General features: G+C 52.2%; 1 protein-coding gene across 1 annotated transcript; it reads left to right on the top strand.

Annotated features, from left to right (window-relative positions):
- The first annotated feature begins 20,324 nt into the window (after positions 1-20,324).
- Positions 20,325-68,796, top strand: PKP1 (plakophilin 1). The gene is made up of 14 exons (XM_025921132.2): positions 20,325-20,716; positions 31,208-31,314; positions 51,768-52,162; positions 54,842-54,986; positions 55,934-56,141; positions 56,908-57,085; positions 58,483-58,597; positions 60,520-60,675; positions 61,533-61,709; positions 63,009-63,162; positions 63,517-63,703; positions 64,306-64,390; positions 67,419-67,525; positions 68,689-68,796. The coding sequence occupies exons 1-13, from the start codon at positions 20,515-20,517 to the stop codon at positions 67,491-67,493; spliced, it is 2,184 nt and encodes a 727-aa protein (XP_025776917.2). The 5' UTR covers positions 20,325-20,514; the 3' UTR covers positions 67,494-67,525; positions 68,689-68,796.
- The last annotated feature ends 1,503 nt before the right edge of the window (positions 68,797-70,299 follow it).

Raw genomic sequence — 70,299 nt, 5'->3', positions numbered from 1 at the left:
ATGGCAAGTCATGATGAGGAGTCCAGCAGGGTGGAAGGATCCTGGTCCCAATGGTCATCTCCGTTGTGCTGGGAGATTGACATCACCTGACAGTCACTCAGCAAACATGCCAGGCATGTAGCAGAGACTCTGTCATCACAGGGATGGGAGACTTCTTTGCTCAGGGACTACTGTCACCAGGAAGTTTGACTCTTGTGTTTTCCCGTCCTGAGGGCAGCAGAAGGTGAGAATGTAGCTTCTTTCAGGTCTTCTGTGACCAGGCAGACCAGTTGCTGAGGGTGGACTGATGGTGGCCATGGAGGCAAGTAGGGCCTCGAGTGCTGGTGGACTGAGGACAGTGAGTGGCAGGCAGGAAGCACAGGGCTGGATTCCTGAGCCCAGCTGCTCACTGGGCAAGAAAGGCCAGGAGGAGAGGGCTCTTCAGCTCTTTCCAGACAAGCGTGAAGCCTCACGAGCACCAAGCAAGTCTGCTCTTCTCTGAAGAGGAAGCTCTGTTGGGGCAGGGGCTGCTCCAACCCACCCCCCACCCTCCCTGAGGCCTATCATTGGGCTGCCCCATCGCCTGTGTTAAGTGAAATCATGGGGAGAAAGTTTGGGGCTGGATCCTGTTGTTCCAAGTCCCCTCAGGGACAGAGATCCAAAGGGACCTTTTCTCTGTCCCTTCTTCTCCCTTCCCTTCCCTCTCCCAGGTAGGGGACCTGCTGAGAGCTGAGTTGGCAGAATTGGGACCCACAGTTGGGCCGGAAGCCTCACCATTTATTTAGCCTAGAATTGCCCCTGGGAGTGGGGAAGTATGGCCAGGGGGGCCGGGGGTGGGGAGGAATGTGACAGAATGGCTGATGGGTCAGGAAAGGGAATCATACCAGCCGGGGGCTTCCTACATAGAACCCAGCAGAGGTCAGTAGAAGGAACTCATGGTTGTTGAGCAAATGAATGGATGAATGAATGCATCATTTGTTGTTTCTTTTGCGCCCCCCCCCCCCCCAGTCTCCTGGCCGTAATGTGTCTCTAGCTTGAAAATCTGTGCTGTCCAATACTATACCTGGCTATACAGTGCAGATCTAACACTTCATATGAGAAAAAGAAAGGTAGAATATCTTAATAATTTTCAATATTGATCATATGTTGAAATACTATTTTGGATATATTGTGTCATGTAAGAAAATATTATTGAAATTGTTTTCACCTGTCTCTTTTTACTTTTTAAAATGCAATCCCTAGGAGAACTTAAATCACATCCGTGGCTTGCATTGTATTTGTTGGACAGCCATGATCTCGATGTGTCTCCTGGTGGTTCCCTGCCCCGTCTGGAATCCTAGGGCTCTGTGCAGCATCCAGCCCAGCTCTCCCCTGGTGACTGCTCACCTCCAGACCTGTGAGGGAGGTCCAACGGTCAGAGGCCTAGTCGTTAGCTGTACTAGACTGGCAGCCAACCAGGGCTGGTGAAGAAACAGCCCAGTTAAGATGTCTGATGGCCCGAGGCCACCAGCTAGAATGCAGATCTGAGTAAGAATCAGGAGTGGCAAGGAAATCAGCAAGCACGACATGAAGAAAAGGGGCCAGCCGAAGGATAATGCATCCACCGTGCATCGGGCACATTAGTTGTGCCATTCCATTTAATCCTCATGACAGTTTTATGGGGGAAATAATACAATCTCCATGTTATGTCTGAGGAAATTGAGGCTCTGAGAAGTTAATGAACACAGCCTAGGTCACACGGTTAGTATGTGGCAGAGCCTTGATTCCAATAAAATTTATTGGACTTCAAAGCCTGTGCTCTCAACCTCTAGCTTGTCCCGTGAGGTGGTTTTAGAGTCCTGGAGGTGGGAGTGGGGTTTGGGAATTTCATCCACGGGGAGGGAAGGGATGGGCTTCAAAGGTCAAAGTAATGATGGGGGTGGGACAAATGTTCTCAGAGGAGCTTAGAACCAGCCCCTGCCATTTATTGGGAAAAGGCTGAACGGGTTGGCCCAAGGTTGCCCAACGTAAGTGGTGGAGCTGGACTTAGAGGCCAGGACTCTTAGGCCATGACTCCTTTGAGATCCAGGCGGTGACCAGTTTCAACTGTCCTGCTAAAGCCCGGATACCGCAAGACAGCTGGCTGAAAACAGAGCCCTTGGGTTTCGGGTCCCAAGGCCCTGGGCTCTGGGGAAGATGAGGAAGCCCAAGACCATTTTATTGCCACTTGCTATGTAATTAATGACTTAATGACCTTTTGGGAGGCAAAAGCCACCATTTATGGCCTCTAAGAGCATGACCCCAGTTGAAAGCTGAGTCTCCATGCCCTGCAGGTTCGGGTGGGTGTAGTCACCATCCTGACCTTTGCCTGTGTTGTGACTTCAGCCTTCCTGGCCCCCTCCTTTCCTGGGCCTGAGGAAGACCTCGGCCTAACACATCCACTGCTTTTGGGAGTTGGTCTCGGTTCTCAGGGCCCTGTTTGTGGTGACACGGGACAACACCCGTCATCATTCCCTTCCCTGACCAGACTCATGGCCATTATGCTTTGCGGGCACTTCTTGTGTTCACACATACAGTCACAAGGTCCTTCCTCGGAGCCTTTGTATGGGATCTTCCTCGCACTGCCTGGGACACACTGTCCCCCAGAGTTTTGCTCCACTCCTGCCCCAGGGAGGCCAGGTCCAAGCACTGCTTGCTGGCTTCGTGGCTGCTCTTGAATTCCCAGTCTACCCTGTGCTTTGTGCTCTATCTGCCATGCTCTCCCCTCGCTTGCTCTGTCTGGCCTCGGTTTCCTCTTCAAACACTGGAGATGATCCTATCTACTCCATAGACACAGAAGGATTAAGTAAGATAATCTATGATGTGCCTGGAAAAACAGATGTTCTCCAAACCTGCCTGTTCTTCAAGGTCCAGCTCAAAGCCCACCTCCTCCAAGAACTCCTGTCTCCTGTCCATCCTGTGAGCAGGGAGGTAGACCCAGCTCTTGGAAGGAGCCAACGCAGGCATCCCACTGCAGCCTGCAGGACCTACCCCAACTGCTCGAAGACTGATTTTTGGCTACAATCACTTTCTGCTTTCCCTCAAAGTTCCTAAGTAATGCTTTTGATGATTTCTGCCAAAATGGCACACGCTCGTTATGAAAATTCAAACAGCACAGACATCTGCAAAGAAGAAAGTGATAACTCACCCCGGATCCCACCACCCGGATATAACCCACATAAACAGTTGCTGAACATCAGTCCTGACAGATCTGTAAGCATAGATACAAACAGAATGGTAGGTAGATGATAGATGGGCAGAAATAATTGTCTACGAATGAAGTCGTATATTACATGCTTTTAAAATATAGAAATGTTAAGTTTATTTGTACTTACATATAACAGGAAATAAAACAAAAAATAAAACTGAAGTCATTTGTACTTTGGATGAATGTTTCTTAACCACAAGGGACATTTGTACCTATAAACTCCCTCTGTATATAAGAAAATGAATTCTTTTTCAAAACCATTTGAAAAGGTTGCAGTCATTGATTTTTTTTAAGTTATGCTTCATTAGAGACAGTATGACTGATTCTGCTATGAAAGACGAGATGATAAACTCCCTGCACTTCATCCCTCCACGTCTCCCACATCCTGATTTTTGTTGCTTACACAACTTTCGTTTTGTCAGGATTATATTCTACAACTCTATATTTAACTGGATATAATCCTTACCACCCATCTTTTCTTTGGCTTCCCTGCTTTTGAGTTCTTTAGCTGAAATCTTTCATGATTTTCTGCTGCTTTATTGTCAGATTTTCAAGACAGGCTCTCCCATCTGAAGATCTCTGTTGCCTTTAGACTCACTTGGTATAGTGTCTGTGGGTCAGGCTTTCTGTCCCTCCAGATTTTGTGACCATTACTTTCTGATCTTCTGGCTTTTCCCTCTTGTAATCACTTGGGTTTTTTTTCTGCCTGAATACCTGAAAAATTCTTTATGCTTTGAAGTTCAGGAACTTAAATAGGATGTGTCCGGTGTTGACCATTGTTTTCTGGTATGCTATGTGCCCTTTCTCTCGGAAAACTCAGTCCTTTCTTTATTTAAAGGAAAACTTTTCTGTAAATAGACCTAAATATTTTTCTCTTTCTTTTGTATAGTTCTCTCCTTCTGGGATATTAATTATTCTTACTTTAGCTGATCTTCATTTAGTTATTATTTTGTCTCCCAAACCTATTAGCTTCTCTCGAATCATTTTGATCTCTGCCTTTTCCTTTGCATTGATTACCACAGGCTCAAGCCTTTCCTTGGTGCCATTCTATTTTTAGCCTTCTGTGTTGTTGTTTCTAAATCATTCGTTTGATTAGTAATTGTATTCAGGTCTCAAGTTGTTTTCCTAACCCTACAACCTCTTCTTCTCCTTCAGTCTTCTTATTATCTAGTCTTTGAATGTTGTGTTAACGTGCTCCCCGAACGTGAAACACCAGACAGGACTTTGTTTCTGTTTTTAGTTTCGATTTTCTTCCAGACTGGATTCTTCACCTATCTTTCTCATGCTGCGTTCCTTCCTTCCCGTCTCCCTGCCCCCAAAGTACATTTTCATAGTTGCTGTGCTATTTCTTTTACATATTGCTTATGCTAACATGAGCAGTTCTGTCCACACCCTCTATTAGCTTTGATATAAAACAGATGAATCACATTAGTCTTGTATTGCTCCCTGGGTTGCCTCATGCATGTAAATCTTGCCCTCATGCCTGCGGCGTCCCAGAGACAAGGACTGTGTTTCAGTCATTCCTCTCTGTTCCCGGCTACACTGCTGGACACAGGCACACACAACTGGATGTCTGAGCTCTGACTAGAATGATAAGAGGTTGGGGCCGTAGTAAGTTCTTGAGTCCTAAATGAGTTTTTGATAATGACAGATGATTCTCCACCGCAGTTCTGAAAGTTTACTGGGGACAAAACTAGAGAAAATGTGTTTCAATTATAAGAAAAATTGAAGTTACTTAGAAAATATAACTGTCTAAATTCCAAGAGTTTACCCACCATGAACTAATTTTATAGCAGCAGAAATCTTGGGTTCAGTGTGGGGAAAGGTTTTGCCTACCCCATCTTTTGTAGGCACAGAGTTTTCTTTGCGAAGTTCCTCCACCCAGATCCACCCTGCCGGGAAAAGCTTTCTTGAATAATTCCAACAAAAGCCACCACTTATTAAATACCTACTCTGTGCCAGACACTTTACACTTATCTTTACACTTAATCCTCTCAAAACCATCCCGCAAGTTAGTGTGCATTAGTTTCCTTTTATAGGTGAGAAAATAGAAGTTCAGAGAAGTTAGGTTACTAGTCCAAAAACCCAGCCTGGTGAACTTCTGAGATATGAGCACAAAACCGCCCCATCCAGCCCCAAAGTTTATGCTCTTCCCCTGCCTCCCACGTTGGCTTTCAAGAAGTGTGAGTAGCGGGGAGTTTGGGTGGCTCAGTTGGTTGAGTGTCCAACTCTTAATTTCATCTCAGGTCATGATCCCAGGGTTATGGGATTGAGCCCTGCATCAGGCTTCACACTGGTCATGGAAACTGCTTGGGATCTCTCTTGTTTCCCCTCTGCCCCTCTCCCCCACTTGCTCTCTCTCTCTCTCTCTCTCTCTCTCTCAAATAAAAATAAAGAAGTATGAGTAGGTTTAGAAGAGATGAGAGAAATATGACGGGACTTGGAAGACGGAAATCAAACAGGTGGTCTAGGGAATGGGAACAAAAAGGATGTGACAGAGTCAGAGTGGGAGAAGGGTCTGGGTAGAGACCCAAGGGAACTGAAAGCAGGGACTTGAATGGATGTTTGCGCACCCATGCTCAAAGCAGCTTTATCCACAATCCACAATCTGAAAGGGGGAAGCAACTCATGTGTCCATCCACAGAAGCATGGATAAACAAAAGGTAGTACACACATACAACACAATAGTGTTCAGCCTTAGTAAGGAAGGAAATTCCAACACCTGCTACAACATGGATGAAACTGGAAGACATTACACTGAGTGAAATAAGCCAGTCACCAAAGGACAAATATCGTATGATTCCACTTACAGGACCTAGAATAGTCAAATTAGTAGAGGCAGAAGGTAGAAAGATGCTTGCCAGGAATGAGGGGAGCGGGGAAGAAGGAGTTATTGTTTAATAGGGACAGAGTTTCTGCTTAGGATGCCGAAACTATTCTGAGATGGATGATGACGGTTGTCCAACAATGTGATGCACTTATTGCCATTAATCTGTGCATTTAAAAATGGTTCAAGTGGTAAATTTTATGTCTATTTAAAATTTGTTTAATGTTTATTCATTTTTGAGAGAGACAGAGAGACAGAGTGAGAATGGGGGGCGGGGGGCAGAGAGAGAGGGAAACACAGAATCTGAAGCAGGCTCCAGGCTCCCAGCTCTCAGCACAGAGCCTGATGCGGGGCTCAAACTCACGAACGGTGAGATCGTGACCTGAGCCGAAGTCAGTCGCATAACCGACCGAGCCACCTGGGTGCCCCATGTTATGTCTATTTTATTGCAGTTTTTTAAATGCACACAAAATAGGAACTGGACCTGGAGTGCTCTTTAAAATTCAGATTCCTAGGCTTCACTCTAGACGTGGGTGGGTTCCTAAAATGTGCCTTTTAAAAGAAACACTTCCATGGGGCGCCTGGGTGGCGCAGTCGGTTAAGCGTCCGGCTTCAGCCAGGTCACGATCTCGCGGTCCGTGAGTTCGAGCCCTGCGTCAGGCTCTGGGCTGATGTCTCAGAGCCTGGAGCCTGTTTCCGATTCTGTGTCTCCCTCTCTCTCTGCCCCTCGCCCGTTCATGCTCTGTCTCTCTCTGTCCCCAAAATAAATAAAAACGTTGAAAAAAAATTAAAAAAATAAAAGAAAAGAAAAGAAAAGAAGCACTTCCAGATGATTCTTACACTCTCTAGCTTAAGAACCATTGGCTGAATAGGACCAGAATAAAGAGACTTAATTAGTGACAAGAAGCTGGGCTGGAGGAGTCTGTGGAATGACCAGAGTCTTCCCCAAAACAGGGGGCTTGCTTGTCCAGAAGCCTTAGGAAACCCACACCATTTCCCTCTTTCTGCCGGTGCAGGACCGTCTCCTCGGCAGCCTGCTGTCTCCATTAGAAGCCTGTCTTCCCTGAGAGAGACCTGGTCCAGCAGCCTCATGAGCAGAAGCTTCAAGACAAGGTTGGGGGAGCTAACCCTCATTTGCTGTGACATGACACCACCGGCAGAGCTATTCCCTAAAAATGGAAGGTTCTGGACGAGAGGGGCCTAACAGGTCATCTGGTTCTTCTTCCCATCATCGTTAGATACCGTCTTGTATCCTGATCCCCCAAGTCTGGGTCCCAGGATGATTCGTTATTCACAGAGGTTTACCCCCAAGGAAGTGTCTGTAGGAAGCATCTGGGAGAAGGGTGGACATTGGCTGTGAGCCAGAGAGTGTGGCATCACCTGGCAAATGGGGGCCCTGTCGTCATTGTTTTTATTCTCCATGGATCAGGCCCCTCCCCTGCTCAAAGCAGTCCATTACTAGTAGTCATGGATCTCAACAAGGGGACGTTGCAAAGCCAACTGGGGGCCCAGGATCAGGGCTAGGAGTGCACCGAGATTCTCACGTCTTCCGTCTTCTCTTCTGCGTGTCTCTCTATGCACTGGGCTTCTCTGCCTGCTGGTCAACATGGTGGACACATGGGTCCCCACCACTATTGCAGATGGGTCATGTAATCTCAGCTCCACGGTCAGCGTTACTATGTTTGGAGCGGTGGAGGTGACGCTGCACCTGTCAGTCACAGCCCGGGACAGAGCCCGCATCACACCTTGTAAACAGGGGGCCTGGGAGCCCCCTGCTCCTGCTCCATCCATGTGAACCGGAGAAGGGAACTGGTCTCAAAAAAAAGGGCCAGAACTCCCATGGTCCCAGTACTCTTCCATGGCTCCTGGGCACCTTTGCGTGGCACGTGAGACCTCTCCCGGATCTGCCCCAGCCCCCAACCTCCCCAAACTCTTCCCACATCCCTGTCTTTGCACGTGATCTTTCTGCCTAGAAAACTCAGAGTAAGGAAAAAGCAGTGCTGGGTCCCAAACCAGTCCTCCTGGCTCCTAGTCTCAGCTGGTTCCTCTATCCCAGGTGGCTGTGAGTTTCGTGGGTAATGTGGTTGCTGGGTTTCACATATCTCCTGATGTAATCCAGATTTTTTTTTCTTCCTTTCCCTGTGGTTCTTCTGTGATTAAGCAAATCCAGAAGGCTTATTGCCCAGGGAAGAATATAGAAAAGGGCATGATGTAAAAAAGCTTCTACCCAACAGGAGGAAACAGGAGAAAACCCTTCTGGGGCCTGGGAAAAGGAGCAGAAAGGGCAGGGTGACTTGGGAGTCCTGTCCTCCACACAATGGCTCCCTACAGGGGAGGGAAGAAGTGCGAGATAGGGCTGTGAACCCAGAGAGGTTTGGTGGGGATCCCCGTGCAGGAGTCTTGCTCTCAGCTTCTTAGTATATAGGCCTAGAAATTTGCAAGCCCATCAGGAAAGCCACTGTCCCCATAGGTCCACATCGGAAAAGGGATAGGGCAACAAATTATGCATGATCCAGGGAAGTGTCTAGAGAGATTGTCCTGTGCCCTTAGCCCCTAGCTCCCTACCACCCGTATGAGGCATGCGGGGCATCTAGAAGGTCCTGCAAAAGGGGGGTGAGAGTGCTGACTGGGTCACCAAGGAGTCACCGTTGGGGCAGGCCAAGCAACCAGAAGGCAGCAGGGTGATGCACCAGGCTCCGATGGAGTTTTTGTCATGACCAGGACTCAGGGCATCTTCCGGGGCAGTGGGAGCCTTGTACGATGAGAACTGGCCAGCAAGGGAGAAGGCCACGCTCCTTGGGAGAAACCCCAGGGCTTGCCCTCAGACAGGGCAGAAGGATCTGCAAACCATAGGCAGAGGGCATTGTGCAGACCCTCAGTCTCCAATATCACAAAGGTGCCTTTGGGGGTGCCCTTGAAATGGGCAGGAACAGCCCCAACGAGGAGTTTGGATTTTGAACGGATCACTCACCCAAATGACTCTGAATGAATGCAAAAGAGTTTGCTGTAAATGAGCACCCCTGTTACTTTAAAAGGGTAGTTCTGTTTGTTTTCTGCTATTGATTTCCCACCATTATCAGAATCAGAAAGGAGGTCTGTGAGTTCCATAGGATCAGGTATAAAACAATAAGGTAATTGACTTTTTTCCTTTCTCGCACATTTAAATATATTATGTAAACATTACACGTTTGCAAACCTGCACCTTCATACCTAGAAACTAAGAAATATCCTACTCAGCGCTGGAGACCCCCACAGGCCCGGAGCCTCGTGCACAGTGTGTCTGGCTTCATACAGAACCAGGCTGGGCATCAGGGGTCCGTTGGGGATCTCCAGGGGCCTGGGCTCTGGCCTGCAGCGGGCTGCTGTTCTGTGGCCAGTTGGGGTGAGTAATGCCTCTCCTATTGTCAGACCGATGATGACGGTATAATCAGCACAAACAGCAATTAGGGTAATTGTTCTGTTTAGACGTAACCCAACTTCACTGCCTGGGTCGGGAGAGAGTCTCTGAGGCTCTCTCTGAGGGCCGCGTGCTACTGCTTCTGGCTTGTCACAGTGCCCACGCTACAAGGTGCTCGTGCTAGGGGAGAGGGTGGGATGCTGAGGTGGGTGAGGAGGGGAAAAGTCACTGCTGGGGGAAGTCCCACTATCTAGGCCTGGTGGGCAGGTGGGGGGGGGGCGCTCTGAGCCGCTCCCAGCATCCAGCTGTGCCTCCCGATGCCTGCCTACACCCACAAACCTCATCGCCATGGAGACTGACCTCCGCTCCCGCCAAACCCAAGCACCTTCAGGCAGCAGGCAGTTTCCCAAGGGAAATGAAGCTCAGATCCCCCTGATCTGAGCGAACTGGCCTCCCTCCCGCCCAAACCCCCAAACTCCAGGCCTCACTCAGATTCCCCAGCAGCTCCAAGTGGAGACACGTGCACCATCAGGGGGCCTGAAGAGGTGGTGACCCAACCCTCCAGGGCAGGAGGAAAGCAGAGGAGGGTGGGTAGGACACAAAATGGATGTTTTATCAGGACCTGGCAGGTTGGACTCCAGGATAGGAGGGGAAAGAACTGGTGAGTGAGGAAGCCCCAGAACACCCCCTCCCCTCTCCCCATCATGTAAGTGGGAGAAGGGTCGTGAGGAGGAGTGACAACCCAGTGGCTTTCTGCAGGCTGTTGCTTCTCTCGACAATCTTATTTCCTTTCATCTTTATAACGAGCCTGGGAGGCAAGCGCCTTCACTCCCATTTCACAGGCTCAGAGAAATGGAGTGTTTGCCTAAGAGGCCCTTAACTGTGACAAGTGCTGGTCTTTCGTTCTTTCGCGAGCCCAATACGGGCCCCAAACTCACGAGCCATGAGATCATGACCTGAGCCCAAGTCAGAGGCCCAGCCGACTGAGCCACCCAGGCGCCCCTCCTCGTATCAAGTCTTAATCATAGTTTTGGAGATCTTTTTAAAAACATTTATTTGTACATGACTTTAGAGCTTACTAAGTGCTCTTACACAAAACAGGGAGCCTTGTTCTTCAAACAGCACCGTAGGGAAGCGGGTGACAACGAGATGATGGCATTTGACAGATCATGTTAGGTGATTTGTTACTCCGAGTGTGGTCTGAGGACAGCAGTGTCACCTCGTTGCTTGCTGGAAATGCAGACCCTTCGGCCCCACCCCAGACTTGCTGAATCAGAATCGGTATTTTAACAAGATTCCTAGGTGATTCTGTGCACATTACGACTTGAGAAGTACTGACTGTGAGCATCTACTCCAACCCCCTCATTTGACTAGCCGGGAAACTAAAATCCAGAGAGGGCAAAGGACTTGCCCAAAGTCACACAGCAAGTTGGTGGCCAAGCCAGGCCCAGAACTCTGCTTTGCCCTGGGTAGAGTGAGGTACGGAGGACTCATAGGGCTCTGTCTACCTCACCGTCCATCCTGTCACACCCCACCCAGTTTGCCCTGCTCACTACACTGGGCAGGCCGGCTGCACCCCACTCTGACCATCTCCAAGAAGGTACAGTGATCCCTGAGGACTTTTCTGCAAACAACAACAAAAACTAAGCTTCTTGTTAAAGCCCGGTAGATGTGACCAATGAAGGAGCCCGATGGACCTTCAGAAACAAGTTCTTGCCCCGTAGCCCCATGCTGACTCTCTTCCTCAACAGGACCTCAGTTTACCCGTCTAAAAAGGGAGTATCAGGGGGCCTCCCAAGGCTCATAAAACTGCCTGAGCTCTCACAATGAAAGCCCCGTGGAAAGACAAGGTCCCATTATGTCTTCTTGTGTTTAATTGTATCTGTGTGGCGTTGACTGCCTAAAGACACCCCATTAAGTGGGAAGTATGAAAATGATGGGCCGCCAGGGCTGAGCAGTTGGATGTTATTAGAGGCTGGGCCCTTCTGACTTCCTGGCAGAGGCGTAACTGGCTTCATAAATTCCTCCCGGGGGAGAGGTGACGTCGTCCGTGGCCGCTTCCCTTTTCCCAGACCCGTTGGTGCATCAGTCTGTCCTTGGCATGGAGTGAAACCAAACAAAAAGTTGGTGGCAAAGAGGGAGGGCCAGAGGGGGTGAGAGGCGGGCTGTCGGCCCTGACTGGGAGCCAACAGGTCCTTGCGTGGCACCATGGCTGAGGGACTGTGTCATGCACCCCCAACTCAGGGCCAGTCCTGGGTCTGACATACTGGCGAAGCCACATGCTGAGGGAGTTTGCTGAGAGAGGTTGACAGCTCATGTCAGGTGACCGACGGAGTTCCGAATACATGTCTATTTCCTAGGGCGGCCACACGAATGGCCACAAACAACAGAAATTTATTCTCTCACAGTTCTGGAAACCAGAAATCCAGAGCCAAGGTGGTTCCTTTTGGAGGCTCTGAGAATCCATTCCACACTTATTCCAGCTTCTGGCGTTCCTTGGCTTATGACAACATCACTCCAGTCTCTGCCTTCACACAGCTTTCTCCTCTGGGCCTCAAATCTCCCCTGCCTTTCTCTTGGAAGGACACTTATTGGATTTAGGGCCTCTCCTAAATCTAGGATGATCTCATCTCAAGATTCTTTACCTAGTTACATCTGCAGGGACCCTTTTTCCAAATAAGGTCACATTCACGGGTTCTGGGAGTTAGAACACAGGCATAGATTTTTGGGGGGAGGGAAGCCACCATTCAATCTACTACCGTGTCCCCCAAAGACTGTACTTCAGTGGCTTCCTCCACCCCAGAAGTCTTGTGGTATGTGGGGTGCCATGTGGAGGAAAGGCACTGGCTTGGGGTCATGGGAAGAACCTCCAAGACGAAGCTCTGCCACTACCCAGCAGCATGGGCAAGTCTCACAGCCTCTATGAGCCTCAGTCTTCTCATCCTTACAATGGGGGCAATAAGAGGCGTGAACGCTTCTCTCAAGGGGCTGATGGGCAGGGACGGAAAACCGCTTTGTAGACCGTAGAGAACCAGATAGATGTGAAGCATTATCGTGACTCTACTTGCAAACAGACGAAAGCAGATGCAAAAACCAGCCAAGCCAGCGAGTAATCAAAAGTATTCACTCCCTTTATCACATGATTTCTCTTTGCTGCACTAGGAGCAAAAACTCTTTGCCCTGCACTGCAAATTTGCCTTCCACAGTTCTGTGCTGTCCAGTATTGCCTGTTTTCCAAAAGGCCCCCAAATTCTGTCTCTGCTGTCACATTGCCCACCTTCCCCAACCCTGTCCTCATCCCCAGCCTGAGCACCGGAGCTTATGTGGGGGTTAGGAAGTCACCAGGGGAGTGCTGCGCTGACCCCCCTTGCCAATCCAATCCCAGTATTCCTGCTCAGCAGACCAATTTCCAAGACAATGGGGTGGAAGACAGAATCCTCTGTCATAGAGGCCACTCAGGGTGTTTCTTGTGGCAGTAGGGGCTCCCAGGGCAGATGGTCAAGGTCCAGGATGGATAGATGCAAAGCATGTCTACAGTCCCCTTTGGAAAGGAGTGAGTGGTACAGAACCCCCTGGCCTGGCCACTCTGCCCCTTCACCCCACTCCCTCGACAGAACTGTGGCAGCCAGTGGACAGTGAAGACCAGAGATGGTTGGAGGGTCAAGATGTCAGGTGACCCCACAACTCCTCAAGAGCTCTTGGCCAGAATGGGCCCGCATCCAGCCCCAACTCCGGCAGGGCTTAAAGTCATGGCCTCTGGTATGATGATAGGACCGGGAAAGAGGGCAGGGGTAGGTGGGAGCAGAAAGGTGCCCAGAGGGGCATCTGGTCACAGGGATGTCATAACAGAGCACACAGAAGGAACGTAGGTCAACAGGCAAACGTTTCCTGAGCCACTGCGATGTTCAGGGCCCTGCAGTAGGCCAGCGGGTGGTGCAGAGCTTACAGAGTTCCAGGGGGCAAGCATGCCCTGCTAAAGTCACACAAGACAGGTACAAATTATACCAAAAGTTGGGGGAGAGACAGGAGGACTTCTGGCTCAGAGCAACTGGGGAGCCAGCGAAGAAAGGCAGAAGCATCTGAGATGGGCTGGGGGGGGGGGGGGGGGCGGGACTCCCACGGGACCGGATGGGCAGAGGTGAAGCAGCAGCCTGTCCAGCCAGAGGGAGCGGCATTAGTGCCCCGTCGTGGCTCCTAACTCAGGTCCGGATGGTGGCAGACTACAGACCTGGGAGCAGCCCGGAGCCCAGGGCCCTGCTGAGCATGGATCTGGGAGATGCCTGGCCTACATCTTGTTATCGGTGTTCCTAGTAAGAAGGCACTAGGCTGGGCTGTCTGCAGGAGGCCATAGCCACAGCAATGGGGCAATGCAGGCAGGAGGGCTCCACCACTCGGCAGGTTCTGAGCCTGGCCCAAGGCCCTGGCGCATCATGGCTCCCGTCAGTGCCCGTCCACGGCCTGGCAGGCTGCTGGCCCAGCAGCTCAGAGCAGAAACACTGTCAGGGTGCCAGCTGCCCTAGGTGTGGCTGCCCTGTCTGCAGGCGCGGGCGGGTGACTCATCAAATTACCATCGAGGCTGTGCGGGGCTGGGGCTGGGCAGGTGACTGTGAGGCAGAGAGGGGGAGAGCAGGGCTCTCCAGCTCTTTGGGCACACACCCCACGCTGTTGCCACCTTCGCGTCTCCCACAACCTTTCCCTGGGCTGCTGCCTCACCTCCCAAATGCTAGCGATTCTTCTAGCACAGGGCTGCAGGAGCAGGACCTCCAGGAACCGCAGCCTCCGAGGCTCCTCTTCTGCCTTGGTTTCCCTTCAAACCTCAGGCCTACCACCCACCTGCCCCCATGGTGGAGGAGGGAGGACACAGACACCCCGGCCTTCACAGGGCCATGTCACCATGCCTCTCTGCATTCGATTGACTCCTCTGACAAATCAAGGGGCTAGACCAGATGGTCTCTGAGGTCTCCTCCACCTCTGAAGTTCTCACGTTTCCAAGGGCGATCATGACAGAGCCACGTTGTAGACAGCAGTGCTGGGCCGGGAGGGAGGAGGGATGGGGTCGATGGGAGAGGCAGAGCAGAGCCTGGAAAGAGGCACGGCCTAGCTCCCAGGGGAGGGAGGAATGTGTGAGGCTCTGAGGTTAAGGAGGAAAGGCACACGGTGGGAATTGGATAACAGTATCAAACGGAAAGCAGAAGACAGGGAAGTCAGATAAAAGGCCACAGGTGCTACTGGAGGGAGAAAGGAAATTCTGTTTATTATTAAGCACCTACAGTGTACCAAGCACTGTGTTAGATATTTCATATATGTTTGTGGCCCTAAGAACTCTGTGAGGTAGGTATGACTAACCTAATGTTACAGATGAGGAAACTGAGGTACAGGGAGAGGTTAAGCGGCTTGTTCACTGTCACACAGCTAGCCGTAGCAACGCTGGGGTGCAAAATTTGGTCTCTTCACTCCCAAGCCCCATTCTGGTTTTCCCAGGGTGCCTCCCAGGGAAGGCTCTGGAGTCTGGAAAGCTGAGGGCCTCCCAGGGTCCTGAGGGTGGGGCTCAAGCCCAGAGCCCTAGTCCGGCCGAGGGTTCGCAGAACAGCACTGCTGGCCGGGGTGGGGTGGGGGTGGCAGGTAGTGTGCATGGAAAGACAGTCCAGGGGACGCTAGCCCCGGGAGCACAAAAGTGGAATTCTGGGCTGGCAGAGGGGTGAGCTGCAGAGCCACTCCAGTGCTGACAGCAGGCAGTTGGGACACTGCTGTGTTATTATTCATCACCTTCCCTCCTTCTCTGGCCTCGGCTCCACCCACCCCGCCCAGAGAGACCAGAATGGCAGCTATGAGAGCGTGAGTTCTGGCTGCTGGGGGCCCTGGGTGCACACCCTGGCCTCGCCCCTTAGCTGGCCATCCAGGCCTCGCTCTCCCGGCCTCCGCACCAGGCCCCTGTTCTCTCTCTTCTCCCGCAGCCAATGCTTCCTCCTCATCTTCCTCCGGGGCAGAGCAGCACTGGGCACAGGCCATCCCTCCTGTCCAGGCCTTCATGAATGGGAAGATCCAGGGTCACGAGCTCCAATCTTCCAATCGAGGTGGGGAGCGGCCTCTGCCGTTCCCATCCCCTCCAGTTTGCCTGTTTCCCTGTCCATAGCTGGGAGCCTCTCTGTGCACCCTCTGTACCCTCCGGGCACAACGGTGCTATACAACAGACCTGCTGCAGGCACCCACAACTAGGGTGTCATAAGGTCATGCCGGGAGTCAGGTGGAGAATCTGGTCCATTCCTGCCCCCGTACCCCGAGGGCAGCAAGGATCCAGGATTCTGAAAGAGTTCACTACCCAGTTTCATCCATTCCTATCCTTGGGAAGATGGCTTCCTGGCTTCGTTTCTCCCAAGATGACCAAGTCAGGTCAAAGGGGTGAGCAAACTCTGACTTCCTGATGTAAACTTTTCTCAGGAAGTGAGAAAGGCAGCCCATCTCTTCCCCCCACTCTTGAGATGGGCAGCTCCTCTCATGCTTCAGAGCTCAACCTGCACTCTGTCCCAGCCTCTCCTTCACAGCACTTAATATAGTCTGTAATCATTTTGTCGGCATATGTATTAGTTTACTTTTTGTCTACCCTCTTAGAATGTAGGCCCAGAGAGAGCAGGGCCTGGACTTTTTTCTGGGTCATGTTCCCAGGGACTGGCGTGGCACAGAGCCCATCTAGACATTCAGTGCATACGTACGTGACTGTCTGGGACTGCTCCACACAGAGGAAATAGCGTGTGTGCAAAGGCCCAGAGGCAGACATCTGCATGCTGAGGGCTAGTAGAGAAACCAAATAAATGATAAGGGAGGCTATTTAAACATTGGGGAAGTGGCAGTGTGGCTCGCCAGGGAAGGTTACAAGGTGCCTGAGTTAGGTGGCCACTGAAGAGCCTGCTAGCTGACCAAAAGAACTCGCTAGAAAAGGCTGGAAAGTAGGGAGTTGGCCCCTTGGCCACTGTCGCTGTCCACGAAGTCTGAAGTTGCCTGGAACAGAAAAATAGAGCTAAGTAAGGGGAGGCTGTGCTGGCAAGCTTAGGGGTCCACAAAAGAAAGTTATCCAACTCTCTAGGGGTATCTGCATCAGTTTGGGGTAGAGGGGAAAGTGCTCCGGTCACCCAAGGGGCTGGAAACTAGGCAAGAAGAAGCTTCCGCCCAATCACTCTTAGAAGCAGCAAGAGCCCCAGAGGCCTCCTCTCAGTCTTCTTCACCTGGGCCAGTCCTCCCACCTGGCCCAGCCCCCGCTCCTCCCATCTCTAGACTGTAAGTTCTATAAAGGCAGGACTTTGTCTTCTTCACCATTGTATCCCTAATGCCTAGGATAAGGCCTGTCCCATAGTAGGGGCTCAATAAATACTTGCCGACTAAATAAGTCCATATTCTACATGTTAATGAATGAAACTTGAGGTCACAGGACGTTTCGCTTCTAAGAGCACACTGCAGGTGACGTGTGGGTCACAGGCAGCGCTGTGGGAAAGGCAGCAGAGAGAAGCAGAACCCCGTCCACACTCATTTATGCTAACTCCTATTAGGATGACGGTTGACTCACTTTGTTCCAGAATCAAATCAAAATTAACTTCTTTTGAGATGCTTTTCCCAAACCATCCCACACCCTCTAAACTCAAATTAACCCATATTTGTTAGCATTTTTTTAACCATCTACAAATACATTCTAAAAGTCACCTGAAAGCATTTCAGAGCTCAGCTCACATGACAGAGTCTCATTGACATTTATCCTTCCCCTTAGGAGGGCTACCCTCTTCTCTGGCCTGTTTCTGAGGCAGGATCCCAGGAGGGATGGGAAGAGAGAGGTGATGGGAAAAACCCTGGCCCGCTCACTCCAAACCATACACTTGAACCCCAAACCTACCTTTCTAGCCTGAATATACCTCGCTCACTTTGGGTCAGAATGTGTGACTGATCCCCTTTCTTTCCTTCTCCCAGGGAGAAGTCAGACCTTGTTTCAAATCAAGGCTTCACCATTGTTGTGTTTCCGCTTCTGCAAAATAATACTTCCTCAAGGGCTATTGGAAAGATTATATCAAATAATATATACCAAGTGGACCTGTTATTGGTCCTGCAGATCCTAGCACTCCCTCTGTCCACTGCCAGGCTTCCCTTCGCGCTCGTGTGGGGTAGGAGAGACAAAGAAAATATTGTCCAGGAGAGCTGGTTCAAGGTTCTCCTGCCCTACATATCCCCACGATTGACATCAGAATTCCATAGTGTTAGGGTGAGGGCAGATTTGGTGAGCTATCAAATCTACCTCCACTCTTTACAGATTTGGTTCCAGGACAGAGGAAGGGACTTGTCTGGCATCACGAAGCTAGTTAGTGACACAACTGGCCTGACTTTCATGCCACATGATGGTAATAGATGCTGATAAAAGATTGATCCATGGAAGGCTTTTGAGCCAGATGCTTGTCACAGGGAAATCAGGGGGCACTGCCGTGGGGCACCCAGACTCTGGATTCAGGGTGCCTGTGTGTGGCCTTGTCTTTGCCACTTGCCAGCTTGGTGACCTCACTGAGTCTCAGTTTCGTCATCTGAAAAGGAAAGATGATGGCACCGATCCTGATACTTTTAGGATCACTGTAAGGATTCAAACGCGATGATCCACGTAAAGGGCCCAGAACCGTGCCTGGTTTATAGGCCTGGTGCTTGTAGGAGCACAGCAAGTGTTGGGTATTGCTCTCAATATATCAAAATAATGTCAGTATCAAAATAATAGAGAAGTATCTAGAAAAACTGAACTTCGTATCTGGAAACAATTTTAAAGATGATCAGTTTCAGCTTCCAGAGGGATAAGGATGGCCTTTCATAGCAATATAGGGTGCACCAATCACCTCCTCAGGGCCCTTCCACAACTTAGAGGGAGCAAAATTATCATTATTTAAAGACATAATTAACACTTATTATATCTAGCATGTTAGGTTTTAGATAGGCCAAATGCATGATACAATGGAGTTGTATTTTTATGTGCTGTCATGTGCACTTTATGATGCATTGGGGCCCTTATATAATCAGTGAGCACTGTACTTTAATGCCCATTTTATAGGACTTTCATAAAGGAGGTTGGATAGTGTGGAGGGAAGAGCAGTGGCCCAAGAGTCACCAGGCCTGATAGGAACAAAAGCTTTGCCATATATTAACTGGGTGACTGAGGGCAAGCTACCGCTTCTCCTCATCAGAAAAATTTGGAGCCTGGGCTGGATGATGTCCAAGGATCAATCCAACCCTGACAGTCTGTGGCTCAAAGCAGAATCTAAAAATTTTAAGAGATGATAGAGGTCTATGAGTGTTGAACTTTCGTGTATCTATGACATATTGTTGGTCACACCTCTGGTTTTTTTGATGCTAAGTGCTTAGGAATACAACCTTCAATTATAAAACTATTTCTACTGGAAATTGTGATCTGCTTCACAATATTCTGCTCTGTACATAACTACCAGGAATGCATTATGGGGAATTGTAGGGGCATGTCACACCCACTTCTCAGGAAATGAGCAAATGACCCTCATGTGGTCCCTGAGATTGTCACTCAAGCTTTGCCATCCTTTCTCATATAATTCCCAACAAGCCTAGACTCTGATGGCCCCTTCCGTGGCAAATTAGAAGGGAAAACTAAAAATGAAGTATGTGAGCTGTGGGTGGCAAATACAGAGGACGGCTAAAGGGACAGCTGCAATAGCATAACACAGCTGGAGGACACCCCAAAACTAAGCAGCTGATGGGACTTCACACCTAGAGAGTTCAGAATCGGTGCCCACAATGAGAATCCTGAGTCATCAAGAAATGCATAAATTATATGCTCATCTTTTACTTACAGAGAACAGGCAGGGTGTGATGCCTTTTAGAAAGATTTCTGTCAACGTAGTTTTTAAAATACTCGGCTTCTGTTACACACCAAATTCCCCTGGTATGAGCTACCTTCGTGCCTGGGACCAGGCGACACGAAGGAAACATCACTCTGCGTGTGTCCCGGGGGGTTGGGTGTATAGGAGAATGTCACAGAAGTCCCAGAATAGTAAGTCCACAGTAGGGTAGTTTTATGAGACAGACAGCTTTCCAGGTTTCCAGGAAGGCTCTGGGTAGGATACAAGTAGACTTAATTTACCTTAAACTGGCTAGCTTTCATTCATGCATCCATTCAAAAATATTTTTATTGAGCCCCTAATATGTGCCAGCACCATTTTACGGGCCAAGTCTCAGTTTCAGAGAGAATCCACTGTTCACACGGCGTGTTCCTCTGGCGTGCCGCTCATGACAGGTGTACTATTCTGTAGTTTTGTATCTCAAGTCTGTCTGGCCCTTGAGGCTTCATGCCCCCACCCCAGTCCCTTCAGGTCGACTGGCTTCCTTTCGAGTAGAGTGGGTTGTTCCCACAGGATTGAGCACTCCCTTTAGACAGGGGCTGTGCTTCAGCCCTCAGCCTGGGAGCTGACCACCACCCTAGGGGCTGGTCTCCGCCATGACCTCAGGACAAGAGGTGGATTTCAGCCTCTCTCGGGATGGGGGGGGGGGGGGGGCGGTGAACTTATCAAGAAAGACTCCTTTTTCCTCGAGAGAAGTCTCCCTGGGTTCCTGAGCTGAGCACATAGTTTCTCCGTGAGCGAGCAGGAACAGGACGGAGGGGCGTCTCCCTGGGGCCTCACCTCCCGCACGTCACGGGGAAGGGAAGCGAGAGCAAGGAGCAGAGAGCAAGAAGACGCCGAGGCCCCACACTCCGGGCTCGCGGCCCTGCCCCCACCCCTCCCCAAGAGCGCTCGCTCCCGCAGCGGCAGCGCCCTGCAGCTCGGCACCTGGCGGGGGCGCGCAGCCAGTGGAGTGGGTGGTGCAGGGCAGGGGTGGTATATCCAGTCTGACCGAGGGCGGGCCCCGCCAGTGCCAGCAGAGGGACGAGCCGGGGTGGAGGCGCCAGGAGCCGCCGCCGGGAGCCTCACGCGGACCTCTCACTCTATGGCCCTCGGGAGCCGCTGAGCGCCAGCAGAGCCGCAGCCGCCCGCCCCGCCGCCCCTCGCCGCCCCTCGCCGCCCCTCTCGGCTCTCGCACGCCCGGCCCGCGCCTCCCGCCGCCATGAACCACTCGCCGCTCAAGACCGCCTTGGCCTACGAATGCTTCCCCGACCAGGACAACTCGACGCTGGCTTTGCCGTCGGACCAAAAGATGAAGACCGGCACGTCGGGCAGGCAGCGCGTGCAGGAGCAGGTGATGATGACCGTCAAGCGGCAGAAGTCCAAGTCTTCCCAGTCGTCCACCCTGAGCCACTCCAACCGAGGTAAAGACTCGGCGCCCGGCGCGGCCCGTGCGCCCCTGCCCCGCGCGCCTCGTCCGGGCTGCGGGGACAGGAGGTGGCGCGCGCCCCGGGGCGGCGGGGGGGGGGGGGGGGGGGGTCTGCGCGGCCCGTCCGACCGGGTGGAGCGGCGGCCGGCGACCGGCTGGCGAGCTCCCCAGAAGCTGGGGGGCGCGAAGGTGGGCTCCCGCGGCGGGGGACACCGCCACGGGCGTCTCGCCAGCTCGCGGAGGCTGAGGATCGCCCGCGGGCCCTTGTCCAGGCCCAGAACGGGGAAGGCTTTCTTCCCCCAACTGCTCAGGAACAGTCCCCTCCTCTCTCTTGTTCTGCCTCGGCCCCCCAGGGCTCCCCAGGGCTGTGTGCCCCCCTCACTCCCCGTCCTGTCCTTGAGGCTTTGCTTTTCACTGCGCCAGCGGCAGGTAGCCAGCGCCCAGGCCGGCAGGTTCCCCAGTGTGTGGCTGCCGGCGGGCAAGGGAGTCACTGTGACCCCAGTAGGTGCTCAGGAGAGGCGCTGCGGGACGGGGAGGTGCCGCGGGGAGCAGGGACAAGCCGGTGGTGTGCCGCAGCACGCTAGCGGGAGCCTCACACCTGGAAGAGGCAAGTCTGGTTGGAAGGTCACCCCAGGACCAGCGCGCTCCCTGAGGCTCCCTGAGGACCGGGAAGGAGGTCTGGGGATGCCCTGTTTCCTCAGTAGCTAATGCAGAAACTCACTTTCCCACCAGATTCTCCCTACCTCACTTGGCTTAAGTAGGAAGGAACAAGTGTCAGGGGGACGCTTGTGCAGGAATTGAGGTTGGCAAGGCTGGGAATCCCAGAAGGCCCCCAGGGCTGAGCCCTCAGGGTGAGCACTTGTTTAGTTTAGGTGCAGGGCCTGACCAGCCATCGACCCCACCCCTTCACCCTGTGCTGAGGTCCCCCAAGCCTGGGAGGCTAGGCAAAAGTGATCGGCCCCCTGCAACTCAAGAAGGAAGGTACGATATCTGACAGGGCCATTTGTGGAGAGTTTTTAGGCCAGATACTTTAATACAAAGCATTCGCAGTAAGAATTACACACCAACCAGCAATCGTGCTGTTTATTTATTCGTTTAGCTAAATTTCGCAAGTGCCAACAAAGATTCCACAGATTGCAAACCAGTACAGGTCAACCAAGACTTATTTATGCAGTCTGGCCCCTAAGAGAGTGTACATGGTGTGGGGGTAGTAAAGAGGAAGGAGGCAAAGGAGACAGACCCCTGCCCACCTCCCACCACACACACGCACGCACGCACGCAGCAGCTCACATTTCCTACCTCTGGCTTTTTCTCTCTGCCTGTCTCTCTCATTCCTGAGTGGCCCCCGTGTAGAGCTGAGGGAGAGAAAATGGCTGGCTGAGGACTTCCCTGTACCCCGAACCTAAAGGTCTTTGCTGCTCAGTGTGCCCTTTGCCCTGGCCTGGACTCCTGGTTCCTCTCCTGCCAGACTTCCACTCAAGGTCATGCAGACTCCAGAGCATTTGCCTCCGTCTCTTTCATTTATGGTTTGATAGCTGCATACTAGCCTTTTTTGGAAGTAGGTTCGAGATTAAAAAAACAAAAAAGTGTCCCCATTTCTGGCCACGGTCCAGTCACAGCTCAAGGCAACCTACTCTCTTCTCTGCATAAGAGTCACCTATCCCTTTCCACTCCCACGCCATCCCAAGAAAATCTCAAAAATGCCAGGTGCTCTAAACACCCGTTCTTCTTCCCACCTGCAGGGATGCCAGCGAGTGTCTGTCATCATGCAGTGCTCTGTTTCTGGCCTTGACCTTTGTGGGTAACATCTATCCAGTGGGATCTCATTCTCTCCATCCCGAGGTCCTCCAGGGGGCTTCAGCCAGGCGACAGTTGACTTCCTTGGCTAATGCGTATCTTTCCAGAAATAGGCCTCTCTAAGGACTGACCCAGAAGGTGTGTCCCCTCTACCCTCAGCTCTGGCGAGGTTCCCACAGGGGCTAGTTTCCCCAGGGGCATCCTAGGTGGAAGAGGCGGTTAGATCACTTGGAGCTGGTGTTTCTGGTTTATCTGGCTTTGTTTTCATCAGATTTCCCCCTTCTCGTCATCAGAACCGCCCAAGCGTTCCCTATGTGCCCAGTGGCCATTCCTACTACCTTTGCTCCCTCCTTTTGTGTTGGTTTATATCCCCTGCACCTGCTGTGACTGCTGGGAGGGGCAAGTTGGCAGTTGTAGAAGGACCATACCCCAGGGCCTTGCCTTCACCCTGCTGGACACACTGGACACTCTTCAAGAGAGAAGAGTCGAATTCTCTAGGGTGTTTGGTTCTGTTGGGACCCCTGAATCCCACCGGGGCTCCTCTGGTTAAGAACAGCCGCTCCAAAGAAGGCCAGCCACACCTCACAGGTTGCCTGGCGGGGAGCCGCCACCCCTTGTACGCCATGAGGGACAGCCAGGAATCGGCCAGTGGTGTTTCTGGTAATAGAGCCAGCTTTTCCCCAGAGTCCTCCCCACTAGGGTTCTCTTCTGTCTTGTCGGTGAGGGGGAAATTGAGCCACCCATGAAAAAGGAGTCCTGTGGAAGGAGCCTGCCACACAATACCCATTTCCACCCATGCCGTCCCCAAACACAGCAGATGAGACAGATGCCTCGTTGTGGTCCCCAGGGAGGGAGGCGAGGGCCCTGGTGTCATGAGACCCTGCAGAAGGAGACTGCTCTGAACCTGCCTGCCAGTGTGGGTCTTCTTGTGAACTGGCCACTAAGTATTACTCTCCTGTGCTTCCAGAGCGTGCTTGAATGCATCAGGGTGTCTTCTCAGACTGTGTGGGAAGCGGGAGGAAACCCAGGGGATGGGGTTGCTCAGCCAAGGATGTCTGCTAGGGAAATTTGACCTGCCTGAGGTGGGAAAGGCCCTGCAGGTGCTGATCATGAACTTCCCTGTCTGGGGATCAAGGGCTATTGCACTGGTTAGGCAGCCTGGAGGGAAACTTTTCCACATTCAGGTTCTTTAAAAAATTTTTTTAATGTTTATTTATTTTTGAGAGAGAGACAGAGTGTGAGTGGGGGAGGAGCAGAGAGAGAGAGAGACACAGAATCAGAAGCAGGCTCCAGGCTCTGAGCTATCAGCCCAGAGCCCGACGCGGGGCTTGAACTCACGAACCGTGAGATCATGACCTGAGCTGAAGTCAGACACTTACCAACTAAGCCACCCAGGCGCCCCCCCACAATTCAGGTTCTTCACTTGGTATCTCTTCCTAAAACTTAACCCACATCTCATTTGATCCAACTTCAACACACACACACACACACACACACACACACACACACACACACCACTGCCTCTGCCATGAATACTCATCACACACCAAGTTTAATGACACTACCTTTCTGTTCCACATCCCTTCTCCTTCCAGGCAAGTCCCAAGACTAGCCCGTCATTCTTGTGTGTCTCACTACCTGCTTAGACATCTGTGATTTTTGCTTTCAATTTTCTCCTTTCTTCTCCCAAGTACCATTTCCTATTTAACATGGCCAAACCTGAATTTCTCCCTGATCAGAGATAGGGTTGGGGCGACCTTAGGCTAGGGGAGGTGTCTGTCCACCCCGCTCCTTCATCATCCTGCATCTACCCCTCACTGGGCAGTTGCTACTCCAGGAGCTCCTAGGGGGCAGGCTTGTGCTGGCTTGGTGGCCGTGGCGTGTACAGGTGGAGGTTTGTTGGCACTTCTGTATTTGCATTTGGCTGTGTCTCAGCATAAGCCTCTGCCTGTGTGAGGGTCTGCTCATTCTACCCTCTTGAAAGTTGTCTGTTCCTGACCGCAGACCATAAACAGGCATCACTTCTGGGGTTGTTTTCTTGGGACTGAAGCTGGCACGGGAGCGAGTGAAGGGTGTCTGGGCTTCAGCTTATTCCAGCCGCGAAACATCCTAATTAAACTTCAAATGGACCAATTCCTGTTTCTTTACAACGTATCTTGGCTTGAAGCTCAGGTTTTACCAGACTTTCCGTTTGCCTGTTACAACACATGCAAAAATGCCAAGTATTCCAGAATGTTTCATGGCAAATGTGGTTTCCCTGGAGCCTGCTCCTTTGCGAAGCTCGTTGGCAGAGGTTAAAAAAATATAGAAATCAATGTTTCTCCCCACACACCAAATTGTAAATATCAAGAAGCCAATTGTTCCAGACCTAAAAATCTGGCAACTACCCCTGCCATGAGGTATGACCGCTAGAAGGTGTGTGACGTTTGGACAAAGTAAGATGGCAGAATGTTAGATATCTTCATGTGAAGTTCTCTGTAGGCACACACCACACGTGTGTGCATACACATATACACACGAATACCCCACACCCATGCACATACACATGTGTGTACACGCACACACACACACACACACACACACGCACACACTTACACACCACCTTGCAGTTCATGCTAGGGCAAGAGTCTAGCCTGGTGTCAGGAGATCTGAGTTCTACTTGGATGGATTGCTGACTGCTGTGTGATCTCGGGCAAGTCACTGCCTCTCTCTGGGTCTCTGAAACTGTAAGAGATTGGATTATATCATTTCCAACATGTGCCGTGATGGGTAACAGTCTTTGGAAATAGGTAGTGTCACTCCCTACCTCTGCAGGCCATCCCCCCAAACCAGCTGCAGCTGTCCTGCAAAAAGGCTCCTCTCCTCACTGTGTGTCACTCACGGTTTCCCTCTTGTAAACACCCTGACATACCAAAAGCCATCCAGTCCGCTGCTCTCAAACCTGCCTCTGCATCGAAATCACCTGGGGATTTTAAAAAATGCAAATGTTTGAGTCCCACCCTCAGAGATTCTGATTTAGTGAGCATGGGGGACAGTGTGGGCATCAGGACTCTGAAAGGTTCCCAGGCAATTCTGATGGGCAACAAAGTTACGGAATGGTTGTTCCGGTCCCCATCTTTCACTCACACTTAGATTCAGCATGAAGATCAGCCCCATGGGATGCACACACACACACACACACACACACACACACACACGGATGGATAGACACCTAACATGGTAATTGCTGAAGACAAGTTTTTAGTCTGGATCCCCAGCCAGGCGGCTGAGTCCTGTTCTGACCTTTGCCCACACTAGACCACTGCCCTGCCCTCTGTGCCAGTCCTGTCCCTACAAGATGCTCCCACTCTCTGCCCTATCCTTGGGTTTAGTGGTGGCCAGGAACAGATGATCAGAAAGAGAAGCAGATGTGCTAGTGAGGGAGAGGAGCGGACACAGGCTGTAGCAGCATCTCTGCTCTGTACACATGCCCAGAAGAAGAGTAAGAACCATGCCAAAGTGCCTGGTGCGGTTGTGCTGAACTCTCTGCCCACCTCAGGCTCATGAAAGCATCCGGATAGTAGACGTACATCCAGAGTGCTCCCAGCTGGCCTTGGCAGAAAGAAATGGGAGGGTGTCTGGCCATTCCCCTTCCTTGGGCACCTGAACGTTCACATGGGCACAGTCCAAACTGCCCAATCTTGAACATCTCTGAGGGAGATCGAGCTAGAAGTATCTTCTGACAGTTCTTATTCTCTCATTTAAATTCCTCTTGCTATGGGCCTAGCCTGACGGAGCACCACAGGTGGAAGAGATTTCAGGGGGTGAGAGAAAGACGTTGTCAGGGCTGGAAGGTAAGGAGCTGCTTCCTTTCTCAAGGGTTCTGTGCTGAGGAACAGATGGACTTTACAGTGTAGAAGCCAGAAGAGACATCGACCGACCTTAAGGGACACAGATCAAACCGTAGATCTACATCTAGGGCTGTGTGCTGTGGGACAAACCTTCCTGACTAGCAAGGGAGAGGGATCTGGGGCGGTGGGGGAGGGGTGGAGGAGAGAGGTTTCAGATGACCTCTGTCCCTAAGGGCAGCCTGTTGATCATGAGTGCCTTCTCCAGGTAGACCCTGGTCCTGGGGTCAGGAGTGGGGTGGCGATCTAGTACAAGCAGGAGATCTCTCACTTCAGGGAGTTAGTTCCCAGCCTAACTGGGGACATCGAGAGCCTGCTTTCTGGGAGAAGGGCCCATAGGTGCACACGCGTGCACACACACACACACGCCCACGTACCCACATACCCACACAATGTACAGAAGCCACACTCCAAGGAACACACAAACCAGCGCGGAGTGAGTAGAACAGTTGGACAGAAAGCTGGCATGGTTACGCTAGAGTGCCATGAGCTGGTGCACTTTGGAGTGCCCAGAGCACTGGGTGGAGTCACCTGTAGGAGAAGCTGATTTTTGTGCAAGGTTTTGAATGCAGGGAGAGGGTTTGGCTGAGAAGAAGAGAAAGAATGTTTCAGGTGCGGTGGGTGTGACCTATTTGAAAGCTTGGAGGTGGAAAAGGATGAGTCATCCCTGCAAAGGTTTGCCTGTCCTCATTGGAGAGAGAAGTCCATATATCCTAACAAAGAAGCTGCCTCTCTTTTCAAAGCTTCGGTAGGCGAGAAAGCTTGGGTTGCCCCTATGACACAAGAGAGAATCAGATAATCATCTCAGGCACCAAAGGGAAGCAGCATCCAGGGACGCTGATGGTGTGAGTGGTAGATTTTCTGAGAGGGCTTTATGCCCTGAAACACTGACACAAGCTGAGACAAGCTGTGTGGACAGAGCCGCTGGAATTGCTTGTATGCCGAAGAAAGCGATACATTCTCTGAGACATCTGCTCTTTGACCTTGGGGTTCTGTGGGTGGGTTGTCTCCTGGGGACAATGCACAAGATGAGCTGGCAGCCGGCTTTACTGAGAAGCCACCATCTTTGTTTACGGCATGTGTGCCCTTCTAGAGAAAACAGTGGGAATGCACTCAGATACAAGAGTGGGGTGATTCTGTGGGGTGAGCTGGGTGCTGGGATCACCTCCCCTTACCACTCCTGACACCAAGAATCCTCCTCAAGGAGGTGGCTGTGCCTGTTCTAAAGCTGTTCTCAGACCCTCTGTCTTCCTGGATTAGCCAGCAAACCCCACCCCCCCCCACCCCCCCCACCGCTCCCAGGGACCTCTTTGGGTGGGAGGAGGGCCTGGTTGGGTAAGCCTTCAAGGACCCTGATCCCATACTGCAATTTGGGGGATGTGGAGCCTCTAGGCACCAGAAATCTAAGCACCTCCACCATGAGGGGTGGGTAAGGAGAACTGGTTGACAAAAAGGGCCAGCTCAGTCCAGGTTCGGCCCAGCCCCGCCCAGAGCCACGCCCTGTGCCCAAGATCCCAGGGAAAGAAGAGACACAATTCTTGCCTCAGTGAGTGCCCAAAGTACATGACGATGGACACTGGCACAGTCATGAGATGGAGAACTGATTACACCTTTCCGTGCCCTTATTCCAAGGAGGCAGTCAACCAGGGTCATGGGACCAGGTAGAGTTAATCAGGAAAGGCTTCTTAGAAATGAGTTCTGGAGAAGTCAGAGGACTAGATGGAGAAGTGAAAGCTTTCAGAGCTATTACTATTACTGTCATTGAGAACCCCCATGTTCTTGGTGTTGAGCCTGACTTTCCAAAGGCAGTGTGTACCAGCCAGACACCCTAGGGTCAGGAGAGGGGAGCAGCGCTCTTACGAACAGAGCTCACCTCCTTCCTGCACCTCATTGGTCATCGGGCACAATACAGAGTGTGACTTCAGGTAGGCAAGTTCTCTGGACTCCTCCTTTACCTCAGAACCTTGGCCCCCAAGTGCAGCTACCCTTCTGCTAGAGAAGCAGCACTGGCTGTTGTGATGGCAGCCTCGTTCTCACAAGGAAGCCAAGCAAAGCATCTTAAGGTGGGAGTCAAGTGATCTGACCCCCAGTTGCAGACAGATCTTAGGGGGTGCCTTCAGGAGCCACCTGGAAGGACCTGGAGACCTTGGCCCCACCAGTAGGGAGTGCTATAGCCCACACCTGCCATCACTAAAGTCACCACTAGGACACAGGGACTGGCTTTGGAGTTATAGGACATTCCAGAGGTCCTATTCACCCCTGCCTCCGTGACAGAGAACTCCCTACCTCCCACATGGAGAAGATTATGTGAGAGGGAGGCAGGCAGGTGCAGGGCATAGAGGGAAAAGATGCTTCATCTGATGACCGAGAGGGTGAGTGATGTCACTGCTGACAGATTCCCTTTTGAGAAAGAGTAGAGGCCCCATGGGAGCCTGCCCTCCACTGAGCCTCCCGGGGATGCCTCCCCTAGCAGAAGTCCTCCCTGGGGCTCCATAGAACTCTCCATCGCCACCCCAAATTTTCCATCTGACAGCAGCTGGCTGACCCACACCTGCCCTTGGATGAGAGATCCCTGCTCATGGGGCAACAGCCAAGTGAACGCTGGCCTGCCAAACCCTGGAAGGGATGATAGAAGTAGGCCGGATGGAGGAGAGTCAGACGAGACCTGCTGTCAGCTGCCCTGGGGCCTGACCATGCATGCCTAGGGTCCTGGCTGCACCCCCTTCCCTGGTGTAAGCTGCTTCTGGGCGTCTGAGCCCATGAGATTGCTTCCAGACTCCTCCTAACAAAGGCAGCCTTTCGGGGGGCAGGAGGTACAGCTTTCTGAGAAAGGGAGAGGAACAAGCTGTGTATGCTCAATAGAGGAGCTTACAGTAGGTCAGAGGCTCAGGGAGAGTCCCCGTCAGGAGTCAGGCCTGGACCTGCAGGACACCTCTGGGAGGACCTGAGGCAGGCAGCAAAGAAGGTGCTGGTGTAGCCTTTGATGTCTCCCCGTCTTCCTTACAAGCTTCTCTGAATGCCATGGGGCATGGGTTACTATAATCATACAGTCATGGAACACTGGAGCTGTATGTGGCCTTTGGGGTGTATAGAAGCCAACCCCTTCTTTTTACAGAAGAAGCTGAGGTCCAGGGAGAGCTAGTGACTTGCCCAAATGTCAGAGCCAATACCAAGGTCAACACCTGTAGGCTCCCAAGGCAAACTGTCTCTGCCACAGCCAGTAACCTTAATGGCCTATTGGTCCTCCATGATGGGGGAGTGGTAATCAGGGGCAGTGCCCCTTCTGTGTGCTATGGGGTGGTCATCTGGCTGGCTTTCGACAGAGGAGGTGGCACCACGCAGAGACGCCTGCCACATTCCAAAGCTGCCCCTCTGCTCTTCCATCTGCCCTCAGCCCAGATACTCCAGTCCCCCCACCATCCCCAAAAGATTTGGGAGTCTGAGTGGGTATGGTGGATGGGGAAGGAGCTAATCTGGTGGGAAAGATCACTGTCAAACCCTTCCCCCTAGACAAGGTTTCAGATGCTGGAGTCTGACCATCACTTCAGAGAAAAGAAGTGGCCCTCCCCCTTAGGAGGCTGTCACTGGATCCCACCTTCCTTTTTTCCCAGAGGGCTCATCATCTAATAAGAGTGTGGGGCAAGCCTTGCTCTGGATGTCCAGACCATACCGCCATGACTTTTCCCTCATGCAGGTCCCAGTGTAGGGAATGGGACAGTAATGTGAGTCAGGGTACAGACAGCAGGGCACTGTGTGTTTAGAGATAGAAGAGATTGCTTCGGGCAGGGTTGGTCAGAAGAGGCTTCCGCAAAGGGGTGAGGTCGTGAGCTTGGCCTTGAAAAATAGGTGAGATCTGAATGTTGTGACTGATAGGGGAAGGCAGACTCCGCAAGGGACACGGTATGAGCAAAGTCATGGCCATGTCACGGTCAGCCGTGTTTCAAGGACAGTGAGACAGCGAACAGACTAGCTTTTGCAGTGTTGGGACGATCCTTTGGAGGCCACTTGCCATCTGGTGAAGGGGAGAAGGGAAGGTAGCCCTACCAGCAGCCCAAAACCCAGTTCCGATTTCTGTGATTCAAAGCCATTTTGCCGCTAATAACCCTAATGACACTCTATCCTCTCGCGGAGCCTATCATTTGTGGGTCTCCAAGCACTCCGAAAACATTAATTAATCCTCACTGGGGCCTTTGAGGTTGATGGCCACCCTCCCCACTTCACCATCTGGAGCACCTAGAGGATGAAGGAAAGGATAAAAGATCACCTCGTCACTCTTGGGGACCGGGCTGACGTTTGAAACAAGAGTCCTGCCCTGAACTGGCCTCTGATCAGCCCTCACGGCTCTGTGGCCCTGACCTTGGGACTCTGGACCTGGAATGCTGAGATCCTGCCAGGCTTCCCCCAGTGGGAAGCTTATCCTTGTGGAACATGGAGTTGTGATTCCCTTGAATGGAATGGCGGTGCTCCGAGGCCCTCCAGGCCAACTCCTGACCTGTAGGTGTCAAGTCACCCCAAGCCCAGGGAGACATTTAGTCAGCCCAGGAAGGGCTCAGCTGGTTTGCAGAGCTGTCCCCGCCGCAGTCTGCCTGGGCCCTTCCTCGGCCCTGGCTGTGGAGGAGGTAGAGTGGAGAGACGGAGAAGGCAAGTAGATGATACGTTTCCTATCCTGCTCCTTCAAGAGCTCACACCTGGTCTCCTCCATGGGGTATGGTGTACCTAGATACAGAGGCGACACTGTGGGGAGGAGAGGCGAGTGAAGAGCGTGGCCATCACTGTCCTAACGCCCTGCCTTTGTCCTCAAGGTTCCATGTATGATGGCTTGGCCGACAATTACAACAACTATGGGACCACCAGCCGGAGCAGCTACTATTCCAAGTTCCAGGCGGGGAATGGCTCATGGGGTTATCCGGTAAGGAGCTGCGTCCATTCAAAAAGACCTGGGGTGTTGGGGAGTGGTTTAGGGTTTATGGCGGAGCAAACCTGCATTGGTTGCTGAGAAGAGTGATACAGGGTGGAAGGGGGCTGCTTTGGTCCATGAGGTGAGGCCAGCCAACCATGACCAGGTCCATTTGCTTGGCCATTATTTCATAGATGACTGTTAGTGCAGGCTCCTGTTTGGGCTGATTGGATATTTCCAAATGTCCCACATGAGAACATTGTAGAAAAAGCATAAAGAAAACAGCATATTTTTAAGTCCGTTTTCCAAAATGTCTGATATGATCATGGATTTGAGAGAAGTTTGAATTCTTGAGGTCCATTTGTGGATTAACTTAAATGTTGCTAGGAAACTCCTGAAGGGACCTCTCTGCTCAATATGTGCTGATGACCAAGGAGAATGCTCTAGAAGTCTCCTGGGGCTAGGAGAGCATGTCCCCTGCAGTGACTCTTGGATAAGAGGGCACATGCTGGAATGGAGCATTGCTTGAGTTTATAAGTTGGACAGGGGCACCTGGCTGGCTCAGTTGTTGGAGCATGCAACTCTTGATCTCAGGGTCATGAGTTCGAGCCCTAAGTTGGGTGTGGAGTGTCTGTAAGTTGGATACATCTGGATTCAAATCGGAGCTCTGCTACTCACTGAGCATGTGGCCCTGGGCAAGATAATTCTACCTCTGGGCCTCAGTTTCTTCACATATAAAATGGATATAACAAAGTCGTCCTCGTGAGGTTATCATCAGGATTCAATGAAATAATGTGCGTGGAAAAAAAAACTGATGATAATTAGTCTTCAGGTCAGTTTTAAAACGAACACAGGTAGAGATTATTCTAGATCCTTTAATCTTGGCCCTGTCACTGTCTTTCTTTGTGATTTCAAAGAAATCACTATGCCCATCCATCCATCACTGAACAAATATTTATTTAGCACTACCTCTGCACCAAGGTCTGTGGTAAATGCTGTGGCTCAACCATGCAAACCAGCGTTGGCGCTCTCTTCAACTCCCAAATCAGGGGTATTGGGCTAAGTGACACCCAAGTTTTCTCCCTGTTTCCAAATTCTATGACTTTCATTTATTTTTGCTAATTTTAACATTAGCCTGTATGGTTCTTGGGAATTCTTTTGTGAGGCATTATGCAGATGGGGCTAAAGACTGCCTTTCCATGGGAATCTGGGGCACTGTCTTCTTGGAGCTCCAGGTTTCAGTGCTATTTGCTTTGAGGTCACATTGCTTACAGATGTCACCCCTGAGTGTCAGGGTCCCGGGCAAGGAAGAGGGTTTACGAGTTGGGTGTTCTTTTTATTGTCAGTGTGATCCTCCCTTCCTAAGTTCTTGCTGGGGCTAATTGTGGAGTATTTGTCTTTCTTGCATGTTACAGGTTAGGGACTAAAGGGAGGCGTTAACTAGGTTTCCTGCAAATGTATTTCCCTCCCATTTTTTTCCTGAGTTTTTGATGTCAATTGATACCCTCAGAGCAACATATGGACAGTTGACTGAGCCCATAAGCCGGCAGATCAAGGCTCAGATGTGAATCAAGTGCTCTGACACCAAGAGTGATGACCAAACAGAATCTGACTTAGAGAAAACGACTTAGTAATGCAGTATAAAGGATTATATGAGACCCAGGGAAGGCAGATCACTGGAGGAGACTAGTAGTCAGAATGAATAATCATGCTGACAGGATAGATGTTACACATCGTCAGGTATATTTTGTTACACCTCAGAGCCTAGAAAGCTTAGCTTCAAGCCTGGCTTCTGCTACTCCCGCTACTCCCGTGGCTCTGTGACTTTGGATAAACCTCTTAACTTCTCTGAGTATCAGTTTTCTCATCTGTAAAGTGGGAACAAAGCTATCTGTGTGTGTACTTCACCCACAGGTTAGTGTTACAGTAACGGGGAAGTGTTATCAGATGGGCAGTGTGGGGTCATTACACATGGAAATTTGTCACCAAGAACCGCAAAGGAACTCTTTTAGAGGTGTTTCTTTAAAAAAAAAAAAAAAAAAAGAATTCTCCACACGGCCCATGTTGGGCATTTCTTCTGGCTAATCAACTCAATCTTCAGCAATCTCAGCAGCTCCTGATGCTCCCAAACCAGCCCCGCCCCTCCCCGCACCTATTTTCTGACAATCCATTAAAATTCCTTCCCTTTCCCGCACCCTAAGGCCCAACCCTTCTCGCTCCGTCTTCGCTGGCGGTACTTCAGACATGACTCATGTCAGGGCAGCTGCTGAGGCACGTCCTGTCTCCTCTCAGTTCAGGAGGGGCTATGGGAACGGCGAAGAGCTGAGCACACATGAGGATTTGGCAGAAGGAGGGGGTGAGGAAGGGAGGAAATGGAATAATTGATATTGGAGCCAGGCATATAATCAGCCAAGGACTGGGCAAAACCAAACAGGGCCAGGACTTAAGAAGGAGAGAAGGACAAAAGGTAATACAGGTCTGTGGTGGTGAGATAATCTCACCACGATTTCCTCTATTTCTTTTGGTGAAACCAATATGGTGGCAGAAAGCAGGGAGTGAGGGGAGCAGGGTGAGGTGCGGTGGGTCTGTACAAGCCTCATCAGCGGGTTTTGGCAGTTTCTGAAAGCTGCCGAAGGACTGTTCCCTGCATATACTTCACGTTCCCTCCGTCAGCCAACTCGTATTGAGCAACTCCAGGGCGGGGCAGGGAGCTGGGCGCGCTGCGGACACACAGACGAAGAGATTCATCTGCCTTCGGCCTCAGTGAACTTGCAGTCGAGTTGGGAGAAGCATGGAGGTCAAAAGACAAGTTGAATCCTGGAATATCCCGGAATATTGTGGCAGTTCTGCCATTGCTCAAAAGATCCCCAGATACCTGTTTTAGATTTTTCTAGATTTAAAAAGAAAATACAACTGTCAGTGTCCTTTTAGGAGCCATATGAGAAAACCAGTCTCGTTTCTTTCTTGTCATGCATGGCCTGGGTTTGACTGGAAACAATATTAACCACTTTGAGCACCTCACTCCTCACTCCTTATGCAGAGAGGGCTGGAGGCTGCTTTTCCACAGGAATCTGGGGGCACCGTCTTCTTGGAGTTCCAGGTTTTGTGCCATTTGCTTTGAGGCTGCGCTGCTTACCCTGAGTATCAGGGCCCCAGGCAAGGGAGAGGGTTTATGAGTCGGGTGTTCCAATTACAAATACCACATGAACTTCAGTTAACAAAGATCTGTCCCCATGAAGCATGTATTTTATTTAAATATGCAAAGGATCTGCAGCCCATTCCAAAATGAAAGTTCTAAAAATATTTAAAAAGCAGTGGTTTTACCCTCTGATTTACCTTATATTCTTTATCAGCCATAGCCTTCTTTATTTTTTATTTAAGAAAATTTATTTTAATGTTTATTTATTTTTGAGAGAGAGAGAGACAGAGACAGAGCACGAGCAGGGGAGGGGCAGAGAGAGGGAGGCACAAAATCCGAAGCAGGCCCCAGGCTCCAAGCTGTCAGCACAGAGCCCGACACGGGGCTCGAACCCACTAACAGTGAGATCATGACCTGAGCAGAAATCGGACGCTTTCACCGACTGAGCCACCCAGGCGCCCCTATATCAGCCATAGCCTTCTAATTTAAGTATATATGTAAATTATAATTTATATATAATATATAATTGTACCACTTGGAATCTAGGGTCACTGATATTGCAAATTAAGAACATTGAACAGAGGGAGTCTTATAATAAAATAGGACTTAAAACATTAAGTTAGTGAGACGCACAAAAAGCATCAAGGAAAAGAAAAGATTGATCCAAAGAAAGTCGTTGGTCCAGACAATACTCTGCTGGCCACTCCAACCTCCTCCTCCTTCAGAGACATGTACCTTCTAGAGGACAGCAGGAGCCCCAGGGTCGCAACCTCAGGGAGAAGGAGGAGCTGGGTGAGATGGGCCAAAGGATGGGGCAGTTCTTATCCTTACTGCTCAGTTTCTCAGGTAAACAGGCTCTGCTATTCTGCTCCAGTTCTCAGAACCAGACTAGTGAAATATTAGGGCCCCAATGAGGTTTACGCTTTACAACTGAGGATACCCAGGCCCGGAGAGGATATAAGACTCATCAAGGGTCACACAGCTGGTTAATGCAACAGCAGACTAGACCCCTGGCCTCCTAACTCCTAATCTAATGCCGTTTTGTTTTCATTACTCCAGACTTTGGATGGTCTTTTTATATGGGGTTTTTGTTTGGTTTCGTTTGGTTTTGCATCTCAATATTTTAACACCACGACCATGTTGTAGGGACCTGCAAGAGATCTGTGAGTTTGGATCCCTTAATTTCCTCCCTCCTCCTGTCTTCCAACCAAACCTGCTCTTTCCTTGAGGAGTCAGCCTAGCTCAAAAGAAGCAGGAGAGCGGCCATTTTTTCCCTTCCTAAACTCAAGCAGAATTCACTCAGCTGTAAGGGTTAATACGGTCAGGGCAGGGATACCAAATAAAATGCAATGAAATACAATAGTTGGGACATATTTATACTAAAAGATTATTTGTTGTTTACCTGAAATTCAGATCTTGTACTTTTATTTGCCAAATCTGGCAACCCTGGGTCAGGGTATCTTCCCACACACTCCTTGTAATAAAAACAAGCCTCCCTTAAAGGGCTCCTCTACTAGGCCAGGGCCCAAACATAATTACCTCAGGCCATAGCCGCCTCTGGTGAGAACATGGAAGCTGTTTGACTCCTGTGAGGGGTCCTCAGAATGGGTCCCTTGAATACCTTCCTCTGGGTCAGCTGAGACCAGAATGAGGAGGGGCAGAGAGCTTGAGGCACTGAAAGGCCCAGCCCTTCCATTCCCGCACTGGAAATGGGGTTTGTCCTAGATGAAGCTGAGGCAAGTGCACAATTCTGATATCCAGAGAATGTTTCTGGATTAAGACAATAATCTCCTTCTCTATCAGCTCCAACTTGAAAACGTTTTCCTGCTTATAAATCAGGAAACGCATCTTTAGCTTCAAGTGTTCTGGGAGTCACATCAAGTGAAATGTTCTTTGGTTGTGGGTTGAACTAGACCATCCTGCCCAGGAGCTGATTCGCAGAAGAGAGAAGCCATGCCAAGCATCATCAGCCAGGAGGTCTGGGCTAGAGATGCCTTGAGGACCGCCATATTGAATCACTCAACTGTGCTCAGTTAAATCGAGGCCAGTGCTCCTGAGAGTGAGAATCCCCTGGAGTACAACCAGGGAAAATTAATCCAATATTCACTAGCAAGTCTTTCTCAGCTGAATTTGCCTAACTGACATGTCAGTAGTTGGTAATCTATCCATGACAGAGTTTTATGGGCAACACGCTAGGGACCCTCACCCTGAGAAGAACTGACCCTGCCCACCTCAAGCCCGAAGCCCCCTGGGTGGCCCTCTTTTACAGGTGAGAGGGCTGGGGTTGTATGAAGCTTCCACAGGGCATGAGAAACTCAAACACAGTATTCCCCAGTTAGCCATGTGGCTGGGCCAAGGCAGGGCTCTGGGCCAGGTACTACAGAGGACCTGCCAGAAAGAAACATGATAGGATCCTTGCCCTTGACGCAGAGAAAGAGATCATCTTTACCAATCCACAGTTAACGCAGTCCATTCCCAAAAACAGCCAGGTATGGAGGAAAATCCTTACACTCTGGCCATGAACTTTGGAAACAAATCCTGGCTCTGCCCCTTACCTGGCTGTGTGACCCAGGCAAGTTCTTAACCTGACTGAACCTCAGCTTGCCCATCTCTGAAGTGGGTGAGAATTCCTATTTCAAAAGGCAGTAAGGGTTGTGAATATGGCATGTCAGATTCATAGTGGGGCGGCCTGGATTCCAGTCTCAGCTGGGCTGCGACACGCTGAGGGGTCTGGGGCGGTCTTCACCTCTCCAGGCCTTGGTTGTCCCACCCGTGGGGCAAGGCAGTTGGATTAGATCCTAGCCAAGGACCCATTGAGCTCCAACTTCTCAGGTTCTGTGTGACTCGAGAGCTGAGTCTGAGTAGCTGCAGGCCTCCATAACCAAAGCCTACATGATGGTTTTCCTGGAAGCAGGGGTGGGGGCAGGGGCACATCTTCCGCTGAGACCTCCACTTCCACCAATGGATGGATAATGGCTTCTGTGCTTCCTCCCTGCTTTCATCTGAGCATCTCCAAGCACCAGGAAAACAGCAGTTAATTAACCCTTGCAACAGGATGGAAAGGTGGTAGGACTTCATTTACTTGAGTTTTACAGAGAGGAAACGGGCACAGCAATGGCTCCACCTAGTAACTGCCCTGACTTACAAAGTCAGGCTCGACCCCCTCCCCTGCTCCCATTTCTCAACTATGAATGTCACTTTCCAGATACGCCAGCCGGGCTCCTCTGGCAATGCCTGCTGGGCCTCTGTTCTTGAAAAGTCCAGGAGAAGGGAAGATAGAGGGGATATAGACTCCTTCTCCCAAGCAGGCCTGGCTCCTGCTCTAAGAGGGAGTGATTGATGTGTTTGCCAACTCAGTGTCCCTGCTGCCAGCCTGTGACTCACCCCCACTCAGCCCTGGGAGATAGGAGGGTCCCACAAGGGCCCCAGGCTCTCACCCAACAAGAAGAGACAATGATCCTACTTGCCGAGGGACAGAATGTGCCCGAGAGAATAAGGCGAGGGAGCGAGAGCTGGCAGGGCCGGCTCCCAGGGGACCCCTCCCTGTGGAGAGCAGTAGCTTGGCTTGTGGTATGTTTCCACAGACACCTTGCTGGGGCCAGAGACGCTCCTATATTTAAACCGTGGAGAAGAAGCATGTGGCAAACGCCTATATCTGGGGTGTCCCTGAGGGATGGGCCCTCCTTCGCAAGCTGCAGTCCCCTGGAGGGGCTCTGCTTTTCGTGTGAGAAGTTCCCGCTGCCTTTGAGTTGGGTGCTCAGTGAGGAGCTTGCTTTAGGGCTCGATTTCCCTGCGCAGCTGACTTCAGCCTCTTAGGGAAACCTGAGGCCCCTCCTCCTGGCCAAGGTTTGGGTGAGCCAGAGAGGACTCCCCAGAGGCCAAAGATAAGGTAGAGAAAAGGAGGAAGCACCGGCCTGGACGTGGGGTTCTCCATCACTGCCCATGTGGCCGTTGCTGGGACCCCCCCTCCTGGCGGGGCCTCGGGTTTATCAGCAGCAGGAGTAGACAGTGGCTCCATCTTGAAGCCATCCCTGAAGCTCTGATATTCCAGATCCTGGGCCTCCCTCAGGGGAGAGGAGTCAGGGAATGGCTCCCATGTCCACACCATGGACTTGCAAAGGGATAAGAACGTGGTTCCAGCGAGCACACGCAAGTAGCTTCCAACGGCGGGCTTCAAGCAGAGAAAAGCAGGCCAGGCTGCCGGAGGAGCTGAGCTTGGAATGAGATGTGAAAGGAGAGGAGGGCTGCCCTCAGCAGAGAGGATGTGGGCAGAGGAGAAACGCTCCTGGGCCTGGGGCTTGGTCTGACAGTAGCCCTTGGGCCCTTTTTCCTGACTGATCACCCCCAAGGAGGGTGGCTATTTGCATATTGCCAGCCACAGAGTTCTCACGAGCCTTCCCTGGCCTCCGGTAACCAATTCCTGGGGGCACAGGACCATGGTGCCTGTCTGAGCTGAGCAAGCCTGCTGCCCACACCTTCCTTCTGCCCCTGAGGAGCATCAGACCCAGGAGAAGGCAGTGAGGGCCCTCATGGGGGAGGGAAGGCCCGGCAGTTTGGTCAGAACACTCAGGGAGAGATGTCACTGCCCACTGCCGAGGGACTCCCTGGGGCAGGGATAGAGCCGCGGGCAGCAGCCCAGGACACCGTCAGCAGCTGGCGCTTCTCAGACAGTGCGCTAGAGGGAATTCCCTCCCCTCACGAGAGACAGCAGTGCCATTTTGCATCTTCCTTCAGCTTAATCTCTGCTGGGTGCCTCTGGGGCTCCATTTCTTCCAGCCTGACAGATAGGGGGAGGCGGTTATCCCCTGACCACATAGAGTGGAATTATGCCTTCTTCCAAGAAGGAAGATGGCATGAGTTGGTCGCTAGTCTCACCTTCCATCTCACGTACAAATTCAAGGTAGAGCCTCTGAGACTCTAGAGGGAAGATTGGAAGAGTCAAGGATAATTATACACTTTTTTATTTTGCTCCAGAAGAAAATTAGTGGAGTTCGGGGCCTGGGTTTTGTTTTGTGGGGTTTCTGGGGGTTTTGTTTCTCTTGGTTTTGTTTTTTGGTTTTTTTGTTTTGTTTGTTTTGTTTTGTTCTTTGGTCCTGACAAGAACTAATCTACTCAACCACCAAGTCTTTAAAGTCCAAGCACTGTAGTTAAAAACAACTAAAGGAGGAAACAACAGCATAAGAGAGGATGTAATTAAGTGCTATTGTGTACAGCACAAGCCAACTTAAACCTCTCCAGGCCTCAGTTTCCTCATCTGTAAGTGGCAGGGGGGGATCAGGTGGTCTACGAGCCTCCTTCCCCAGCTCCAGACCCAGTTCCCAGGAGGAGACAGAGGTTTGGGCACGGGCCTCCCATGGGGTTAGCAGGCAGGGGAGAGAGCTTGCGAGGCCGCCACTGCCCCACCCCTTCACCCACAGTCCGCTCTTACGGGGGGGAGGAGGGATAACTCGGTCCTCAGCACCCCTGCCATTTAACAATCCCTTGAATTAGTGCAGAATTTCGAATTTACACAAAAGCTCATGTTTTTATTTCCCCACTTGATCCTTCAGTCTTTGTGAGATCAGTAGGTGAACCGGGTATTATTATTCTGATTTATGTGCAGGGAAATCAAGCTGCAGAAAAGCGCAGGGACTTGCCCGGTACCTCACAGGTAGACTTGGCAGAACTGAGTCCAGGGCCCAATGGGCCGGAGTGAGTCAGGATCTCTCCTGCTAGGCGAGCTCTGCAAATGCGCCCGAGCCAGGAAGCGGCAGGGACATGATGGAGGGCCATGAAAACAAAGCCCTGGGTAGATATTCTGATACCTCTTTTCTGGTTTGAGAGTTTTCTTTTTGTCACAGAGCTCAGGAGACAAATGCAGCAGCATTTCCCAAGTGGGTGGAAGAGCCGTCCCCACCCTTCATGAGGGTGAGGCTCAGCATTCTCCCCCAGGGCCCTGGCAAGTCTCTACGGAGGCCTTCCTGCCCCAGGAGAGCAAACTCAGCTAAAAAACACAATCCAATCAGGTGGGGGGTGGAGGTGGGAGGTAGAGACACAGCCAGGGAGAGAGGAAGCTTTGGGGCCCTAGACCCCCAGCCCCTCCCCTCCTACTCATCGGCAGGGCACACAAGGGTGCGGCCTGAAGGGGGTGAAGGTGGGATTGGTGGGGTTTGTCCGTTCCCAAGCCCTGAGCAAGACTGGGAAGGAGGCCGCTTGTAACTTCAGTGAGGGCTGAATCATAGAATGCCAAAGTCCGAAGAAGCCTTATAGGGCACACCATAGTTGGGGAAATAGGATCAGAGACGTGAGGTGACTTCCCAAGGCTGCACAGCTAAACAGAGAAGAACCAGGACCGGAGTCCCGATCTCCCAACTCCTTGCCCAGAGCATCTTGTCACACTGTTACATCTGGATACCCTTGTCACTGTGTGCAACAGCGTGTCCCAAACCTCAGTCACTTGCAGTCTGCTCTCACAATTTCTATGAAATTATCAACCAACTCTTATTTACTTATTTTTAATGTACTTACCTTTAATTTTCAAAAAGAATTTTGAAGGGAGAATTTATATCACTAACTCAAAAGTAAAAAAAAAAACAAAAACCCAGTATTCTTTTCCATAGATGAAGGCTAACCATAACTTATAACCAATAATAATAAAAAGAATTAAAACAAATCATCATTTAATTCTAGCCAGATGAAGCTTTTGTTCTCTCTCTCTCTCTCTCTCTCTCTCTCTTTTTTTTTCTTTCTGCTCAGAAAGGGAGGCTGGCAAGTATTAAAGAAACATACTGGGGGCGCTTGGGTGGCTCAGTCAGTTGAGCATCCAACTTCAGCCAGGTCACGATCTCGCAGTCCGTGAGTTCGAGCCCCGCGTCGGGCTCTGTGCTGACAGCTCAGAGCCTGGAGCCTGTTTCAGATTCTGTGTCTCCCTCTCTCTGACCCTCCCCTGTTCATGCTCTGTCTCTCTCTGTCTCAAAAATAAATAAATGTTAAAAAAAAAAAAAGAAAAAAGAAACATACTGGCACCAACCTAGACTTTCTCCTCGTGGTAACCAAATGGAAAAAGGAAGAGCTTTCTATATGCTTCAGTGTTAGTTACTACTGTGCCTTATCACCAGTGGTGTGTGACCTACCCTAGGGGAGATTCTGGGTCACAAACTCATCATTCAGGATAATTTTCCTAAAGCTGGTTCAGCAGGTCAGGTAAAGCCGAAAGCCAAGAAGAAAAACAACAAAGTGGAGCCCCTCCCCAAGATGCATGACCGAATAGTTGTTTTTTTTTTTTTAATTTTTTTTTTAACATTTATTCCAGAGAGAGACAGAGCATGAACGGGGGAAGGTCAGAGAGAGGGAGACACACAATCTGAAACAGGCTCCAGGCTCTGAGCTGTCAGCACAGAGCCCGACGCGGGGCTCGAACTCACAGACCGCGAGATCATGACCTGAGCTGAAGTTGGACGCCCAACCGACTGAGCCACCCAGGCACCCCTGTTTTTTGTTTTTTTTTTTTTAACAGAGCATTTAAAGATAATTTTTTTTAACCTTTTGAACCCCCCCGCCACTCATCCATTTCTCCAGCCCCCCCCCACCCCCTCTTCAGCCCCTGGCCTGCTCTCTGTATCTAATAAGCCTGGTTTTTGTGTTTTTGTTTTTGGGTTTATGGGTTTGGCAGGGGAGGGGGGATTTAGATTCCACGTAGAAGAGAGATCATATGATACTTGTCTTTCTCTGACTTATTTATCTTAGTATAATGCCCCTAAGGTCCATCCATAGTGTTGCGAATGACAAGATTTGATTCTTTTTATGGTTTAATAATGTTCCAGGGTGGGGCGCCTGGGTGGCTCAGTCGGTTGGGCGTCCAACTTCAGCTCAGGTCATGATCTCGCGGTCCGTGGGTTCGAGCCCCGCGTTGGGCTCTGTGCTGACAGCTCAGAGCCTGGAGCCTGTTTTGGATTCTGTGTCTCCCTCTCTCTCTGACCTTCCCCCATTCATGGTCTGTCTCTCTCTCTGTCTCAAAAATGAATAAACGTTAAAAAAAAAAAATTTAAAAAAAAATGATGTTCCAGGGTGTGCATATACACACCACTATTTCTTTATCCATTCATCCATTGGTGGACCCTTCGGTTGTTCCCATGTCTTGGCTGTCATGAATAACTCGGCAGGGAACATAGGAGTGCAGGTATCTTTTCAAGTTAGTGTTTTCATTTTCTTTGGGAAAATGCCCGAAAGTAGATACACTAGTTCTGTTGTTAATTACTGAAGGAAACTCCATCTTGTTTTCCACGGTGGCTGCACCAGTTTGCATTCCCACCAACAGGGCACGAGGGCCCCCTTTTTCTTTGGGCCCTCACCAACACTTGTTATTTCACGTTTTTCTAGCCATTCTGGCAGGTGGGAGGTGTTATCTCATTGTGGTTTTGATTTAAATTTCCCTGACAACTAATGATGTTGAGCACCTTTTCATGTACCTGTTCACCATTCGTATGTCTTCGTTTGGGAAAATGTCTATTCGGGTCTGCCCATCTTTAAATCAGATTGTTTTTTTGTTTTGTTATGTTGCTATTGAGTGGTATGACTTCTTTATATATTTTGGGTATTAACCCTTTATCAGATATATGATTTGCAAATGTTTTCTCCCATTTGGTGGGTTGCCTTTTTATTTTGTTGATGGTTTCCTGTGCTGTGCAGAAGGGCTTAGTATGATGTGGTCCCCTTCTTTGCTTCGTTTGCTTTGAAGTCAGATTCAAAAAACCCTCACCAAGTCAAGGAGCTTACTGACAATGTTTTCTTCTAGGAGTTTTATGATTTCAGGGAAACATGATGTTTCTGACTGTCTACAGCTCTCTGACCTAATTGATGGCCTGCTGAGTGCTGAGTCCTGTGGGGTTGCTCTCTGGGGCTAACCTGGGAAGTGTCCACATGAAATCCTGGGCTCTTCCACACCTGCCTGCAGCCCTCATCAGCTCTTAGAGGCCCCACGATGCTGGGGGCAAAGTGGAAATGCTGTGGGAGGAAGCCTGGGGAGAGTTGGGGAGCTCAGGGCTAGCTAGTGACCCAGCCCTCTCTTCTCTTCCCTCTTGACTGCCCCCGAGGCTTGGAGCATGGTGGCCCAATTCCCTGAGTATGAAGAAGTTCAGCAACCCTTGGCTAATTCCAGGAACTCCAGGCCCAGCCTCAGTCACCAGTCTTGACATGACTCCCTGCTTTCCCAGCCCAATTTGTGTGTGCTCAGCGATGCATTTGGAGCAAGGTGTGGTTGCAAGGGTACCAAACAGTCACTGTCCTACACCTTCACACTTGTGTCCCAGTCAAAACAGACCAGTTGTCATGACCATGGGGTCTCCTTGCCCACAGGTGTCCCTTGGAACAGAAGGTCTTGTGGCCCAAGTCTTTGGGCAGTAAGGTTGTGTCACACAGCTGAGCAGCTACCCTCCCTAAATGTCTCTAAGCATCGCTCACAATGGGCCAAAAGCTGGGGGCACGTATTTCCTATGTTTGCAACCCCTGGGGAAGGAGTTTTCTAGGAGCCAGCAACTAGCCAGAGAGGCAGGTAGAGTTTCTGCAGAGCACCCCCGAGCTGCAGGGGCTCCTTGCCATTTAGACTTCCTTTGTGTCACCAGACTCTGGTGACAGAGTGGTTGGAGGACAAACACCAGGAGGGAGGTTGGAGACCTGAGTCCGGGTTCCCAGCTTAGTTGTGTGGTCTTAGCCAAGCCTCGAGTTCTGTGAGCTTCCTACATGCTCACAGAGAGCACAAGGATGCGGCCGTCTGCCCTGACATTTCACTGGCAAAGCAGGAGACCAGAACGCTGTCCAACAGGAGTCTCCAACAAGATGCTGAATGGGGAAGCTCTTTCCACACTGTAAAGCACCATGCCTGTTAAGGTGTTTTTACATTATGTTCAAGGAACTTCCAAAGACCCTCCCTCCCTGGGTCCCCTGCCAGCAGAGTGATGTGTGTCCCAGGTAGGCAGGTGTGCATATGGGAATATGTGTGCATACATGCACACGGGCTCCCCTTCCAAAGTGAGACACAAGCCCTTGGGGATCCAGCCCCTTTTCAGGTGAAATTCTGTCCCTCCTTTCAGGTGAAATTCTTGACTATCTCATCAGTGGGAGTAGTTTCCTTCCACTGTTGATGTTTCCGGGGAGCTCTGCTCTGGCAAAGTAAGCATCTGTCCCTGAGGATGTTCCCACCTCATGGCCTCTGGCCTTCTTCTTATGTCTGGAAGCACCTCCAGGCCCGGTGTATGTATGGGATCGTTAAGGGGGCCACCGAGCCTCCCCCCAGACTTCCCAGCACAGTGTTGGGGGTGGGTGGCTTGGTAGGATCTTCCTGACCCTCAAGTATGCTCATCCAGGAACTGGTGTATCCTCTGAGATTCCAGGAGTTAGTTCAAGTTCGAACTTTATAAGACTCCTTCCCAGGATGAACAGTTACTGGGACAATGGAATCAGCCTCTGGGCTCAAAAGGCAGAAGCTGTGACCACAGAACATGGGACTCCTGGAGGGCAGAATAGTCATACCTCAGACTTGTCCGAGCCCATGTAAGAGAGGTGGCAAGATTCAGGGGTCCCTGGCCCCCGGGCCTGTGAGACCTGTGTCTCAGGTGGTAATCACCTGCTGGGGATTTCCTTTCCCAAATCTAACATGTGAAACTTTAGGTCCTTGCTCCCCAAACCCATCCTGGGAGTTCCAGGAGCTAAAAAAACAAAAAACAAAAAAAAAACAAAAACCACTGCTCAGACGTGAAGGGGGAGAGGTGCCAGAGAAGATTTTCAGAAAATCCGCTTTTTCCCACAGTTGAGCCGTTCAGCCAGGAGCAGGATGTGGAAACGGAGCTGGGTGCTGGAGCTGACACGGTTGTCTGTTCCGACAGCAGATGGTACTGAGGGCCAGATCTCAGCGAGGTGCTGGGGTACACAAGTGTGTTTGGGCCTCCCGCTGCCCAGTAGCACCAGGAGCTGCGGTGGGCCTCCCCTCCCCCCAGCCCGAGACACAGACTTGGAGCATGGAGCCCAAGAGGGCAGGTGCTTCTTTCACCGGAGTTGTGAGCTCCCTGGAGAGAGAGAGCAGCACCATCTTGAAAGACCCACAAGCCACAGCCTGGAGTTTCATAGGATCTTTTCTAGCTGGGCTGCAGTTGTCCAGAAAACTTGTTCTGAATTACCCACATTTCCCACTACTGCCCAGATTGATGCGGGCTCAGAGTTTCCACCTGTTAAAGGTTACAAGGGACACTAACCGTTATTAGCCAGCTCTCTGATGAACTCTGTCCTCATGGGATGGGCGTCAAAACTTTCATGGGTTTTTTTTGTTTTGTTTTGTTTTGTTTTTACACTTAAAAAATTCAGGCGATAGAAGATGGCCAACGCGTGACATCAGGCCATCTCAGATTCCTGTTGTGCCTCCCCTGACTGGGTAGACAGGGAGCTGGTCATCCGTCAGGCTCTGCCCTTCAGTTTGCAAACTGGGGTTCCCTCCTGAGTAGGCACTTCTGGTCTCAGGGTGCTGCGGATGGAATCGTGGAGCAGCTCTTCCCTGCCCTTGAGGACCCCACAACAGGGGCCCGCCCACCACAGCCTCCTCCAAACAGAATGAGTTTGCTCTTTGCCCAAACGTCAGGGCTGCTGAGTGAAGGGGGGTGGGGGGGCTGCTCTGCTCTCCACGTGCCACACAAAGTCACGTGCCCCAGAAAGGAAGGAAGACCAGCCCGGGGTGGGACCATCTGCTCCTCGCCAGAGAGGGAGCGGAGCCCAGGGGGAGACAGGGACTGGCACTCCTCCTGCTGAAGTCCCACCTTTGGTGACTCAGGCCCAGTGGCTCTCAGTGACTCAAACTGCTGAGTAAGCAGCCACCTCTACCCCCTGCACGGGGGGAACTCCCCATGCCCTGGGGCCCTGATTGTCCCCTCCTGGGCAGCCCATGATGGGAGAGGACCTGCGCCTTCCAGATCCCCAGAAAAAGTAGAGCAGAGCTGCCACACAGCATGTGAAGGCCCCTCCGGCCACCCTGTGACAGGCCAGCCACGCCAGTACCGTTTTATCTCCCAGGAGGATGAAAGAGAGCTATGACATGTCTTCTACACCAGGGCCCTCAAACGGGCACTGACGGGGGGTAGTAGGTACAAGGGAAGTGGCGAATGGGATCTGTCCTCAAGGCATTTCCAATGAAGGTCTTTCCCAGGAGGGCTTCGCCAAGCCCAAGAGGCACAGAGACCCCATGAAACCGTGTGCGTGCGCTCGCTCTCATGAGAAGGGCGTTGGAGATCACGTTGCCAAAGGTGGCCCTGCTGGGCACTCTGCTGGGTGCGTGACTGGGCAGGGAAGAGCAGGGTGCGTCCTGCTGGAGAGCCGGTTCGGCCGGTCCCACCTTGCTAGCAGAAGCGTGGTTTCAAAATGGGCTAATAGCTGGGGACACAGACACTCTTTTCATCTTGGTCTGCCCAGCACATGCCTGGCTCCCAAGGAGTCAGCAGCTTCTGTCTGATCAGCCTGAGCTGGAATAGAACTCTCTAGGCTCAACCCACCAGCTAATATCACCCAGGTCACAAGGTAAAGGGAAGAATCCTGGACCCCTTCAGCCTGAACCCATGCAGGGCCACCCTCACAGACTGGCTTGCCTCATCTGGAACCTTCCTGCCTTCCTAGCAGCTCATTTAGTTGTTGAGGCTCTCCTGCACCCACGGGAGTGAGGGAATTCCAGTACAACAGCCCAAATTTCCATCCCCAGCACAAAGTTCCATGGCAAGTCACAACTCTTCTGGGCACTTGCAGTGAGCCCAGCCCTGTTCTAGGCACAGTAATTTGGGGGAAATGACAGAGACCATTAGCAACTAGAGAAAACACAAGGTCACAGTCAACAGGGTGTGCAGATGACAGTTTGGAGACAAGGCCTTGGAGAAACATAGGATTTGGGTGGAGGGGCAAGGAAGCTATGCAGGATGGAGAAGAGGTTGAGCAGAAGCAGGATGTGGTCAATGTCACCAGACAGTGTAAGGGGGTGTGTTGGGGAGGGGAAGAGGTGACCAAAGAGACAAGGGCCAGGCTGGTGATTTTGTCTTGCAAGAAGCAGAGAGACACTGTGGGCTTGTCAAGCAAGGAAAGCTTTGTCTGAGGAAGGTCAAGTGGATGGCACCACCAGGAAGGCACCAGAACCCCAGGGGCTGGGTTAGGGGCTGGCAGGAGGCACTAGAATTGTCCGTTTGTGAGCTGAAGCTTGTCAGGGCCACAGTCTGGGCAGTGGGAGTGGAAAGGGAGGAGTCAGAAATGATTCTCAGTTGGACGGACAAAATGATGCCATCTCTTCCTAAATGGTTAGTCACTCTCATGTCCAATGATCTTGGGCCAACAGGAGTTCTTCCAGTTCAGGGGCCTCTTCAGACTGAATGGAACTCTCAAGGGAAAGCTGACTATCTTCAGTTCTTTGAGACCTTGGATCTTGGGATCTATTAGACTAGTCATCGTCTAGGACTCAGTTTCATTGCCTGAAAAATGAAGGGGTTGGCTTCTGAGCACTTCCTGGTAAAAGGGGGAACAGCAAGAGGGGCTGGGGAGCATTCGGCAGGACATAGAATTCCACTCTTCTCCAAGAAGGAAGGGGAGAAGAAAAGAAAGGTGGGTTAGCTACAAGACCTAAGTCATTAGCACAAGGGGGAGCAGAGCAGGACTTGGCTAGGAGAGGCTCCTTGCTAAGAGCAGCTTTCTCTAGCCCACCTGGAAGGTGGTTCCACGAGTTGACCTCCCCAGAGCCCCATTGATCTTCCAGGTGGAGAAGCATATCTGTCTGGACACAGCCTGGACTTCCCCCTGGCTGTCCAGCCCAGCCTGTTCTCTGGTTGAGGGTCAGCTCTGCCCCCAGAAAGTCAAGTTACTAGCCACTGGAATGTTCTGATGCATGGACCATCCCACCTGAGGCTGGAGTTTCCCAAGGAAGCATGAGATAACCAGACAAGGAGTGTGTGTGTGTGTGTGTGTGTCTCACTGTCCTTTGTATTCAAAGCAGAGGACGCTGCCAGAAGATCGCTATCTGAGTGTGGGGTGTGTCTGGGAGACCCGGCACTGGTAGGGAAGCTCTCCCACCTGCCGTGGGCATGGGCACGTGTGTGCACACTGCCCTCGTATTCCATTCTGGCTGCAGGTGCTTGCTCAGGATCTGAAAGGGTGGGTTTGGAAACGTGTGGGGGCATTCTTGCTGGTCACAATGGCTGCATGGCGTACTGACATTTAGGGCCTGGGGGCCAGAGGCAGCTAAACACCTGTAATACTTGGGACAACCTGCACAATGAAGAATTGTCCTGCCCCAAATGCCGACAGCACCCACGTAAAGAAACACTGCGTCATCCCTACATAAAGTCATACAGGCAGACCACACTCCTTTGTTTTTCTGAAACCTATTGAGGCCTATTCTGTGGCCATTGGGTGAGACTAGCATGGGTTCTAAATACTAGCGGGTACCCCTACCCGGGGCTGGAGCTGGCCTGGGTTCATCCCCCTCATGTGCCAACCTGGTCGCTCCTTTAGGTGTGGCTTGGGTGATGTAAACCCTCAACCAGGTCCTACATGCCACCAGTCTGTGTCTAGTCTGAGCATCAGAGGGATACAGATGGCCCTACTAAACAAACATTTATGTCATGCACTGTCCTAAGCACTTCAGAAACGCTCATTCACTGAAGTCTCCCAACACTGGATACAATTATGTTCCCAGTTTGACAGATGTAAAAAAAACTGAGGCATGGTGGGTTTAAGTAACTTGGCCGAGGCCACCCATTGAGCAATTGACATGGCCAGGACTCGGCCCAGGCCGTGTGGCTCCAGACTCTGTGTTCTTGACCACCGAGCCCCCTCTGCCCGGTGAGCTAGAGGAATGCACCTGGAGTCCCAAGGTCTCGTCCTGATAGGCAGAAAAGGGAAAGGTCACAGGCCATCTGTGCCCAGAAGACTGGTGATAGCCGGCCTTGTCTGAGCCTAGAGGGGTAAATGCAGACTCCCTGTGGCGCTAGGGCAGAAAAGGGCCTGGCTGAGAGGAAGCTCGGTTCCCACCTGTCAAAGTGATGATGACGGGAGAGTCACCCACAGCTATCCTCAGCCACCAGCAGACAGCACAGCAGCCAGCAGCCATGATACAAGAGCCGGGGTGGGGCTCCCAGGAATGGGTGACGCCACTGGGATGTAGCTGCGGGGGGCGGGGCAGGAAATTCAGTCCCACGGGGACAGCCCTGCCTTCTCCACCACACCTGACCCCTGCGGGCACATCCAACCCCACTCCCCGTGGGCAGCCCACCCTCACCAAGACTTGGCAGGGCTGCCTGCTCCTCCTTTTCCCAGCCCGGGAGAGCAAAGCCCAAAGCCTCTGTCAGGCTTCATCAGCGTGATCACATTTCTGCTGGGTTTGGTCCAGGATGAGTGTTTGGATTCCTCAGGTATCTGAGATGACGTCCAGGGGTGTCATTTACTGAGAACAAGAGAGTTCCTTGTTGCATTTCCATTTAAGGCTTAGCCTGCCTCCAAAGTGCCATCATCACCTCCCCGCATCCTGGGAGAATGAAGTTGAGAGGGGTGTGGCCATTGGCCTAAAGCAGGGGAGGCCTAATTGCATATTTTGCAGGTAAAGTCTACAAGGTGCTACAAAATGCGAGTTCCGAGTTCCCGTCAAAAACGCTCATCACTTCTCTTCCCTCTGCCTGTTATTGTTCATTTATGTCTCCCCGGCACCTGTTCCCTTTGGGGTAGGTTGGTTTGACCCAGTTTAAGGAGGAAAATTGTGCCCACTGGAGTGCCCAGCTGAGCATGTGGGTGGAGCTGATGAGAGCACCGTTGTGAAGGTTAAAATTTTGTGGCTTGTGACTTTTGTGTTTTTTTTTTAATTTAAATATATGAAATTTATTGTCAAATTGGTTTCTATACAACACCCAGTGCTCATCCCAAAAGATCCCCTCTTCAATACCCATCACCTCCCCTCCCCTCCCTCCCACCCCCCGTCTTGTGACTTTTGGATGCCACCCCTTACTGGGACCTCAACCCATGGGTGGCTTCCTGCTGAGAGTCTTCCTGCAGAGACGAAAGGGCACTGGCCAAGAGAAGTCCCCTCCCCAGCCTTGTGTGGCTAGATGTGGTGTGGAGGAGAATAACCCAATTGCCCAACCACCTCTGCCACACACACACACACACACACACACACACACACACACTCATGGGGTGGGGCAGGCAGGCTCCGGGCTGCTAGACTTGGCCTTGGCTCATCCCAGCAAAGGTGAGATCCAAGTCAGCACCTGTGTGGAGACATTTTATCAGGCTCGGTGTTATCCTCTAGTCTGAGAACAAGTCAGAGCAGGCAGGCCCACTGGCCTGTGAGCTCCTGGGAAAGTCCCCCTCGAACAGATCTGCTCCGAGCTCATTCCCACCAAACCTTCAGCTTTGCAGGCTCTTCCCAGGGAAGCTGCATCCCTGAGCAAGATCACACAGAGCCCTGGGGGTCGCTTCATTACCATAAGTTTTCCTGTTGGATTGAGCCTCTGCCCAGCCTCTCCCCACTGCAAGCTGGACAACGAAGCCCAGGAGGTCCCCTTGCGCCCCACCCTAAGCCCCTGGCCTGCCTCCCTGTGCGCAGGCACTCTTGTAAAAGGTGGCGCAGTAGCAGAAGTATTTTCTCTCTTTGGCCTGTGAGGGGTTCCCCCGGAGGGCCCGTTACCATTTGCTTCTTGCCCTGGCAGAGGGGAGGCAACGTGAGGAGTTCAACAGAGAAATAACAGTGGAAAACAGCCCTGGCCAGAATAGGAGAGATTTCCCCACCCTGAGTGCAAGTGGCCAAGCAAGGCTGGCTGTGTTGGAAGCTGCCGGTGTCTGGGAATGGCACGAGGTGACAGGGCAAGGGTGTAGGGACTGGGCTTCAGTCCAGGGTTGCCCTTCCCTCACTGAGTTCTTCTGTGCCTCCGACTCCCCACCTGGACAAGGCCGTGGAGGGCTGGGTTGGTGGCTACAACCCACTGTAGGACGTACATCTTACATCGCAGCCCAGCACCCACGTGCTGTGTCACACCACCAGGAGTGTCTCTACTCGCGGCATTGCACTCGGAGAGCTTACATTCCAGTATATACTAGTCTATTCCATTTTTTTTAAATGATAGTCACAATCGGCTAAATTGATTTCCCAATCCATAATGGGTCGCAATCTGCTGTTTGAAAAGTAATATATCAGATGATGGCTGAGATTCCTTCCACTCCAAACATTCTGGGATTCCACGAACATTATCACAGGGGCGGGGGGCGGACTCTGCCCCATGGCCAGCTGGATCCAGAATCCCCGGTCAGGAACCTTGACTGAGCCTTTCTCCCTTTCTCTGACCAGATCTACAATGGGACCCTCAAGCGGGAGAATGACAACAGACGCTTCAGCTCCTACAGCCAGATGGAGAACTGGGGCCGGCACTACCAACGGGGCAGCTGTAACGCAACGGGCGCCGGCAGCGACATCTGCTTCATGCAGAAAATCAAGGCGAGCCGCAGCGAGCCCGACCTCTACTGTGACCCTCGGGGCACCCTGCGCAAGGGCACACTGAGCAACAAGGGCCAAAAGACCACCCAGAACCGCTATAGCTTCTACAGCACCTGCAGTGGCCAGAAGGCGGTCAAGAAGTGCCCTGTGCGCCCGCCCTCCTGCACCTCCAAGCAGGACCCGGTGTACATCCCGCCCATCTCCTGCAACAAGGACCTGTCCTTTGGTCACTCGAGGGCCAGCTCCAAGTAAGTGCTGCCAGGCTGTGTTGGGGGCCGGGGTGGGGACCAGGTAGGAGACGGAGTTCGCCTGACTGTACTACACAAGGTTGTTGCTGATGATAGGAAAGACGGCCTCTTGTCCCCAAGGGGCTCGTTGTCCCTGCGGGGGCAGCGGTGGGGAGGGGGGTGCTTCCTGGCCTCAGGAAGTGTGAAGGGGGAGACAGAACCCAGACATTCAAACAGATGCATTGAGTATATAGGTTCTAAAGGGTCACGGGTTATGAACAGAGGGAGGCTAATTAGAGAAGGTTAGCTAGGCTCATGGTTCTCAAAGCGTATGCCTCCCAACAGCAGCAGCAGCATCACCCAGAACTTGTGAGAAATGCTAATTTTCAGGTTGCACCCAGACCTACTGACTCAGGAACTCAGGGAGAGACCCAGCAGTGTGTGTTTTAACAAGCCCTCCAGGGGACGGGGAATCTGTGATCTTAGCCATGCACATCTCTATCCGTGTTCTGGAAGAGCCAAAGAGTTTGCCCTGATGTAGACGATGGGAAAGGGGCCCTGTTCCACCTTATAGGACAAAAGACGGCCAAGACAAACAGACATAAAAGTTGAGGAACCGGAGCTAGTGCTGAGGAACAGAGTACAACCCTTGTCCCTCAACACTGAAGGCCCGTCACCCAGTGAGAATGAAGGAAACGAAGGCGGGTGTCCCGTCAAGAGCCACGGGCACAGGGGGGCTTGCGGACGGCCACAGTGTCTCTGGGGACACTGAGCCTGCCCTCCAGGGCTCAGAGCCCCATGAACCTCCAAACTGTTCCTTATCACCGCTTAATGATCGTTTATTCATTTATTTGACAAACATTCACTAAGCATCTCCTGTGCTGGGGAAGTGTGGTAAGTGTAGGGACACAGCTAGGAACAGAGCGGCCTAGAGCTGTCCCAGAGCTACACAATTAACTGATAAACTGCTTTTCCTAGAGCGCCAGGAGCTTGCATTCTTCACCTCTAGTCCTCATAGCCCCTCTAGGCAGGTGTTAGAATTCCCGAGGAGGAAACAAGGCACAGAGATGCTTGCCCAAGGCTACACAGCTGCTAAAGCATTCCCACACTCTCCCCCATTCACCACTGTTTTAATACTAAGCTGAATCCCGAGGTAGAGCTGGACCTCTCCTAACTACTCAAAGGCCATAAGGTATATTTAGGATGATTCGGAGAAGGACCAAGAAACCCTCTCCCTTGGAGCAAGGAACAGGGCAGCGTCTAGCCCTAGCTTATTGCCCCAAACCAGAGGCCCTGAGAGGTCAAGGTCTAGGTAAGACATGGGAGGGGATGAATGTCAAGCCATTTAGAGATGATGTCTGACTGGCAGATGTGACATTTTCTCAGTGCAGGGCCAGGGTGCTGCTCATACAAGACAGGAGAGCTTCACCCCTTGGGCAGTTTTTCCAGAAATGGAGTTAGGATGCCACACTAAAACTATGAATTCTTACTGAGCATTTACTGTGGCAAGACTGAGGCTAGTAAAAGTGAGAAGAGGGCTTCCTCTAGAAATGCTGGGGAGATTTCCAGGGGGGTAGGGCTGGGTGCCATAGAAGGGGCTGTCCTTGCCCTCAGGAACTTTCCATCTCTGTTGGCAACCAGGACACAGACAGGTGGAAAGGCAGCCTGAGACTCAACATCACAGAAGCTGGAAGGATTCCTAGGAGAAAGGTTTCCTTGCCCTGGAATGTTCACAGCAGCAGGACCTCAGCAGGTCACATGTACCGTGAGGGGAAGGGAAAGGGGTACACCCGAGCCCTGATGAGGGGTCAGTGAAGAGAAGAGTCAGGCTGGAGCAGACCTTGTTAGGGGCTGGAGAGTGTGCAAGAGGGCTTAGCAGAGAGCCAAGCTATTAGGTTAAAACATGAAATTTTTAGTTTTATGGCTCAAAAAGGTTGACTATCAACCCTTTCACATGGTTCGACTTAACATGTGCCCTTGGATATTAGTCTAAGCAGTCTGCACTTGAACCTGCCGATGGGAACAACACAGTGAACCACGTTTTAGGACTGTGAGTATGGAAAAGGAGAGTCAAATTTTGGATGACGGAGCTTGGAGAAGAGAGCCAGTTGTGAGGGTCTCTTGCTGTAGTTCCAGTGAGAGTGATCATGGTCAGAAGGAAGGCAGTGACCGTGAGGTTGGGAAGAAGAAGCAGGTATGAGGATCTTTGTAAGAAGAATTAGCTGGACTTTGGAACAAAGGGAGTGAGGGCAGATGGCTGCATTGATGGATGGATGGATGGATAGAGACAGGAGGGAAGGAAGATGGAAGATGGATGGATGGATGGATGGACAGTTGGACAGGCTCACAGCCATTCTCTTCCATTTTCCCAATACCAGGCACAAACAAGAAAGATGGCAGAGGGGTGGGGAGCTTCCTCTTGGGAATAGGGCAGAGTTTTGTCTTGGTGCAGAGGTAATTTACCTGTTTGGATATTGACCCATGACCTGGATTTCATCACAGTGAGTGTTCGCCGTGGATGAGCCTTTTCCCTCCTCTGGAAGAGCTGTTCCACAGGAATGTTCTCCAAGTGGGCCTAGGGCTGCCTTGTTCTGGCTTTCCAGATTGCAGATGAGGCTGTGCCAGCTTGGGCATACAAGGGGAAATTCTCCCAGCCTACCCGGTAACCACCCCCCTCCCCCCACTGCCCGTTGCCCACAGGATCTGCAGTGAGGATATTGAGTGCAGTGGGCTGACCATCCCCAAGGCCGTGCAGTACCTGAGCTCCCAGGATGAGAAGTACCAGGCCATCGGGGCCTATTACATCCAGCACACCTGCTTCCAGGATGAATCAGCCAAGCAGCAGGTAACTGACCACACACCCTCCTCCCCTATAGACCTGGGCAGGGACTGGGTGTGTCAGCCTGACCCCATTTAGACATGGGTGGGGACATCTGCACTTGCTCCTTCTCACCCTGCCCAGCTGCCTTGGGTGAGCAGTGTGCTTGGCATTGCCTGAGATCACAGCTGGGCATCTTAACCCTCCAGGTGAGTGGACATTAGTCAGGAATTTCCTCCACTGATCATGAAAGAGACAGCTGTGAGTTCACCAGAAATCCCCTTTCTCACATTCCACTAAAGAGTATGACTACTTTCCACCCTTCAACTCCCTCCCCCCGCTTCCCTCTATCTGTCTCTCTGTCTCTCTGTCTCTGTCTCTTTGCCTCTCTGTCTCCATCTCTCTCTCCCTTTCCAGAGCTTGATCCTCTCTCTCCCCAGGCATGTGTGCTGGAAACTGGGGCTTGGTCATGCCCCCCCGAGCTTGGCTGGCAGGAAGGATGCCTATAGGGTTCCGCAGCTCAGCCCCAGGGAACGGTGCCTGAAATGTGTTTCCTAGAGATTCTAGATCCATCCGAATCAGAGTTCCTGTCACAGGAGAAAGTTCCCATGGGAGGGTCTCCTTTATGTCTGTCCTGCTTTAGGACTTTTGAAGTATATTTATAACCATGTCCTCTTGTCCTCACCACCGTATTTCAGAGGAGAAAAGTGAGGCTCAGAACAGAGGACTGCCTTGCTGAGGGTCTCCTGCCGAGGATGTGAGGGCGCTGGCATTGGAATCCATCTTGGTTTCTGGTCTGATTACATCTTGGTTTTCTGAGTACTATTACTCCACATTGGTTTTTTTTTTTTGGCTGGCTTGAATATTTCTGAGCTGACAGTAGACTTTGGGGTCTGAGAAAAATCACTTCGAGTAGTGTCATCAGATCAGCCTCACCTCCTTGACTGGCCCATGTGGCACCTGTATGTCAACAGGTCTATCAGTTGGGAGGCATCTGCAAGCTGGTGGACCTCCTCCGGAGCCCCAACCAGAACGTCCAGCAGGCTGCGGCTGGGGCCCTGCGTAACCTGGTGTTCCGGAGCATCACCAACAAGCTGGAGACCCGGAGGCAGAATGGGATCCGAGAGGCTGTCAACCTCCTGAGGAGAACCGGGAGCACTGAGATCCAGAAACAACTGACTGGTAGGGATCCCCAGCCATGGAGAGCTAGGGTTGGGGGTGGGTGGTGTATAGGGCATTCCCTCCAGTCTGGGCCCAAGCACAGGTGCACATTTGACCTCCGGCTAATGTCTTGGGAGCCCCATGGTACTGACGGTGGCCAGGTTAGTGGCGTCCACATGGTGCCTACCCACAAGGTGTCAACCTTGTTGAAGATAGAAGGCAAGGGGTAGAAGGCTGGTGTCCAGGCAGGATCCATATTCAACAGACCCTGGGATTTCCAGACGAAGAGGAGGACGTGAAGTTGGAACTTCAGGTCTTAAGCGCCCTCTTGTGTCCAAACAATATGCTAAGCACTCAGGCCTGGGGCGCAAGGGTTACAAGGAACTAGGAAGCCCTCAGACTGGACTGGGAGATGAGACCACGTACAGAGTAACCGTGATAAGTGTTTCTGGAATGACCTTCAGGTGGCAAATAGAGAACATTAGAAGACTCTAGCGCTAACATTTATATTAGAAACTAAACGTTTCTGGATGACTTTGCACATTCATAATTTTGACCTCGATAAAGAACTCTAGATGCTCCCTGCCCTCAAAGAACCTGAAGTCTTGTTGAGACATTGGAAAATGAGCTCAGGAAATAATCAGACACTAGATTTGATAGACCAGGCCTACTTGGAAGACGATGTTTCAGTAGGGCTCCCTTGCCAGAGCAGGCTGGGGGTGGCACCTCGGCACCTGGGGTCTTCCTGAGCCTGCCATGTGTTGAGTTGACCATCCCCAACCTCCAGGGCTGCTCTGGAACCTGTCTTCCACTGATGAGCTGAAGGTGGAACTCATCGCCGATGCCCTGCCTGTGCTGGCTGACCGGGTCATCATTCCCTTCTCCGGCTGGTGTGATGGCAACAGCAACATGACCCGGGAAATAGTGGACCCTGAGGTCTTCTTCAATGCCACAGGCTGCTTAAGGTGAGAGAAGAGCGTGTCCCTGGGGTCCTTTTGCCCCAGCCCTGGGCCTTTCTCCAGGCAGCCCCATCTCGGCCAGCCTAGGGCAGGGGACGTAAAATGCAGTCTGGCATTGGTCTTCAAGGGCAGACTCCAAGAAATGGGACTCCAGCATCCCTAACTTCCCTGGATCTGGATAAGGCTCAGGACTCCATGACCTCCTGTAAGGGACCTCAGCAGACTTAGTTAGAAATCTAAGAGTAGAAATGCCAGATCTGAATATCCAAACTGGCTCAACCATTCCCCCCCTCCCGCCCCCCAAAAATGCATTTCTTGTACTCTCTTGAAGAGTGTTCTTTTAGACAAAAGTCTGCTGATGGGCTCCTAAATGAGTCACTTCCCAGCTGTGGTGCTAAGACCAACGGCCATATTCATTGGCATAAAGGTGGCACTGCTCTTTCCAGAGTCTCCTGAGTCTCATACCAGGGTGAGGCAAGGCCCCTGGGGGCTGTTGGAGGAGGGACCTTGGTGTGCTCATTCCAGAGGAGAGGTTTACCAGTGGGGTCATGGGTGCTAGGGTAGAGGTGGAACAGTGAAACAGATCCCCACTAGGGTCACACCTTGCTCTGATGGGGTTCATCTTTCCCAACTCCTAGGAGCCCCGGAATGAGGGGTGCAGTTGGGGGGTGCTTCTGTGTTCTCAGCTTATGCTCCTCCCTGTCAGCCTCCATTAGTGGCCTCCAATGAGCAAAGTCAGGGTATTAAGGACTTCAAGGGGCTGCAAGGCTATTAATAGCAACAGCAGCCACAGCCCGCCTGCAGAGGAAAATGGGCCCAGACTGCTTGGAAAGGAGCTCACTGCTGAGGCAGAACACAGCTTCCTTGTGGAGGGGGCATCTGGCCCCCAGCGGAGCACCCCTGGGCTTCTTTCCCAGATCCAGCCCTTGGCCCCAGCACCCTACAGAGCTTCTCCTCCTCCACAGAAATAAACTGGGCAGGTAGAAGCTTCCAGCCCCTGTTCAACAGGTGCCCAGTAGTGGTAGGGAGCGTGCCTCGACCTGCCAGCTGCGCTAGAGCCATGGACAGTCATGAAAGTTACAGGCCTGGAGCCCAGGGGGGCAGAAAGAAGGATGAAAAGAACTGAGTTCAAGGAGACCCCATCCAACCTCAACCAGGACCGGGCAGAATCCGCTGAATGGTTTTTCTTTCTTTCCTTCTTCCTTGTTTTTTTTTGTTTTTTGTTTTTTTTGTTTTTTTTTTTTGCCTTGTTCTCCTCCTGCCACACCTCCAAACTCATCCCCATCTCCTCTGCCCCTACTTCCCCCACCTGCTCTCTCCCCCACGTGCCCCCCAACCACACTCTTCTCTACCCGCTTCCCTCCTCCCCTGCATCCTCACAGCCTCTCTGTTCTCTCCCTCAGGAACCTGAGCTCTGCCGATGCAGGCCGCCAGACCATGCGAAACTACACGGGGCTCATTGATTCCCTCATGGCCTATGTCCAGAACTGCGTGGCCGCCAGCCGCTGTGATGACAAGGTGAGCGTCCCACCCCTCTCTGGCCCCGGCCCCCAGTCCTCCTCTCTGTCCGGAGCTCCAAGGCCCAGGACCTCCCCAGGATCAGTGAGGGCAGCTCCTTGGCCTCCAGGTCCTGACATTTTTCTTTCCCAGGCTCCACGAGGCAGGTCTGCACTTGAGGGGGGCCCTGAAGGCATGGTCTGGTGACAGGACAGAAGGCCAGTGAAGGGGATGGCTGGATGCAGAGAGCTCTGCTGGCCTGGGGCAGTGTTACAGGGGCAGAATCCCCTCTTCCTCGCTTACAGGCTTTGTGAATGCAGACGCTTCCACGATGTCTGTTTCCTGGTTTGCACTGTGCTCATTCGGGGACAATCACAATCATATCTATGTCATGGGCTGGTTGAAGGGCTCAATTAGTTAATAAGCAAAGCGTGAAGAAAGCCGGACACAGAGGGAGCTCTCTGTGAGCATTTGCCCCCACTGGCATTGGCAGTGCTGAGCCCTGCCTGCAGCCCTAAGGAACCCCACTGATGGCCCCAGGGATCCTTCCTGCACCAAGGCTCCTTCTACCACAGTTTCCCACCACCTGCCAAAGAGACCATTGGCAAAGCCACCCTCTTGTCCCCTCTGGACGTTTGGACACACTAGCACAAACAGACAGAAAGGAAAAATCACAGAGGAAAGAGAAACTGAAGGCTGAGATATTTCTACCACGGCAGGACAGACACTCAGGAGAATAGTGAGTTCCCAGAGTCCCTAGATGACCAGGGGACTGTCTGGGCATCACGGCCACTGGGTCTTGCACAGTTTCCCTGTGGAGAGATTTTTGTCTCCTGCTCATCCACTGGAAGTGACAACAGGGCCTCAGGAGAGAGAGAGAGAGAAAGAGAGAGAGAGAGAGAGAGAGTCACTCGAATGTTCAGCCAGGTCCCAGTGGACATCATGTTTTTCAACTCTGGATGCAACATCCCCTCTACCTGTGGAACCCAGACCGTGCAAGTCTGATTCCCTCAAACCCTAGCAGGGCCGAACATCGTTAGGAAGGTAAGTCTGCTGTCTCAAAGCCCAGCCTGTCCACTGAGGACAGATGGCAAAGACCTAGGAGCAGCTGCCATTGCAAAGTACTGGGTCCCAGGTCCCACTGCTCGTGTAGATTTGGGATGGGTCAGCACCTTTGGTATTGGAAGCTGAGGACTAGCCATGAAAGGAGGGAATAACAGGGACATGGGGACTCAATGGCTTTTGAACCTAAATATGTCAAAGCTGCTCCTGTCTGTGCCAGGACAGAGGGTATGTTCTTTAATAGCCCAATCTGACCATTGGCACAATGGCTGTAGCAAGAGAAACAGTAGCCACTGTCGGGGCACCTGGGTGGCTCAGTCCATTAAGCGTCTGACTCTTGATTTCGGCTCAGGTCATGATCTCACGGTTTATGAGATCGAGCCCGGCATCAGGCTCTGCGCTAACAGCATGGAGCCTGCTTGAGATTCTCTCTCTCTCTCTCTCTCTCTCTCTGCCCCAGTTGCTCTCTCTCTCTCTCTCTCTCTCAAAACAAATAAACTAAAGAAAAGAAATAGTAGCCACTGTCTGTTGTGTCCTACCATGTGCTAGGCCCCACGATAGGCACTTCCATGTATAATCTTCCCAATAGCCCGATGAAGTAGGCGACGTCAGTCCCATTTACCACTGAGGAAACGGGCCCAGAAGTTGAAGAAAGCCATGACGTTTCACACAGCTAGGAAATGACAGAACTGGATTCAAATCCAGATTCTGGGGAGTGTTACTGGGAGCTTTTTCCAGACTGCGGTGGGTGGCTGTGTTCCTCTCTCCTGGGGCAGCCTAAGGTGCCTGCCTCTCTCCCATTAGTTAGGGCAGGGAGTGAGCCCAGGACGCCATCAGGGAAGGGCACAGGCTCAGGCGCCTTGCTTCTGCTTGGCCCCTAGTCTGTGGAGAACTGCATGTGTATCCTGCACAACCTCTCCTACCGCCTGGACGCCGAGGTGCCCACCCGCTACCGCCAGCTGGAGTATAACGCCCGCAATGCCTACACGGAGAAGTCCTCCACCGGCTGCTTCAGCAACAAGAGCGATAAGATGATGGTGAGCACAGTCGGTTCACAGAACCAGGGCCTGCTGCCCGCCAAGCACCCCGCTGGGCTCAGCTGCCTGGCCCACCCCTTCCTCCCTGCCCCCGTCCCCCCGAAGCCTGAAACCAGCCGTAGGAGACAAGCCCATGCCAGAGCCTTGGCCTTAGGATTGTGCTGCACCCTGGGAGCTGAGTAGAGGGCATTCTGTCTCGCATGCAGACGGGATCTGTGTTCTTGACGGTGGGAGCTCAGACCGTCCCAAGCTCAGAAGCTCCGGTCCTCTGTTTTCACAGCTCATTCTCGCTTACCGTGTAATTGGTAAACCCTGCCTCATCTTCTCCATTACTGTGGAAGGTTTGGGGGCAGCCAGGACTCTAAGCCCTCTCTGGCTTGGTTCCCGCCAACCCCCGAGTCCCCCAGGTGCCACCAGAAGCAGAAGGGTGCTCTGGAGGGAGGGTCAGGCTCCCCACACTGGGCACAACTGTGGCTGCTGGGCCCCTGGACCACCCCTGTTTGACCCAGGGTGGGTCAGCCTTGGAGTCTGACTCTGGGAGGAGAGGAAGCATCCTGGTGTGAGACCCCAAAGCAGCCCGACGCAGCTGGAAGGTTTGGGCAGAGGCTGGCCTGCAGCACACTTCCTGCGATCTCTAGATTATTCTCTGCCTCCCTCAGAGCCAGCCCGCAGGACCATGGCCCCTTGCCTTACTCATTCTGCGGAGCTACTGCCGCCATGAGGAAAAGGGCACCGGGGCAGGTGCTTCCTAGGCCCCTTCCCTCAGGAACCAGGCCCCTAGAGTTGGGGGAGGGCACACAGAATGCTGGGCTCCCTCCCTTCACAAGGCTCCCTGCTGACCTGTCCTGTGTCCTCAGAACAACAACTACGACTGCCCCCTTCCGGAGGAAGAGACCAATCCCAAGGGCAGCAGCTGGTTGTACCACTCGGATGCTATCCGCACCTACCTGAACCTCATGGGCAAGAGCAAGAAAGATGCCACCTTGGAGGCCTGTGCTGGTGCCCTGCAGAACTTGACCGCCAGCAAGGGGCTGGTGAGGAGCGGCGTCCGCCCTTGCACCCACCCCCATCCCCAACCCTATTTCTCCAACTTCTGCTCCCTTCCCTGCTCTCCCACAGGCGTGTGCACTGAGTCATGCCAAACACATATGGCCCTCAGAGCTTGGCTCTACAGATGCAAACAGAGGGAATGTCATATGCTAGGCTCCAGCCAGTCCTCTGGGGAAACGATGAGGCAGTAGAAATGGCCCGGCCCTCTGGGAACTCCCAGGCGGTGTCTAGCGGGTGAATCCACTCCCGTTGGATTCTGTCTGTGCCCACAGAGTCCCCTTTGCCTCATGATTCCTGGCTCGGTGTTGGCCCCTGCCTGGGGTGGGGGACAGGGATGAAGGGTACGTTTGTGGTAGGAGGAGTATCCTCCTCCTGTCAGTGTTGAACTGACAGAGGGAAAAATAGATGGTTTGGGGCTGGGCAGATCTAAAGGAAGACGATGCAGAATCAGTAGAGATTTTGAGGCCACATAGAGTTAGGAGGACATGATGGAATGACATTGAGCCATAGGAGGCCTGTAGCAGCCAACAAGATTTAGATGGGGAGACAGTCAACAATCGCTCATCTCTACTGAGGACAAAAGAGAATCAGGTGAAAGCAGGACCGGGGCGAATTGAAGTCTATGAGAGGATGGGGCTGGGGGTCTTCAAGAACTCCAAACCAGCCTGGGACCAGATTACAGACGGGCTGGCCTTGTGGCTAGAGGCACAGATGAGCTGACCCACCTCCAGGGGGCCCTGGATTGTACCTCCACGTGGGCACAGAGCCTCTCTTCTCCCTTTTTGCCCTGGGAAAGTACTCGACAAATATGTATGGAATTCTACGGAGGTATGGAAGTTGGAAGGTGGTCAGCGCCTCGGTAATTGACAAATATCATTGACCGTGTGCTTTTGGGTGAGCAGATACTGCTGGGAAATGTGGGCATGGTGGGGGGAACAGAGCTGAGACAAACAGGTGAGCAGTGGCATCTGACAGTTTTGTTAGACTGGGAGTCGAGTCGGGGCCTCCATGAGCCAGGGGTCTGAGACGTCCCTCTCATCACCCATCTTGGCTCCAGGCTGAGCTGGGAGAAGAGAGCAAGGTCAGGAAAGATGGGGGCACATTTTTGCCTGGGTGCTCTGTAGTTGCCAGTGTGTGAGCGAATTGGTGTCCCTCTTTGCCTGTGCTTCTAACAAGAGAGGGAAAAGGTTCCAGGGTTTTTTTGTTTGGGATTACATGGCCCTCTTCCACCATGGTGCCCGGGAAACCCCAGGCTAGGTCCTCACCCCGTCCTTCTTTCTCAGATGTCCAGTGGTATGAGCCAGTTGATTGGGCTCAAGGAAAAGGGCTTGCCCCAGATTGCTCGCCTCCTGCAATCTGGCAACTCTGATGTGGTGCGGTCCGGAGCCTCCCTCCTGAGCAACATGTCCCGCCACCCTGTGCTGCACAGAGTGATGGGTAAGTGCCCACCACAGCGTCAGACCACCCCTCTCCCCCCACCCTCCAGCTAGGACTCGGCAGAGCCCTCACTTTCCAGAGCCTGCTGGAAGGTCACCCTCTGAACTTTCCCTAGAGTGAGCGTTCCAAGAGGGGAAGCTGGCCCAAGAGAGGCTTGGAGGTAGGAAAGGGCAGGGGTGCAGAGATCCCATCTGGGTCCTCAGCCCTGAGTTGGAGCTAGAATGGAGCCTTCAAGGGCCACCTTGCTAGAAACCTGGCTGAGGTCAGCGCAGGACTGTGGTCCCAGAGGGAGCCCCTCAGCCCCTCTCTCCTCCGGTCATCTGACCCCGCGCCCTCCACTCCTTTCTCTCTCAGGGAACCAAGTATTCCCAGAGGTGACCAGGCTCCTCACCAGTCACACTGGGAACACCAGCAACTCGGAAGACATCCTGTCTTCAGCCTGCTACACTGTGAGGAACCTGATGGCCTCCCAGCCGCAGATGGCCAAGCAGTACTTCTCCAGCAGCATGGTCAACAACATCATCAACCTGTGCCGCAGCAGGTGGGCGGGGAGGGCAGTGGTCTCCACCCCCCACACACTGCAAAGCAGGCAGCCCCACAACCCTCTGAGAAGGCGCAGATGTGCAGCGAGAGCAGGACCCAGCGCAGGGCAGGAACCTGGGCAGGGGAGGCTTGAATGCAGAGAAGTGCCAGAAGCCAAGAGCGCTGTGGAGCTGAGCCCAGCTGCCAGGCCTCGGGGCTGCACAAAGGGGACAGAGGCAGCACCTTCTCAGCTGGGGGTCACCAGGGGACGAGGAGTCCTTAGAGGACCAACAGGAGGCATGGAGGCACAGACCCCACCATGTGGGAACTGTATTCTGCCCCATGGGGCTTTCTCCTCCCAGGACAAGGGCTGGGGAACCAGAATGGGAGAGAACTTCCCCCCACAGCCCCCGAGGAGAATCCCAGGCTACTTCTAAGTGGGCAGGGCAGCCAGGTTGTGCCCACTGTGCGGTGGGACCAGCCCAACAAGGCTCTTTTCTCATGCACCCCTGGGGCCTCCCCGCATCGCTAAGACCTGGAGGTGAGGGTGGAAGGGAGCAGGGTGATCATTCTCATGCCTCCCTGAGTCTCATCCCACAAATGAACTTCCTGCCTGCCCAGCACCTCGCCCAAGGCCGCAGAAGCTGCCCGCCTCCTCCTGTCTGACATGTGGTCCAGCAAGGAGCTGCAGGGTGTCCTCAGACAGGTAAGGGCCCGCCCTGTCACCCCCGGCCAGTGAAGCTGTCTTGCAGCTCCCCTTGCAGCGCTGAGGGCCAAGAAGAGAAGCAGAATGGCCCGCCCTGCCCAGTGGGCGTGACTGAGCCGCACTGCAGACAGACGGACGGACGGAAGGAGTAGAGACAAATGTGCATGATGGTGAAAGTGATCACACTCTGAACAAATCTCTAGGCTCGGACTCGGGGGAGGTGCTGAGTGCACGGAGGGGAGAGGAAATCAAGGAAATGTGTGAGACGCCTGGGGCAGGATCTTCTAGGAGCAAACTGAAAACCAGGAATTCACTCGAGGGCGTGATGTGCACTGTGGCTGGAAAGGAAGGTTTGGGCTACAGCACAGACCCCTCTAATTTCTTTGAGAGTTTGCCCTTGTCAGAGGGGAGCCACTAGGGGTTTTGAGTGATTAAAGCAACACTTGGCAGCCTCCCTCCTCCCCAGGGGCGGGGCAGAGGGGACTGAGAGATGCTGGGGCGGCTGTATTTGCCCAGTGGTGACCCTGGCTCCTCCCTGTCCTCGACACCTCCCAACCTCATCAAACACAAAGTCCTACCTGGGGTCTTATTTTACCAAAATCTCTTCACACTGACCTTTCCCGCTCCTGCGGCTGCCATGCTTTAGACCCAGATGTAGACAGCGGTGAGGCCGGAAGAAGGACAGAGACGGAATGGTCAGGCTGACCACGCTCGAGTTGTAGCCTGGAGACACTGTGGCCGCGTTAACACAAACAGATCGGTTGGGGAGAGGCCAAGTAAGCTGTGCGGGGACAGCGAGGGCAGTTCTGATTTGAAGAGGTCGAGTCTGAAGGAATTGGATTGGGTTGCAAGTGGGGGACCCAAGGAGCAAGGCCAGGCTGCCACACAGATGGGAGCGTTGTGCAGGTGGAAGCCATGAGAGCAGGCAGGACCATCACGGGGCACAGGTGTGGGGAGGAGTCTTGGAAAATAAGGGCAGAAGCATGGGGAAGGCGCTGACTTGGGGGCCGAGGAGTGTGAAGGACCAGGGAGCGAGGAGGAGCCGCACAAGGTGGCCAGGAGGGGCCAAAGCCCGAGTGGGAGGGGAGAGCACGGGAGAGGGTAGGCAGCGGTTCCCAGGGCCACAGAGGCGCCAGGGAGGACCCTGGATGTGGTGACCCAGGAGTCCCAGGGCACCTCTAAGAGCACTTCCGGCAAAGCCAGGGGAGCCGGGCTGGGGAGGGACGGAGTGGGGCAGAGAGGAGAACTGCTCCCCTCAGTTTGGCCCAGAAAGGAGGGAGACCGAGGGAGGGGTTAAAAGGTCTCTGTTTAATGACAGAGGGGACCCGAGCGTCTCTATCATGAGATGAGGAGTTGGCGGCAGAACAGGGGACAGTGGTGGTGGGGGGGGAGGCTGAGGAAGACTGTGGAACAGGTGGGAGCGGAGGGTCAGGAGGGGCCTGACCGTGTAGAAGAGGAGACTGGAAGACAACCGCCCTGGGGCAGGAGAAACAGTTCCTCCTCCAGCGCAGCAGGGAGACTGGAGGGAGGCCCATGAACTACTGTAGTCAGAGACGGCTGGGAAGCCTGAAGGCCACGGCCGGCGGTGGCCCCTGTCCTCTGCTGGACCATCCAGTGCTCTTTCCCACCAGCACTGCAACGTGGGCAGGCTTGGCCACATGGCAGCTGCCGGGGAGACCCAGTGGAAGGGAGGTGGGTGAGGACGGGGTGAGAACTTCCTCAAGCTGTTCGATCGTGGTCCAGAGGGTTCAACTCACCCAGAAATACTGAGGCCACGCCCAGCCTGAGGCACACGGCGACTCTTCTTGTTAACATTCTTCTGTACAGCACCGATGGGAACCAGCTTCGCCATCCGGTCCCCACTGCTCCCTCTAGCTGTGGTTGTCAACAGCTTTGACGTGACTAGATCGGTGCTTCTGTCCCCCAAAGCATCTGCACATCCCCCATTCATTAGGTTGTTACCACCACAGAGAGGCAGGCTGTGTGGCTTATGTCCATCCTGCAGAATAGGAGTTTGTCTTGATTCAGTGAGTCATGGCAGGGGCAGGGCTAAGACCCAGGAATTCTCACTCCTGGGCTCCTTCCACCAAATCCAGCCAGGTTCAACAGGAGCAAGCAAGCAAATCCGCAGGGGAAAACCCAGCATCATGTGATTCGTGCCCAGACCAGGTAGGCCTGGGACTTTGAACCACCTGGTGTCTGGATCCCTCATTCCCACAGGCCAGTGAGAGCTGACAAGGTTCTCAGAGCTCAGGGCTGGCACCAGGGGCCCCTTCTGCCATCCTCATTCACTCCAGAGCATTTATTGACCACCTGCTGTATGTGTGAGAAACACTAGATGTGTCCCCCCCTGCAGAGAGCTCATGCCAAAATAAAAAAAAAAAAAAACAAAAACAGAGAAGAAAGAAAGAAAAAGACAGGGACAGTCAGAAGGAAGAACAACAAACAGCTTTTCTAATTTGATGTTGGTTGTTGTTTTATTTAAAGAGTAATGAATATGAGCGTAAGTCCTTGTGCCTTAATACAGATTTCTGCAAATCCACGTAGGAAATTCACAAGCGCTGGTGGAAGTCCAGACACATTTTACTAACTTGTGGATATTAATGGCCTTATGTTTGGTTGCACTAATGAGGTCAGCTTTGGGGCGCCTGGGTGGCTCAGTCTGTTAAGCGTCCGACTCTTGGTTTCGGCTCAGGTCGTGATCTCACGGTTCATGAGTTCGAGCCCCACATTGGGCTCTGTGCTGACAACACAGAGCCTGCCTGGGATTCTCTCTCTCCCTCTCTCTCTGTCCCTCCCCTGCTTGTTGTCTCTCTCTCTCTCTCTCTCTCTCTCAAAATAAATAAATAAACTTAAAAAAAATGAGGCCAGCTTTAGCCCTGACACACATATATAATGAGCCCAGAGGGCTATGGTTTAAGCCCAAGGACACTCTGGGAGGGTAGTTTCTGACCCCGTGGGAAGTCCCACTCTATTTCAGCCTAGGGTGTTTCATACGGTTTCATGCTGTTTCTCCCCCCCTCTACAGCAAGGTTTGGATAGGAACATGCTGGGATCCTTAACTGGGCCAAACAGCTTCAGGAACTTCACCTCCCGATTCTAAGAAGGGGCTGCTCAAGCAAGTACAGATTGCAGGTAAGAATTGGCTCCCCCCTGGGCAGAGTTATCTCTAGGACCCCTGCAGCAACCTTAGCCAGTCTCAGAGGGAAAGGCCAGGCCTGTGTTCCCCAGGGACACAGGAGCATCCTTTGATCTGGCAGACAGCATAACTGTAGCTGACACAAGGGCTATGAGGACAGCTGTATAAGTTGTTTGGGCAGGGTGCCATGGGCTCTCCCACCACAGGACATTAGGGATGTGCAATGTCTGAGCAGAGCTTCTAGATACAGCTGTGTTGGCTATGCACTGCACAACCTAGGTGATGCCATTTACATGGGCTATGGTGTGAACGCAGCTGTACAATATGTCATCTGGGTTTGTACACCTACAGCTCACTTTCTTATCCTTTTTATAATTCACTTCCCAGTCTGCACATGCCTAATGTGGATAAGGTTATTTCCAGCTGATGACTCCAGAGACCAAAAACTCAGAACCGGTATCTATAACAAAGGCATACAAGCCTTAGCTTTCATTAGAACCACTTAAGATGCTTCCTAAAACACACGCTCCTGGTCTCAACCCCAGCACTTCTGACTCAGTAACTCTGGAGTGGAAAATGCATCATGAAACAAGCATCCGAGGTGTTTCTGACGCAAATGACGTCATCAACTTTCTCTAGAAGGTCACTAGAGATGGCCTTGGTACAGAGCCATCTGCAAAGAGCCAGGGATAAGGACAGGGTCTCCTGAACTGAAGGGGACTTCTTAGCAGCCTGGCTCTCTGCCAGCACCCCAACACCTCAGGAGAGTCCTGGTGGGGGAGACGGCTGTAAGTTTGGTCCAGATGAAAATAAATAAGACATCAAATACCTTCTCCTGGAAGGTGAGCGTCCACAACATGAGGATGGAAAAAAGAGAGAAGACAAAATTCACTAGATTCTTAATGAGCCAAGTCTGGGCACTCAGCACGCGCTGAGTCTGGGCAGAACGGGGTGGGCGTGGCAGTGGAGGCACAAATCTCACAAGCTTCTCACTCAACAAGAACAACCTATCAATGTGTCAGGGCGACGCTGAGTCCCCCCCTCGGGCCAGGGGACACGTCCGTGCCGACGTGGGTAGAAAGGGGTGGCAGTGTTGGCCGGACCTATGCCGTGGGTCTGTCTCCTGTAAATGCTAACTGGACGACTTCTCCTTTTCCAGAAATGATGTGACCCAGCTGAGAAGAACTCAGGCCTTGCTGGAGGGGTGACTCTGTCCACCCTGTGCATTATTTAGAAAGGTTCAAATGCAATTGAAAGCAAACCTGAAGGCTGTGGATGATGGAAATATTTTTAGATTTTTTTTTTCCTTGGGGGAACTGGCAGGCAGGGAGGGTTGGGAAGGGTGGGGGGGGGGCTTTTCTTGAGTTAAAGGGGCTTATGTTTCATGTCAATACTTCTTTCTCTGAGAAATGGTGTATATATAGATCTATATCTATATATACACATATATATATGTATGTATAATGTAAGTGTGTGTGTGTGTGCAAGTATGACCGCAAAGTGCAAACAGCGAAGCTGTTACTGCAGCTCGTGAGGTGGTGAAAAGTTTCTTACTCGTAGGCAGGGACTTCCGTGCTTTTTGTTTAGCTCCCCATAGTTCCCAAACTGTGCCGTGCCAGGACAGGGGGCCCACACCGGGGTCACGTCCATGAGAAGTCTTGCGAGGGAACCGTGGAGTGGGGGGAGATAAGGGGGAAGGGGGGGAGAGTACCTGGGCCTGGGGGCAACCTCCCCCCTTAAGAGGCAGTTTTGCAGGAAGGGAGGCTGGCCGGGCTGTGAAGTTCAGTGTATCTCATGGGAAAATCTAGTTGGTTGATAATGCTGCCCTTCCTGCAAGGCCACAGGGACTGGCCACGGGGCCTGGGGCTGGACAGGGTTGGGGCTCTAGAGGACAGACGAGGACAGCCACACTTGCTTTGCTGCCTGAAGTCTGTTCTGGGGGAGTAGGAGCCAGAGAGATGGGGCTGGCCATTCTCCTGGGCTGTGTACCGGTCAAAGGAGGCTCAGCCTATAAAGCCCCTGCCTTCAGAGGCTTGTCATCTACCTGTTTCAGGAGAAAGAAGGCAAAATGGTGCCCAAAGCCAAAGAACTGTTCAGGACATGGCTGTTTGGTCTTCGTATTCCCAACAGTGAGGGGGACAGGCTGGGGTTGGACAGGGACCTGCTCCGGGCTCCGGTGGGACAGCGGCTATTTGGAAACTAACCAGGAGGACACTTCCCTGCGTGCCTGATAAGACTCAAGTGAGAGAGTGTTTTGGGTCCCAGAAGACTTGGAAGACAGGAATTTGGGTCGACCAGGAAGGAGAATTGTCGAATTAGGGCACCAGCCAGCCCAAGACCCAGCAGCGGCCGTCCCCACCTTCCCCTGAACCCCGGGCATCCTGGTCCTCACTCTGTCTTTGGGAAAACCACAGAGGATGTGATAAAAGGGGCTTGTCAGGGGCACTGGCCACACTCAAGACCCCAGACTCTTGAGCATTTCAGATGAGAAGTAGAAGGACCCACTGAGGGCCCCCATGGAAAAGCTTGCTGTAAATAACCCTTAGTATATACTGTAAGATAGAGAGAACATAGGTTTCCCAAGGCTTCCCTGATTTCTGCCTTCACCACCCATACTAACTGTTGGTGTCGGACAGGAATTAACCGCCTGGTTCATATCCTTCTCTAGAAGAATAGAAGGTGCTCCTCACCTTTCATTCCTCCTCCTCCTCCTCCTCCTCCTCCTCCCAGGTCCCCTGCCTGACCCCCCCACCCTGAACTACACCCCAAT

This window comes from Puma concolor, chromosome E4 (genome assembly GCF_028749965.1).
Source record: "Puma concolor isolate L17-30 chromosome E4, mPumCon1.1.hap2, whole genome shotgun sequence".
Taxonomy (NCBI): Eukaryota; Metazoa; Chordata; class Mammalia; order Carnivora; family Felidae; genus Puma; species Puma concolor.
The sequence above is the reverse complement of the archived record's forward strand: the minus strand, read 5'-3'. Positions and strand labels throughout refer to the sequence as shown.

What these genes read in the sequence shown, in the direction of transcription:
- PKP1 (XM_025921132.2), top strand. Translation starts at nt 20,515, where the DNA reads ATGAACCACTCGCCGCTCAAGACCGCCTTGGCCTACGAATGCTTCCCC. An exon ending in CACTCGAGGGCCAGCTCCAA is followed by an intron (nt 52,163 to 54,841) that starts GTAAGTGCTGCC and finishes CGTTGCCCACAG; the next exon opens with GATCTGCAGTGAGGATATTG. An exon ending in CCAGCCGCTGTGATGACAAG is followed by an intron (nt 58,598 to 60,519) that starts GTGAGCGTCCCA and finishes CTTGGCCCCTAG; the next exon opens with TCTGTGGAGAACTGCATGTG.